This window comes from Mustela lutreola, chromosome 9 (genome assembly GCF_030435805.1).
Source record: "Mustela lutreola isolate mMusLut2 chromosome 9, mMusLut2.pri, whole genome shotgun sequence".
Taxonomy (NCBI): domain Eukaryota; kingdom Metazoa; phylum Chordata; class Mammalia; order Carnivora; family Mustelidae; genus Mustela; species Mustela lutreola.
Genome location: NC_081298.1, coordinates 97,497,107 through 97,569,195, shown reverse-complemented (window position 1 = coordinate 97,569,195; position 72,089 = coordinate 97,497,107). Strand labels below are relative to the sequence as shown.

The following is a 72,089-nucleotide window of genomic DNA, read 5'->3' as shown; positions in this document are numbered from 1 at the left end:
GGATGTTTAATTATTTCCAAGCAAATGAGCTGCTTTTATAACTTTCTGATTAATGTATAGCAAAAGTAAAACAGCATGAAGTAATATTTCTCACTCTGACATATTTTATTTAGTATTTGAAGCTTTAAAATGGTTTCAGAATTCAGAACAAATTAAAAGCACCTACGTAACTTGTTCTCAAATGCAAAAGTTTGAACGTGAAATGCTAGAGGCTGGATTTTTCTTAGCCAATTATAGTTCCATTCCTGAATAAAAAGAAATGGAACTTTAAGGCAAAAAAAAAAAAAAAATGTTAAATGTCTGAGTCTTTAGCAGAGGTGGCAAAGTGGCACTGATCCCTACGGCCACTTTAACTTATGCAGGAATTTTAAATTGTGTAATACACCTGGTAAGAGTCTGGTCAGGCAAAAGACCAGAAATAAAGGACATACATTCCAAAGCAAAGTTCACAATGTCTCATCCCATACAGTTCCCTGGTCAGATCAGGTCTTTATAGTAAAAAGCAGTAGCGGAAAATCTATGATTTTGACTTCCCCAGTGCACGGAAGCATAGCTGTGTTTCTGAGGATCTTCATGATTTATGAGGCAAAAAAAAAAAAAAAAGAAAGAAAGAAAGAAAGAACTCCACAATAACCACAGATCAAGGATAAATTAAGATTTGGGGGGAAATGTTGGCATACATACAAGAAAACAAACTGCTGTGTGATTAACCTCCTCATAAAGCCTGCAAGAATTGGACAAAGTGCTGATGACTGGGTTTGACCAAAGTCTCTCATCTTCCTTCCAGGGTAGTGTTGGCATCTCAGAGACTCACCGACACTCATCTCCTGACTAATGGACTGACCCAAACTGAAGGGATGATGCAGGTGGCAGAGATCGGAATCAGAGCAACGGATATTGTATTATTTGCATCGTGATTTCCCAAAGAAGAATTCAACAGACTTGCTGTGTGCTGTGAAAGCACATATTTCATTTAGCTGCTGTAAATTCATCACCCTGCATTTTCATTGAATGTTTTCTTGTTCTTGGTGCTGATTAAATCAGAATGCATTATGTGCTTTTCACTAGTGACTTCCTATTTTGTGTACAGACACTCTAATTTTGTCTTTTCCCTCTACTTTCCCTTCCAAACATTCTCTAAAACTTTGATAACTGAATTCGCACAAAAAAAAATGAGAAGCTATGGAGCATTCTAGACCTTTTGGAGATCTTAGATACAAAAAGTAGGACAAGAGCAGAAGCTATCAGACAAGTGGTAGATATGTGTTCAGTGTATTTTAGTCAACCTCAGACTACAAGATGTCAGAAAGAAAAGAAATTTTGAGCTCTTGGGAAATATGGTTCACTCACCAATATCCTACCCCGTCACCAAATACATAAAAATTCTGGCGAAAATATGTATTTTTATGGCAATAAACAGAAACAAAAGAAAAGAGGCAGCCCATGGAGTAAGAGTAAGACCTAGAATCCTACCCCCGGGCTGAAGCTGAATCCACTGCATAATGGCTTTGGCCACGCATCCTCACTCGGAAATAGCCTGGAACTCAGGTGTGGGAAATCCTGCTTGCCTGCAAAATGCAACCCTAAGACTCTCCCCCACCAGTCCTTGTTTCTCGACAAAAGCCTTTCTCCAGGTTGCTGATGGAAGCTGACTCATCATTAAAATCATTAAAAATTAGAATCTGTAGGCAATGTTGTTGATGAATTCATCCTGACCAGCCTGTGAGGAAACCTCAAACCGAGGCACCCAGATACAAACAGGCTCAGAGGTGGGGATTAGGTAGAAAATGAATGGCCACAAACTTACATCCGTCTCTATAATGAGACTTACACAGCCCAGGATATGTGTCCCCAAATCCTAGGAAAGCTAAATCCCATGTAAAGTTAGCATACAGACGAGATGACAGAACATCTGAGGAAAATTCAGTGTCAAGAAAGTCAGTTAACAGAACTCAGAAATGGGAGGATTCGCCTCAAAGGAATTACAACATCTACTGATGAAATATGAAATACATCATAATGTAAAACCACTTAAAATGCTCAAAAGAATGAAGGAAATAATGGAATAAAATCAAGAACAAGAGGATCACATACACACATATGTGCGTAGACGCAGGTTAATTTTGTTCACAGACCTCGGCACTCTACTTCTTTTCACCGGTTGTCGACGGATGATGTTAAATGTTTAATTTTCCTTCCATTATATTTACCTCACTTATTTTGTTTCATCTTATTATATCATCTAGAAATTCCAGAACATAATTTGACTAATAAGAATATTTATGAAGACCATTGTCTTTTTATCATGTTAATAGAAACGCTTCCAAGGTTGCATGGAGTATAATGTTGGACCCAATTTAGTATTTTTCAGAAAAATGTTCTTCCTTTGAAAAACATTATTCTTTATGTTACAAAAGATACGTCTATTTCCAATTTAATAGCATACTTTTTAATAAAATGAAATGCGCTTTTTAACAACAAATAAAATATTTATTTTAATTGAGATTATCTAATTAAGGAATTCTGAGTACTTAAGTGCACTTGTATTTCCGGTGTAATTCCTGACTCATTTTTTATATGTATATGTGTATGTAAGTGTGAGTTTTATGATATTTGATTATGTCTATAGCTCTGAAGACTTCTATTTTATTTATAATTAATAACTGAGCCTATTGTATTTGTTTCGATGCCTTCTTTAAAACTGCCAAATATTTATGTGTAAGTTTGTGTTCTCTTTCTTATATGATCTTTTAGTTTCTAGTAATGTTTATTTCATTGTCTGTCTCCTCTGAATTCTGCGAAATATAATCAAATTTTCCCTAGATATCATGATTCCATGAGCCACAGCATTAACTTTTCTTTTTTTTTTTAAGATTTTATTTATTGATTTGACAGAGATCACAAGTAGATGGAGAGGCAGGCAGAGAGAGAGAGGGAAGCAGGCCCCCTGCTGAGCAGAGAGCCCGATGTGGGGCTTGATTTCAGGACCCTGGGATCATGATCTGAGCCAAAGGCAGCGGCTTAACCCACTGAGCCACCCAGGCACCCCTTAACTTTTCATTTTAATCCCCCATATTTGCATTTGAATTGTACTACAGGTTTTTAATTTTTCCTGGAATATTTCTTTAACTCAACATCCTCCATTTTGTCTCCTATTGTCTTCTCTCAGACCTTTGCCTTTTGATCTCTTCTTCTGGCTCCTAGTCCCTACTTTAGAATATGCTCTTTTCTTACACTTTATTGACCTTTTCAAACAATGTCTGGAAAGTCTGCTCTGAATCTGTCACTGGTATTTCTCAGAAGTGTGTTCTTTTTCTGAGTCCGCAACTATTACCCCCCTTTCCATGTTTCATTTTCTTTTTATTTTAATCACTAGTCATCACCAATAAGGCCAGCTAAGTATCTATCAACAGAGAAAAATCGGGACGGTCTTTAACCTTGAGGATTATTTCCTCATGTTAAGGTCAATTTTTTCAGGTTTAATACTAGACACACGGATGCCTTTTCCATTTCTGAGTGTTAGCAAAATTCATCATTCTTAACCCCGATGTACCTCTGTAGCCTCTCCTATCCTCCCTGCCTAATTAAAAAATTCTCTGAACCGGCAAATCACCAAGTAGTAACAACAATACTAATACAATTCCAGGATTGTGCTTCTTTCAAAACACTCCGAGTCATCATTCCAACCCTAGATCTTTCAAGGTGGATACTTTGTCAGAAAAATAAACAAACCTGCACAAGTCAGGCTGGCACATAACCCCGGGGCAACGAAAGCCAGATTCCGATATCGTAGGACATACAGGCAACAGAGAGGACAATGGTGTTATCAAACACTAGAATTTAAGGAAGTGAAGAAAGGAGTTATTTGGAAGCAATGGAAATGGCAGGGGACAGCTAGAATCTTGCAGTACTCCTAAAATAAGACAAATTGTGGTGGCATTACAGTGAAAAAGCCTAGAGATGTCTTCAGATTTTAAGAATTATGAAGAAACAGAGTACAGGAATGAGACTGTGAGAGATAGTAGACAGCAACCTTTCCTGTTGTGATTAGGGTGTATCTCCTTTCAAATGAGAGAGAGGCAGGGGCACCTGGCTGGTGAGGTCAGTTAAGTGTCTGCCCTTATCTCAGCTCGTGATCTCTGGTCCCAGGATCCAGTTCCCTGCTGAGTGGGAGTCTGCTTCTCTCTGTTTCTCTCTCTCTCTTTCTCCGTCAAATAAATAAATAAAATCTTTTTTAAAAAATGAGAGAGAGAGATCTTTTCTTAGCAGCTCAATTGATTTATCATTAATGGAACTAAGTGAATCACAGATATAAAGAGGTATCAAGGTGTAGGTAGATACATAGATGATAGCTAGCTAGCTAGCTAGCTAGAGGATAGATAGATACAGAAAAATGATCAATATGAAAGTACGAATAAGGCTTCAAGTTCTCTATCTGGGGACTGGAGATGGAACTCTGATTTTTTTTTTTTTTTTCAGAAGAATGAAGCATTTCACATACCAGATTTCTCTGACAGAAATTTATATGAATACAAAAGGAATATCTGAGACACAAGGTATCATCCCACAGCCTATGCAGCCATGAGACTACTCTCTGCAATCTGACAGAAAACACATTTGTTCTCTGGAGAGAAGGACTGGAAAGAGAGCCTGAGTCAGCTAAAGGCATTGTCCTGAAGAAAAGGAGTTAAGCCAGTGTATACAAATCAAAGACCAAGAACCCATGGTCCCCTCTCTCTGTTCAGCTCAGAAAATGCTGCAAACCAAGGTCATATCCCTCCACATAGTTCTCTGGAGAATTCCTCTGAGAATCTGGCCAGTACAAGAGAAAACACCTATACGTACTGATCTTGGGGCTAAGACTTTGCAGCAGCCTGCCTTCTGGATACACAGTAAAGCCTGCCAGTCAGTGATGCACAGAGAGTTCCAATCAGCTTTTTAGTGTCTCAATCATAAGTAGGAAAGGACTGTAAAGGATCATCAGATACTGAAGAAAGTAACTGCAATGAAATCAAATACCCAAACCAACTAGAGAAAGTGATCTCAGAGGAAAAAAAAAAAATAGTAGAAATGGAAGAAACTGTCTCTGGAACATTCCCAACCCCTACATACAGACTACAGTCTGAACGAAGTTCACATGAGTCTTTACTAGACAGCAAGGCAGCTCAGGTGCTAACTTTAGGAGATACAATTTTGTACCTTAAGTCAACCTAAGTGGTTCAATAATTTGAATCTGAACCAAAGCTCCCTGAAGGGCTTTTAAAAACAGATTTCTTGATGCCATTCTAGTTATTGATTCAGTAGTTCTGGAGTGGATGAAAGATCTTGCATTTCTAAAACGTTCCTAGGTGATGTTGATAACGAGGGTTCAGGAACCACACACTGAGAATGAGTGGTCTAGTTCCAGTCCCAGCATCTCTTTCTATCCAACTACTTACAGAAAATTATCTTAAGGAAATAACTGGACAAATGTGTATGGAAGATTGACCCAAAAAATGAATACTAAAACAAAACAAAACAACTTTGCAAATATATTAAATGTGAAACATTTATAAATTATATTCGTAAAGGAAGAACCTGAAAGGTTATACACCCAAATGTTAATAGTGCTGTCTCTGGGTTGTAGGATCAAGGTGATATATATCTGCATTTTTGTTTCTTTTTGCTTTTTGATTCAGGTTTCAAAAGTTGTTATATTGAACCAGTATTACTTGTGTAACAATTTGAATACATCGTATTTTTTAAAGCCAGGGCCCAACTTTCATGCTCCTTCCAAACACATTTGGAAACCAAGTGTCTCAATTAGGTCCATCATACCCATGTCCCATCTACTCCAATAAGTGAGTGCACATGTTTGTTCAAGCACAATCTCTGCTTCATAGACATGTTAATTAACTATAGATTTGAAAACCAGTTAGAGCTAAAAAAAAAAAGTACTCAGATGTTGGAAACAAAGGGAGAAACCTCTCTGTCCTGGAAAAAGTCTTGAAAAAATTTTACATCGATTTTTAATATTATGATCAGTGTGAACTTCCACTTTAATTGAATGATACCAGAAAGCTAAGTTTGGGATCTTTCCTGCTCTGTGCCTCATAACATCACTCCATCCAACCACCTTCCTCTCCAGCAAGCTTTGCAAAATAACTTTCTTTTTACCATCCCCCACTCCAGAAGTAGTTTTCTAATTATAATATATTTAGCTTCCTTGCTATCTTTTTTTTTTTTTTAAGATTTTATTTATTTATTTGACAGAGGGAGAGATCACAAGTAGGCAGAGAGGCAGGCAGAGAGAGGGAAGCAGGCTTTCTGGTAAGCAGAGAGCCCCACATGGGGCTCAATCCCAGGACCCTGGGACCATGATCCGAGCCAAAGGTAGAGGACTTAACCCACTGAGCCACCCAGGCACTCCTATCGTTTTTGTTTTTTTTGTTTTTTTTTTAACAGAAGTATCAAATACTTCAACCTTTGCTTCTATTATTTATGAGAGATGTACTGACTAAAAATAAAATTTGACCTAGGGAATTCTGTTTGATTACTCTTGAGGAAAAATAAATAATGACTTAAAAAGAAAGGTGAGGGGACACCTGAGTGGCTCAGGCGGTTGAGCATCAGATTCTTGATTTTGGCTCAGTTCATGGTCTCAGGGTACTGAGAATGAACCCCATGATGGGCTCTGCACTCAGGACAGAGTCTGCTTGAGATTCTCTCCCTCTCCTTACCCCACTTCCCTCCCCAACCCACACATGTGCGCTCTCACACTCTCTCTAAAATAAATCAATAATTTTTAAAAAATAGTTAGATCCCTCCCTCGTTTCCTTACTCCTTTAGTAAAGAAGAATTACCATACACACCCAGTCACCCTTTCACAGACACTATGAGCCAAGGCAAGGGAATTATTACATATCCAGCGTTTGTAGTGAAACATTATTTCTAACTGAGTCATTAGTTTTCTGTTTTTATAGAGTTACATTCATGTAAACTGAGAAAAGATATACAGAAGAATATTTCCATATTATAGATATGTCATTCCCGACTAGTAGAACTCAGACACCTGGGAAAGTTAAAAAATCCAAATAGATCTCAAGTATTGTCTGTGGAATAAATGTCTTGTGCAGACACACACACACACACACACATGCATACAGTTATGCTGCATTTATATATAGATGTCATTATGATTAATAAAATAGAAATTATTCTAAGAGGGAATCTGTCATTATTTTGCCCATACTACCTTTCTTCCCTTACTGAATATGAAAGTTTGACTACTGATAAGCAGTATTTTTGCAATTTTTTTTTTTTTAGTTGAAAGGTGTTATCTTCTTTCTTTAAAAAGTTAGAATATTATCAATCTAAGTTTTGGACTTATTTTAGTGGGTATACAGCAAAGTGACTAAAAAACTGATGGATAGAAAAATGTAAGAAATATGTTCATATTCTTCTTGTTCGTATCATAAGTTCCTCATTTACAAACGATCTTCCATTAGGCAAATGACTTACATTCTCTGCTCCCCAGAGTGTTCCTTTGTCAAATGGAGAAAAATAATGGATAGCACCTACCTCTTGGGTTTGTAGTAAGAGGAAAGTGAGTGCTCATGTGTGAAAATGCTTGGAACAAGGTTTGACACCTAATAAGGGAGACGAGATTATTAATTAGCAAAGACGTCCCCTTCCCATGCCATGTAGGTTGCCTTTGGTCAACCTACAGACCCACGAGCAAGAAAAAAGTGCTTCTTATTGTAGGATGCTGTGTTTGGAAGTAGTCTATTACACAGTAATAACTACCCCGCATACGAAAGACACAAACAACTATGAAAATTAGATGTAACTGCAAAATAAGCAGAGCAACCTATAATCTGTTCACGTAGAGAGATACTCCTTAGGGTGCACACAAATACTTTTGTTTTCTCTGCTTCAGAGTGCATGGTGGGCTCGTCCTTTCCTGCCTAGTAAAACTCAAGCATAGCCAAGGAATCTGCCTTTGGTCAACAGGAGCAAAATTAACATGTGTCACTTCCAGAGAGAAGCTTCAAGAGCCGGTATATACTTTGTATCACCACAGGAGAAGAGAAAGAGAAGAAACAGATCAGAATCTCCTGACAATGTATGATCAAAATAGAGCATGAGTTAGAGATAAATTGTTACAGGCCATAGAGATTCTGGAGTTGTTTGTTATCACAGTATAACACCTATCATGACTGCTAAAAAAAAAAAAAAAAGAAAAAAAGAAAAAAGTACAGCTATGGAACTATGCCATAACATTCTTAAAAATAATAGCTTTATTGAGACACAATTCTCAGGACATGAAACTCATCCTTTCAGAGTGTACATTTCAGCGGTTTTTAGCATTTTCACAGAGTTGTGCAACCATCACCACTAATTTTAGAACATTTTTATGATCCCCCAAAGAAATTCTATGCCCATTAGCAGTTACTCCTCATTTTTCCCTCAACCCCTGGCAAGCACTAATCTACTTTCTGTCTCTATAGATTGGCCCATTGTGGACATTTCATATGAAGGAAATCATAAAATATCATGTTTTCAAAATATATCAATGTTGTAGCATGTATCCGTATTTCATTCTTTTCTATCACCAAATATAATTTCATCATATTAATAAACCACATTTTGTTTATGCATTCACCAGTTGGTGAACATTTTGGTTGTTTATACTTCATAGTTATCATTCTATGTTAATATCCATGTACATGTTTTTACATGCACATACATTTTGAATTCTCTTGCAGATATACCTTGGAATGGAATTGCTGGGTTTCATGGTAACTTTATGTTTACATTTTTGCGAATCTGCCAGACTGTTTCCAAAGGGGCTGCACCATTTTTCATTCTGACCATCAGCGTATGAAGGTTTCAATTTCTCCACATCCTTGTTAACACTCGTAATTATATGCTTCTTGATTCTGACCATCCTAGTGGAAGTGAAGTGATACCTCATTGTGCTTTTGATTCATATTTTTCTAATGACTAATGATGGCCACATCTTTTCATGTGCTTACTGGCCTTTTGTGTATGTTCTTTGGAGAACTATCTATTCAAATTATATGCCCATTATAAATTATATTATTTGTCTTTTTATTATGGAGTTTTAAGAGTTCTTTATATATTCTAGATATAATTCCCTTATCAGATATATAATTTACAAATACTTTCTCCCATTCTGTAGATTGTCTTTCACTTTCTTGATGGTGTCATTTGAATCACAAACTTTTAAAAATTTTTGAGGAAGTGCAATTTATTAATTTATTTTGTCACTTACTTTTGGTATCACGTCTAAGAAACTATTTCCTAATTCAAAGTCATAAAGATGCACTCCTATTTTTCATCTAAGAGTTTTATCATTTTCATTCTTATACAGTGATGTCTATGATCCATTTTCAATTAATGTTTGCATATGGTGTGAGGAAGAGGTCAAACTTCATTCTTTTGTGTGTAGAAATGCAGTTGTCCCGGCACCACTAATTAAAAGACTTCCTTATCACTGAAATGTTTTGACACACTGCCATAAGATTTTTACTAAAATGTGTGATTTTAATGAGGAGCCAGGCAGAGGTAGCCAAGAAGATGATAACAGGGATTGGGTGGATGGCATCGCGTAGCAGTCAAACTTCGCTTAAATGGCCACCTTCATATCTTACAAAGCAGTAATGCACTGAACCAGCTTTTAGCTCTGTGTGGAGAAACTAAAAATCAGAATCTTAGTATAATCTGTTGAGCTACAATTAACTGCATTTGATAAGATACTGAAAGAAGGAAATCTAAGAAAAGAATTGACCTAGATGTATGCAGGAATAAAAGGAAACATAGAGTACAACAATTTGAAAACTTCATGGATTGGATCATGTTCCCCCCAAATTCCTATATAGAAGCCTTCATCGTCAGTGTGATGGTATTTGGAGATGGGGTCTTTGGGAGATAATTAGGGTTGGTAGAGATTATGATGGTAGGGCTATTAAAATGGAGTTAGTGTCCATTTAAGAAAAAAAAAAAAAAAAAACACCACAGAGCTTGCTTGCTGTCTCCCTGCCATATGAGGACATGGTGAGGAGGCAGCCATCTGTAATTCAGGAAGAGAGTCCTTATCAAGAACTGAATCTGAATCTGCTGGCACCTTGATCTTAGACTTTCCAGCCTCCAGAACTGTGAGAAATAAATTTCCATTATTTAAGTCACACAGTCTGTGATACTTTGTTGCGGTACTCTGAGCAGATTAAGACAGGGCTTCCATAGTTGGAGAGGTACATCCTTCTCAATGGCAAATAGTATAAAAGAAAATCAGGAAGATTTTTAGTGACAATGAGTGATGAAAACTTCATGAAAGGTATCAAATGAAAGATATAATCCTCACATTCATTGTTAAAATTTTCTGAATGAATTAACTAAGGGTATAGAAATAAGAAAAATCCCTTCGTGATGCAAAATACCGGAAATAAAGTCCCCATGAACAAGATCATATGGAAAAGAACTGCAGGTATGGCTTTAGGCACTTGAAGTTTTCTGGAATCTGGCTTAATCTATGACAGTAGTACTGGTTTGAACAGTCCCACCACCCCCAAATTCACGCCCACCTGAAATGTGCAAATCTGATCTTATTTAGAAATAGGGTCATTGCAGATGTCATCAAGATGAACTTATCTTGATTTAGGACACCTAATTCAGTTTCTATAAGAACACCCAATCTAATAACTATCGTCCTTGTAAGAAGAGGGAAATTTAGATATAGACAGAGACACACACAGGACAACACTGTGTGAGGATGGAGGCAGAGACTCGAATGATACAGCTACAAGCCAAGGAATGCCAAAGATTGCCAGCAGCAACCAGCAGCTAGCCATGGAACAGATTTGTCCTCCAAGCCTCCAGAAGGCACCACCCCTGCCAGGACCTGATTTCAGACTTAGGATCTCCTGAACTGTGAGAGAATATGTTTCTCTTGTTTTAAGCCACTTAATTTGTGGTAATTTATTATGGCAACCCCAAGAAACTAATACAATAGTTAGACTTCCCCAAATCTCTAGGCTGGACTAAAGATACTGCTTTTTCAAACATCAGCATAGCCCTTGGACCTCTAACCCTTATGAACAGGAAGCAAAGTAAGAAATCTCATTAGCTCCCAAGAGTAATTTCCCTCAATGCCTTCTTCAAATGTAGCCAAAAAAGAATACTGGAACATGGAGAAGAGCTCCTAGAGGGTAAAGCCAAAAGCTACTGGGAGCGAAGTTCGAGGCAGCTGCCGTCCCCACCAGAAGAGGAATGAGCACCTCGTCAAAGAACTTTCTGAAGGACAGTGCTTGCTTCATGGTTGTACGACCTGTGCGGTAGTAAAGGGCCCCGAGCTCAAAAGGATCCTGTGCTTGGATTAATGCTCTTGTTACAATTTTTTTGAACAAGGGGCTCTGCATCTTCATTTTTCACTGTTTCCTACCAATATGTAGCCAGTTCTGGGTAGAGTCTCATCCTAATGTCTGCACAGGGAGATTTCAGAATTGGTTCCAAACCAGTGACTATTCTGTGTTTCCCACATGTCACAAGAGTATTTATAGCTGTTGCCCTGTCTCCATTCCTCCACTGAAAATGGAGTCTGTGACAGGGAAGATAACTTGTCTTTTGAAGGCACTTGTCTCCTAAACAAAAGGAGCTACCTCCAGACCAGATGAGAAAGCCAGGCGTCACTCAGAGAACCTGGATGTGGAAGCACCTATGGCTAAAGCCATGGAGAAGGGATTCTATTTCTTGTGGGAGGGATAATGTACTTTCCATGTACAAAGAAGAGTGTACAACATTTCTGGGGATAAGGGAGCTGGGCTGGGGTCATTATTTCAGTGTCTTCAATATCTGGTTCTTTCTGGCAGGTTTCTCTCTCTCCAGGAACTGAGGCATGAGCATGTGACCTACTTTGATTAATGGAATTTGAGCTCAAGTTATATGCTGCACATCTGATCAGAAGCTTTAGTGTCTACTTCCCCACATGGCTTCTTCATTCTGCCATAGATCCAGATAGGAGCTGCTCCAGCAGCCAGGTCCAGGATGTGGACAACTGTGATGCAGACCGGAGTCAGCTGGTTCCCAACGAACACATGGTGTTACCAAGAAATAACCTAGATGTTAAAAGCTACTAATTTTAAAGGTGCTAATTACCACCATATCATTTGACTATGTTGCTTGACCAGGGGCAAACTACTCTAGAAATTCAGTCCCCTCCATTGTAAAAACTGATAATCCTGATGGAGAATATTCACCAAACTTGCTTAGATGCCATAACACACAGACACATGTGTGCAAATGCACACACACACACATCTGGAATGTAAATAAAGATATTCATACATAAAACTCTCCGTGAAGGACCTAATGCATACTAAAATGATTCACCCGGGTGGCTCAGTAGGTTAAGCCTCAGCCTTCAGCTCAGGTCATGATCTCGGGGTCCTGGGATCGAGCCCCGCATCGGGCTCCCTGCCCAGTGGGAAGCCTGCTTTCCCCCTCTCTCTGCCTGCCTCCCTGCCTAATTGTGATCATTCTCTCTCTGTCAAATAAATAAATAAATAAATAAGATGATTCATTTAGAAGGCTGTAGAACCTTGTATCTGCAGAACTGTAAAAAATGGGATGGGATAATTGTGCTTCAACTCTGTCTGAAATTTCGGGGTATGGTTTTAAAAAGCGAAGTGTTGGGGTCTTTTTATACCTTTATGCTCTTATACTGTGACATACTGGATACACACACACACACACACACACACACACACACACTGAAGAGAGTTTGGGAAAGGAAGATCTTGAAAACAGGCAGGTTTAACATCAGGAACATTACCACCTTCTATTTGGGAATACTACAACCAAACAACCCTGGTTATATATGCAAAGATGAGACAAATAGCTGTTTCTCAACATTAAGCAGCCTATTTACTATACATTTCTAAGATTACCCAAATGGCACTATGGTTATCTTGCCATATTCTAACAGCTGTCAAGGACTGGGCCATGACGGTGTGAAATACAAACCATCTGCTCTCAGCTGGAAAGCTGATTATTAAGGAAGTGTGTGCCTTCACATCACTTATAGGCCCACATGATGTTTAGCTGCATGAGAACATGGACAAATAGGGCATTTTTGAGGGAACAGGTGTCATCCAGAAGGGTTTAAAAGATGCATGAAATTGATCCAAACTTCACACTTCTGGAGCATAAGGATGTGCCATCTTTCTCCCTATAGGAGTTGGTCCATCAGAGGAAATATGCAGAATGAAATATATTTTGAGAAAGGGCTTAACAATGACAGAAAAATTATGATATTCCTAATAAAGGTGTACCAGAATAACAATAATTAAATTCCATCATCCTATTTTTGGAGTCAAAAATCTAGGTTTAAATTAACATATTTTCTGTAAGGTTTTGGTCAGGTGATTTAATCTTTCTGGTCTTCAGTTTCCTCTTAAGTCTAAATAGATTATGATGTCTCTCCTACCAGTCTCATTGTGTTTTTATAGAATTCAACCGGCATGGTATTAAAACTTTTTCAAGATATGAGACATAAAATGTCAGTTGTAGTTACTATTATGAATCCTGATTAAGTGTTCAAACACTTTCTCTTACCTGGATTGAATTCATTCCTGGTATAAGCATTGAACTCAATGAAATAATGTAAAACATTTGTCCTATAAAGATAAAGAACATGACAGAGACTGCTGGTTCTGGTTCCCTAGATAATATCCCCATAAAAACCATATGCCCCAGCTTCTCCTGCCCTTGGGTCTTGTGGCATGCTCCTTGACACTGAGACAGAATTAGAAGATATTGACTAGTTTGATAGAGACCAACATGGTTGGCCTTTCCCTTCTCGTTTTGTCCTTCGCTACTCCGTCCACCTTCCTACAACATGGACATAGTCTATCTCTTGACAAAAGGATCAAAATAGCAAATGAGGGTGGCAAAGCAGAAAGGTAGGAAGTGCCTGGGTCCATGAGACCTGCAGAGTGGCTGCACCAGCTCTATCCTGACTACCTCTGGACTTCATGCAAGTTAGAGAATAATAATGCCAGCCAAATTCAACCCCCAAGTGATATAAGAATTTTGTGCTTATACCACAGACATCCTATATTTTTTAAATAATATACATATTGCTATACTTTGCTCAGTTGTCATATATATTGTCATATATATTGTCATATATATTGATTTTTATATAAAACTCACTAAGAGAGCTTACTGTTAAAGAAATCACACAATATGTTTTGTTGTACAGGAAAGAAAATTTTCATGCTTTGTTTCAGATTATATATATTGAGCTACACTTGGAACTGATTTTGCAAGAAGCATAAATAGACCATGTTTCTTTCCAATCTAATATAAAATTCAGTGGTGCTCTCTATCTTTTGGAACAATACTGGTCCGACTTCTGAATTCAATAAAGAATTTATGTTCTTGGTACAAGAAGTAACTGGAACTATGGCGAGATGATGTTCTGAGTTCTTAGAACAAGTTGAGTCCATACTTACAAACTCAGAATTCTCCCTTTGGGTTCCTGTTACCCTGTGGAATGGCTGCCTGGGGTGGGTGAATTTTTGTAACTTTGTTATAAGGTTATTGAGAAAAATTTGGAGTTAAATTAGGAGACTAGCTGCACAGTGCATAACTAAACCTAAAGCTACTCGGATGGCCATTCCCATGCACCTGACCATTTCTAGTACTGCTCTCAACTATTAATTGAAACTGATGAAAAGCTCACTGTACTTGGTAGAATCAGTGTATGGTCTTGGTTGAAAATCAAAATCATTTATTCAAACTAGATCGATGCAACAGATTAAAGATGTCAATACTGTTTAGCCACATAGCTAAGAACCAGTTTGATGCTATATACTTTATGTAATCAAAAGAAGAAAAGTGCCTAGGTACACCTGGTGAAGTCTCAGAGGTGAAGGAGCTTTAGCAAATATTTCTTTAAGACATAGAAGTAACCAAAACTTACTTGGATCAAGGGCATATATTTTCATGTAAGCTCATTAAAATATTTTACTTTATTTATTAATTTTTTTAGAAATATAAGCCAGAAGTAATGGAAGTGCCCCCAAATTCAAATACTTCCCTGGAGTACAGAGAAAAGATAAAAACTTTCCCTCTCAACTCATCTCATCCTACTTTTTAAGAGTAACCAAATATTAATATTTAATCACTGTATGTCAATCCCTCCCAAATATCTATGCCCATATAAACACACACTTACAGACATACAAACTTTTTTAAAGAGTATTTTGTTTCTGTCACAAAAGACAGGTTTATGTATGTCTATTGTTCTGGAATTTGAATTGTTTCACTTAATGTTATATTACAGACAGATTTTCATGTCAATATATATACTTCAGTATGTACAGGGTTAACTTAGTCTTTTTCTTTGACCAACTACAGAGGATTGATTGATTGATAGTATCATAATCTATTTAGCCATCTCCCTTTCCACAAAAAAACATTTAAATTATATCCAATATTTTGATATTACAAATAATGTTTGAAGCAAGTTTTTCTTTCCAATAAAGACAATTTGTTTTAGACTAATCTTATACAGAGAAAAATTAGAAAACCCAAAAGTAGATCGATCAATTGATTGATCAATCACTATAGATAAATGATATAGATTGATCGATGATATATATCTAAATATAGAGTTAGATCTAGATAGACAGAAAGATGTTTGAATGCATCAGAAAGATTCCAAGGCACTGAGGACTTCCAGGGACCAAGAACCCTAGGTAAAGAAAGACCAGAAAGATTACCCTGAAATTTTATACTTTCTTTTCCCTTCAGAATAATGATGATTCCAAAGGAAGAGTAATTTAAGAGGCTACAAAGCTGAGCAGAAAACAGTAGCTGAGAAGCTGAGAAGTCAAGCAGAGCTTTTGAGAGTTCATAGAAGAGGTGGAACCAAAATATTGAGTTCCATGCTGCCAAAAAAAAAGAGAATTTGACAGACATGAGAGGATTTCATATTAGGGATTTCTTAAGAGCTACACTTTAAGAGTAATGGTAAACAAGACTGTCTTTCACAAATACACACACACACACACACACACACACAATTCAAGAAAAAAGGATGAGAAAGAATGTGGCAGAAATAATACTTGAAGGTAGGAGCCAGCTTTCACTCTCATCTGGGGGATCTGGGAAAGTGTGCTTCCAAGCTCCTTGATACTGATGGTAGAAACCAGTGTTCTGTCACTCCTTTTCTTACTGATGTCCCCTGGGGATCGCTCTCAGATCCTTTCTAGCTGGTCCCCTCTGTCTTCAGAACCACTGATGGACTATCTCTTTTGCTCTGATCTTTCTCATGTTTGGATTCTCTCTGACTTCTCTGCTGCTCACCTGTAAACATTTTGCTTTTAAAGGGATTATATGATAGGTTAGGTTGACCTCGATACCCACTTGGTTAACTCAAAGTCAACTGATAATTACACGTGCAAAACTTATTTTGTCATATAACATAACATAATTAGGAGCCTGAGATCTCATTATATTCAAGTTTCCACTCTTACTCAGCGAAAGAAGATTGTATGAGAGTGAGAATCAGGTCATCCAAGGTCATCTTAGAATTTAGCCTACCACACTGCTTATGAGACAGAAACTTTAAATACATAAATATATAAGAGTTGGAAATAAAGGGAGGGGGAAAAACACATCACACAAACATTAACAAGACTACACTTGTGTAACTGTACAAATATCAAACAAAAAATGCTTAATTAAAAAGTATTCATTAGCCTCTTTAAATGTCCTTCAATAAAGTTTTATAATTTTCTCCAAAAAGTAAAAAATTAAAAATGTATTCATTAGGGGATTAAGAGGTAGGAATTTCCAGTTTCAAAATGAAATGGGGATGAAAAGTGCAGTATCAGGAGAATATAGTCAATAAAATTTTAATAACATTGTATGGTGACAGATGGTAAGTATATATATGATGGTAAACATTTTGTAATGTATATAATTGTTGAATCACTATATTGTACATCTGAAACTAATTTAATATTGTATGTCAACTATATTTTAAGAAACATATAAAAGTAATTAAATTTAGTTTCATACATGTAAAAAAATATCAATATAAATAAAAAGAGACATTTCATAAGAGCAAAACATCAATCCACCAAGAAGATATAAAAATGTTAAATGAATGCACACTAGAAATTCAGCTATAAAATAAAAATAAACAGAAATAAGAGGAGAAATAAATAAATAAATAAATAAACTATGGTGGAACATTTTAATACACCTTTCTTTTTTCTTACTATTAATATATTCAGTTAGTCTTTCTTAATAATTAATAGCACAAGTATGAGAAGATCCAGTAAATGTGTAGAAAATTTGAACAACATCATTAACAAAACTGACCACTTGATGTATTGAATATTAAATCCACCAAATACATAACATGCTTCTTTTCAAAATAACATTCACCAAAATTGACCATAAGCTGGATCATAAAGCAAATCTCAACAAATTTCAAAGGACTAAAATCACTAAAAAAATGATTTGTAATCACAGTTAAATTAAGCTAGAAATTGATGATGATATTGAATATATGACTTCTTCACATAAAACTCTAACTCATTATTGAATGAAATTAAAAGATAACTAAGTATGTGGAAAAATAAAAATGTCAGGGATTAGAAGACTCAATATTGTAAAGATATCTGTTTCCATAAACTAATATGTAAATACCATGTGATCTTGACTAAAAATTCATAGCACTTTTTGTGGAAATTAACAAATTGATTTTCAAATTTTATGTGGAAATGCAAAAGACCAGGTACAGCTAAGACAATCCTTGAAGAACAGAGTTAGAAGACTTAAATCATCAGATATCAAGATATATCATAAAGTTATTTATTTTGACAAAAACTCACCTAGTTGGATCTGGATATTATTCACTCCAAATGCCTGGTATCTGTCCTCCTAATGCTACTTGAATCAACCTAGAAGAATTATCCTGTATCTTTTTAGTAAACTATGCCTAGAACAGATAAACAGATCAAAACTGTAAGTTGTAGATAGTTATGATCACTTGATTTGTAACAAAGGTGGCGCAGTACAACAGTGAAAATAGAACAATCTTTTGCTAAACTGAGCTGCACCTATTAGATATTTGACTGTTGGACAGGAAAGGTGAAGAAGAAAAGGCTTGCCCCTATCATAAGCCATATACAAAGAATTCAATTTTAAGCTAATTATAGTAAATTTCAAAAGTAAAGTAATAACTTTCTGGAAGATAACAGGAAAATATATTCATAAATTTTGGATAAGCAAAGATGTATTCAACAGCACTAAGCACTATGGAAAAGATTGATCAACTGGAACACATTAAAATTAAGAACCCATTAAGAAAGTTTAAAGGCAAAACATCAAGTGGAAGAACATATTTGCAATAAATATAGTTGACAAAGGCCTTACAACAGAATTTATAAAGAACTCTTGCAAATCAACAGGAAGAGAAAAAGCAATCAATGGGAGGGATGAACAAGTAGACTTATCCATTAAGTCACAAAAGAAGAAATTCAAAAGTACTCAGCCGTGTTAGTCATTGTAGAAATGCAATATAAAAATGATCATGAGAGATCACTAACCCACTTAAAAAACTACAATTTAGAAAGATGTAATAGCAAGCTTCTGCAGAGTTTGGAACAGCTGGTGTTCCCATACTGTTACTGGGGATGTTAAACAGTACAAGCACTATGGAAACCTACTTAAGTTGAACATGTATATGACCCACAACCATGCACTATTACACAATGTTTTAAAGAAATGTATATTACACAAATCAAAAGACATGCACGATAATGGCCATAACAGCATTATCTATAACAGCCAAAAGGCAGAAAAAGCCCAGTTGCCTGTCAGTAATATAATGGATAAATACATTTTTCTCCATTCATGCTATGGAATTCTCTACAACTAGAAGTTGAAGGAACTGCTATATACTGCAGCATCCCACAACATACAACAAAAAAGTTATCACACCAATGTCAAATACAGTGCTGAACTATAAAGATGCCAGATACAAAGGAGTACAGATCGTAGGATTCCCGCATGCCTTTCAAAAGTAGGCAACAGTAATTGATGTTATTTGTTGCATGTTAAGGGTTATATTTGGAAAGGAGTGTAAGGTTGGCGACTGTAAGATTAGTGGCAAGAGAATGTTTTCTAAATACATGTGTTCATTTTGTAATAATTCAACTAGCTAAACACTTATTAATTGTTGCACTGTTATGTATGTGTAGTATACTTCATTAAAATGCTTATTAAACCTACAAAAGGAATTAAAAATGATGCTTAAAGAGTAATATTTTTACATACATATTGAATATCTTTAGGAGTATTTTTGTACGGTTCCTGGATGAGTAATTGCTGGCCCAAGGGCACATTATACTCTCAAAAGCTAGACTATTTTTCCACTGGGTTGAAAACTAATATAATCTACAGAGAAAAGAAGCACATTTTGTTCACCGTCTACTATTACATACTCCATGTAAGCCTCATCCAGCTCGGTGAGGTAGGTAGGTGGTTCGTGTTACATTTTGCTGATGAGAAAACTGAGTTACCGAAAAATTAAACACTTTGCTGAAGATCTCATGTCTAGAATAAGCGAGAGAAGAAGATTAAAATCGGCTCTGTCCACGTCCAAATCCCATTTGCTTCTCCTTGATCAAAGTACACAAGAGGCTATCCTTTCCAAAAAATGGAATTAGCACAAGACGATATCCTTTTATGAGCAGTGGATTTACACATGTAAAATCCCAAGCCCCAGATACAGGATCTGGATCATTTGTATGCATCATCTTTGTAATACCGCTCAAGACTGAACACCCTTATAATACTGTATAAACTGAGACCAACAGAACCATGGGAAAGATGGAAGAATTGATGAACCTGTTCCCCAAACTGACAGAGGATAGGTAAACGTCTCCAAATAGGTTTGTTAAATCTGGCTCCTAAGGATTTTCAGAGTTTATAATTTTCCAATAATAAAATCACTTACTTCACCGGCCCTAAATTTTATTCCCACCTTCAATGCCTGATATTTGTACCTAGTGTTGAAGTAAAATAATTCAGCAGAAATGCTACACTTAGTGCCAGGATGTTCATTTTGCAGCAGCTGGTATGTTTGTATTACTTTCCGCAAATAGTTGAATGCCCACCATGTGCCAGGCACTGGACTGAGCAGCAGCACGAGTCAGATAAAAGAGAGACTCTGCTTTTAGAAAGCATTCTGACAGAGAAGAGATGAAGTCAGTAACCAGGCAATTACAACCCAGAGTGAGAGCCTCAGGAAAGTATAGTGTGGGATGGAAGTACAGTGTCCCGTGCAGGACAGAAATGAGTCAGAGAAGTTTAGAAAAGAAATACAAACATACCAGGAAGGGGTGGGTGAGCCAAGCCAGGTAAAGGCAGTTCAGGAAGGAGCCCAGAAACAATTCCTGATAGAGGAAGCAGCTCAGGGATGAAGAGGTAGCAGGTGTTCACAAAACTAAACCTAGTTTACGGAATTTGAATACTGAGTGGAAGGAAGGGTGGTGTGTGTCAAGAAATCATCAGGATAGGTCAGCGAGATATATTAAAAATGTCTTTGGGGGCGCCTGGGTGGCTCAGTGGGTTAAGCCTCTGCCTTTGGCTCAGGTCAGGATCTCAGGGTCCTAGGATCGAGCCCCACATACAGCTCTCTGCTCAGCGGGGAGCCCGCTTCCTCCTCTCTCTCTGCCTGCCTCTCTGTCTACTTGTGATCTCTGTCTGTCAAATAAATAAAATCTTAAAAAAAAAAATGTTAGGTTGCATTTTGTATATGTCGAATTTTAGCTGTAGTGAGGGCAGCCTGGAAGACATTCCAGTGGGAAACTGAATGCGCAGGCCTACAGCTCAGAAGATCAGGCTGGAAACTGGAATACAGGGGTTATCTAGACATAGATGATTATCAAAGCCAATGTGAAGCAAGGTTACAGAGGGGAAGGTTGGCGTTAAGAGACCAATCAGCACCACTGATAATAAGGTTTTTAGAGAGTAAGATACTCTCTCTTCTATCTTTACTTTTTTTCTTTCTTTCACATGCTGACATCTGGTCAGAACAGCCACCAAGCAATTTAAAAAGTGAGTAAAGAAATAGAGAAGACCCACTTTGAGGGAAAAAAAAAAAAAAAAGCAAGAGCCATTTTCACCGACACCTAAATCCTGCTATCATAATGAATGCTGCCACTAAAGCTTAAGAATCACCTACACTTGCTACCTTAATCTAGCAAAGCCAAGGAATGAATTCCCGTTTGAATTTAGCCTTCTTCTGGCATCAAACAGAGGAAACTAAATTTGTTATGTCAACCAAGATTGCTTTCTCACAGATTTCGCTATTAAAAGATTTGTCTATTTAGCAGTGTTTTATATTTACAGAGTGTTTTACAGTTTTCAAAACACTCTCACACATGTATGATTTGTATCTTACAACCCCATAAGGCCCACCATTACCCCCATTTCATGGACAAGAAAAACAGAGAAGTTGGTGCTTATAACTCATTATTTCTTGATGTTCATCATTCAGTTTTCTGACCCTGGTTTTATAAAGTGGAAATCAAATAGCCCAGCTGGGCAGATGTATGTAACCTCCTAAAATCTGCCCCTTCCTTCTCCCCCACCCCCAAACAATGAACCATGGAGCATTACATCAAAAACTAATGATGTGCTGTATGGTGGCTAACATAACATAATAAAAAAAAAAAAAAATTGCCCCTTCCTACAATTCTTTGTCTACTTCAGCTCCAGTTCTAATTTTGCTAGGAGACGGGAGGCAGCATTTTTATAATCAAACGTACTCCCGAGGGTGGATGGGAAGACCTGCATTCTGGTTTCCTTCCTGTGCAGTCCATTCGGCTTTCTGTGGCCTTCCCATTGATGAAATGAGGATACAGGGGCCTCTATCTGGGCCCGTGTTGCCATGGAGATGAATAAGACGGTGAACAAGGTGAGCACGGTGCCATCTGTACCCCACCGTGCACAGCGGAAGGCAGTGACCTTCACTCTTTCGAGTGCATCAGAATCACCTAGGAGCTTTTAAAAAATACCCAAGCATGCATAAATACCCAAGTCCCACCCCAAATATTTGGGATCATAATTTTGGGGAATGGGTTCAGTATATCTTTCTTTTTAAAAATAAGAGTTGAAAAGCACTGGTTAGGTATCATTCTTTATAATTGCAGTGAGGCAGCAAAGCAAGGCCATTGAGTGTGGGCTCAGGACACAGCTGTCCCCGCAACACCACAGCTCTACCACTCATGGGCCTGCCATCTGAGCAAATTGCTTCCCCTCTGTGATCCGTATATGCCTCCCATTGAAAAGGTAAGTTGCAAGTCATCCTATTGTAGGTTAAAAACTTAGAAGACCTTCACTATAGCACCGTACACAGAAAACCCTTCAAAATGGTAGCTGTTGATTTGTAAATATTAACATAAGTTTTCCTATTTTGGGAGCTGGATGGATCACTGAAGCCCTGCCATGTAGAATTTGCTTTTATTATCACCGTCCTGACTGTCTTCGAGGTCTTAGTGCCAGCCAAGTTGCTCCTTTCTTAAAATGGAGATTGGGAGCCACAAGGCAACTGCTTCCCAGCAGCCCCATGACTTTGGCCAGTCTGGACTCTGAAAATCCCCTTCTTTCTGAAAACCACTCCAGGTTCCCAGAAAGTGCAAAAGGAGTATGATTAGGAAGCTTAGAAACTGCTAGAGACAGATCTGCTGAAGATCATGAGAAAACTTTGAAAAAATGTGCTCTAAAATGCCCTGCAGAGAAAAGGTTTAACTTTTGTTTGTTCTTCCCATCCCCACTTTCTCCCCATCCTTCCCACCCTCCCTGCCCCTTTCTGAGGCACAGACAGACCAGCTTTCCTCCCATCTGAGATCAGTCATAATGGGTAGGAAGCGTTGGGTAGGAAGTGTTCAGCCATAATGCTGCCTCCTGGAGCTTTCTCATGCTGTCTCCGCACTCATATCCTACCTGTGAGGTGAGGAGAAGGGTCCTCACTTAAAGAAGAGGAAATTCAACCCTGGAAAATTACAGACCCTGAGTCAACTGAGCACATTTCAAGGAAACTGCTCACCTCTGTCATTCTGGCCAGATGACCAAATGTCTCCTCCTTCTTTCACATGTGGCCACAAGCTCTGTAGTCTTTCCTCACTTTTCAAAGTGTGCCCAGATACTAGAAGTATCATCATCAGCTAGGAACACCTTAGAAATGTAGAATCTCGGGCCCTATCTTGAGCCAACTAAATAAGAATCAGCGTCTTGGTGAGATGTCATGTCCCAGGAAGTCGAACATGCACTAAAATTTGAGAACTACTGGTGTGGTGGTTCAAGATACAGAGTTGTTGAGTGAGGATCCAGACTGGCTGTGTTTGCATCCTTGCTATGTCCTTTTCCAGTTGTGGGACCAGGGACAAGGCACCTAATCTATCCAGGCCTCGATGTCCTCACCTGTAAAACAGACGTGAGAATGGTATTGATCTCACAGGCTTGTATGCAAAATGCTTGGTCTATAGCAAGAATCCTGGGAGACATCTCTTTGTATCGGTCTTCCGTTACCACCACGCCATTCAAGAGAGCAAGCCATTTTCTGCAGACCTCTCAGTTCAGAAGTTCTTCATCTAGGCCATTGACTTCTCTATCTGGCCAAGTACTTACAGTACTATCAATTTCACGTTAGTTTTATTCCTTCTTCTATAGAACTACACTCAAGGAAAAGTTCCTGGCAAAGACATCCGTCAATGTTTTAGTCTTCTCAAAGGAAAAGAGAACCCCAATTCAGCCTAGCAAGAGTGTTCACATTAGTGCAGTGATTACGCATACAACACTAGGTAATCAACCTGGGAAGTTTATTGCCCACCCACTTGAGAGTTTAGTGTTATTAGCTAATTAAAGAGAGGATCTGTCCTCTTTTATATATTGCTCTTAATGAATTAGATAATCCCAGCACAGTTACCATGGTATACTATTTATAAAGACCTGCCATTTGGTTGTAATTTTTCAACTGATTAGAGCTTAATTTCTCTTGTAAATTGCCTATAAGTAACAAATACACCATAGCGGGGTGTCCAGGTTTATGGCAAAGTAAAATTTATCTGTTTGGGCTTCTTCGCTTCTGAAGTAAAACACAGCACCCGCTGCCTTCATATCTGGATCCATCCGAGCAAGATAGACGCAGATGAATCGGGTATAACAGAAACGAGAGCACAGAACTTATAATAAAAGATAAATAGTGGTTTTTCCTTTAAATATATTATGTTCTCTTGTTGCCTTATTTGTGTCTTTCTGGAATGACAAGACATTTGTACAAAAATAAAGAGGAGACCTTCTACCTGAGCATATTTGAGTGATTTATTTTTCATCTGAAGTCTTTAAATAAACCAGATCATATTATGTTCTTCTCCTCTCTCCCTCTGCCTCTACCACCCTCTGTCTCAAATGTATGTACCTCATTACAACAAACGTCACTCATTTTTAGACTCCAATTTGCCACCATCCCACACAGACCTGCTGTTCCATCTCTCCATGTTAATTCCCATAAATAACTGATATCAAAATGCAGAGTCTTGGAGATACACTTCAGAAAACTTCATGTGTGGAGAAATGAGACACTGGAAGGCTATTCGAGGCCTTAGAAATTGCTACAGATTTCTTTCCATCCTTCCCTGAGGCTTCAGCAACACATTAATGACAGAGGGTTAGCACTGTCCATCATAAAATTGGAGTAATATACAAAGCATTGCAAACGTAGCTTTAAAGAAATCCAGAGCAATTTCCAAGTAACCCATATGTTCATAGGCTGCTTATATAGATGCAGGATAATTTATGTACCAAACACATATGTGATTCCTAAGACATATTTAGGAGTGTACAATGTCTAATTTTTTTTTTATTGAGATCTTCATCTATTTGTATAACTGACCTGATGGTGAGTGTCCACACCAGGCACTCAAGTCATCCTACTATCTAAAAGAAATGCACAACAGTTTAGGATTGCCAAAGTGTTCTGGAAACCTGATACCTAACTTCGAAAACCCATGAAATGTGAATTTGGGAGCAATAAGTATTTCCCCTCCACCTACCCTTAGGAGGGGACTCTCAGAAAGTATTTTAAGATTCAATACATAGGGAAAAAAACAAGTCTCAGGGGAGTGAAATGATCTCTCCAAGGTTAAGGCAGATGTGGGAGTAGCCAGGTTTAGTTGCCCTGCCTACCAAATCCTTACAGCACCGACAGCTATATCCAACAGGTACTGGATGTTCACAACTATATTTTCAGTGCAACTAAGATTGCAGGATGTTCTTGTTATGACAATTCTCTAGAGTTTTTCTGTAATACAGCTCATGACACTCATGTCTTGGCATCTCCTTTTAGTGGGAGCCTTGGATCTTCTAAATGCAATGAATGGCATTTGAGAGACTTAAACTTATTTTGAATTATTTTCTTAGAATTCAATAGTTTCTGAGTTATGCTCCTCAGAATTCTGTAGACTTCACAGGAGTGGATCAGAGACTACTAAGAAGAGGAGAAGAAGGAACTGAGCATTTGGGGCTCCTGCCCCTTGTCCCTTCTACAAACAGATCATTTCCATCTACCTGAGCTTTAAGGAATGAGTTCCTACACAAGACTTCAAGAAAAGGCTTTGCTATAATAATTCTAAAGACTTCTCTTCTAATGTATATTAATCAAAGGTGGTTAAAGAACTGGATAATTCCAAGAAAAGTAGGATATGAAATCTAAGTCTGGTGACAAAATATCTCAGTATATAAATTACTTGAAACAACAACTATGGAGGGGAGAGATATTTAACTGGATTTCTGCCAACTGTCTGTTCCAGGGTCAGCAAATGATCTCAACTTACACCAGTCATGTCAGTGGTCCCCTTCAAAAGAGTCTCAGTTGGAACTATAAATTATACAGTCGCCCTACATAGGAGACATACATAACATTAGTATATGAATGTATTTCCTCTTTAACAGTCCACTTTAACCTAATAGGCTCAATGTTTAAGAGAAGAAAGAACCAGTAGCATAACATAAAATGCAATTTGGTACAAGGACATTCTAGGTCATAGTCCAATGATTGCTCTGAATGAAGAAAAAGGTTTAATTTTCCTTCCAACAAAATTCAGTCAGGGAGCACTTCATGGATGATGATGTGGTCTCCCAAAGAAACTTCAATTTTGCCTGACCAATCAGAAATATGTTCACTTAACACCTTCTTATTATAATCTATTAAATAGATTAGATCACTTCACTTTTTCTGTGAAGTACCAGAGAATAAATATTTTAGAGACTGTGAGCTCTTGATCTTTGCCACAGCTATTCAACTCTTAGAAAAGCAGCAACAGACTACACCTAAATGAATAAGTATGGTAGTCTTCCAACAAAATTTGTTTCACATAAGCAATGGAACAGATTAGATTCACAGACTTGTTGGCCTATGGCTTGTGTGGCCATAGAATATACAGTTAGCCCCTAGAATATACTAGCAGAAATCCAGTTAAACATCTCTCCTACATGCAATGTAAGCTTCAGTAATTTACCAAGTAAGTATATGAAAAATAACAATACAAACTTAAAAATTCAACAATAAATGAGAGATTATGAACAGCGGTAACAACAAAAAATCCCTCCACGTTCAGTGTTATCAAGATCTTCCACTGAGTTGTAATTACAATGACTTATTAGCAGTGTATTAAAAAGGACCTATTATCCTAGGCATTCCAAATTCATATTATGGCCATTCAAATGAATTGCCTGCCCACACACATTTTGTCTTGAGCATGGAAAAACCACGACATAGTAAATAGTCCAACCAAGACTCTAATGAACCTAATTAAGCAGTAACAGCATGGAAACATGCGCACTCTTAGTTAAATTAATATTTCTTTCACAAGGAGTCACGGAGACAATATGGGTTTACATAAGCATCTGAACCATGAAAAATATATTTATTTACTTCCCAAGTAGGAGATAGTCACTGGTACCCTGCCAAATGAAATACTTCCTATATAATAACTAGACACAAGACTTACCCACTCACAAGGAAGCATTATGAGTGCTTCCCAGTGACATGTCATAAGCAGGATCACACAGATAAACAGAAACCACAGCTGTAAAAATAGATGGCTTTCTAAGGCCAAAATGTGACAGTACACCTCCAATCTTTGAAAGACAGTTACAAAGTTAGTAGTCATGAGATGACTCATGCCAGTCCTCATTAGTCCCTAATGGAATTCCCTCCAAAAAAGTCACTTAATTCTCTGAGTCTTATTTTTCCTCTATGTAAGGTGAGGGATTGAAATGAGAGAATATGATAAATGTCACCCTCCATATCAACACACAACAGAAAAAAGGAAAGCCTGGGTTTAATCCTTGCTCCATGGCTTTGGTGACTATCAAGAAATCAGTTGCTGGGGCACCAGGGTGGCTGGGGGCAACAGGGAAGGCACATGAAAGCAGAAAAAAGAGATAAAAGGAGCCTCTTCCCTCAGCGCAATTGAAAAGACTCCTGGGGGCACCTGGGTGGCTCAGTGGGTTAAAGCCTCTGCCTTCAGCTCAGGTCATGATCCCAGGGTTCTGGGATCGAGCCCCAGATCGAGCCCCACATCGGGCTCTCTGCTCAGTGGGGAGCCTGCTTCCTCCTCTCTCTCTCTGCCTCTCTGCCTGCTTGTGATCTCTGTCTGTCAAATAAATAAATAAAATCTTTAAAAATAAAAAAATAAAAAATAAATTAAAAAAAAAAAGAAATCAGTTGCCTTCTCAAAATTTACAAAGTAAGCCTGATAATAATAATACCTATTCTGTAGGGATACAATAGGTAGCGATAACTAATGTGTATAAAACCTTTAGCTTTATGTGTCTGGCATATAGTAAATATCATTTGCTTTTGATATTTAGTAGACAAGAGTTCTAGGAAAGAGGTTGAAAGTAGCCTGCCTTTAAACCCTTAAATCCAACAAAGTCTTTAAGCCCTGCAAAACCAAACACTGGATACATAAAACTTGAGCCCAGAATAACAGTTTCTTAAAATATAGATAGGAAAGAGGGAAGGAAGGGGGGAGGGAAGGAGAAGCGGAGAAAAGAAGGGAGGAGTAAAATATGCAATACTCTCCTCATTGTGGATCTATGAATTAAATTTGACAAGTAATATTTAAGTAACACAAAATCTTCCAGACAGTTAGTGAAAAAAGACAAAAATAATTCATCTGCCCTAATAGTGCAGAAACGTAGGACCTTGTTAGATGTATGTCTTCTCATTTATCTTAAAGACGATTCGGTTTTCTGAAGAAGAGATTTTTTAAAAATCAAATAAACACATGAAAAATTGTTAAATAAAGACAAGAGTCTTCAGATCAAAAAGCTTAATGAATTGCAGCAACCAGAGACAAGAGGAGGAGGGACAAGGAAGAGGGACCAAGAGTGAGAAAAGTCAGTCTGAGGATGATCCATCTGGAAGAGGGGCCTGGATCAACCAGAAGGAACCTCCAGAGTCCACATGACAGATGTTGGACTAGATCAAGGGTTGGCCAGATGGTAAGTAGTTAAGGCTATATGCACCACATGGCCTTTATCACAAATACTCAACTCTTACATTTTTAGTGTCAAAGCAGTCACAGATCATGCATAAACAATGGGTATGGCTGCCTTCCAACAAAATTTGATTTACAAAAACCAACAACAGCGAAATGTAGCCTACTGGCTATCATTTGTCCATCCCTGCTTTCCACCAGGTCCACCCACGTCTGAGTTTTTAAACTTTATTAATTTCTTAGTCTTTCAGTAATATATTCAGGAAGGGCTTGTGAATGCTATTATTTCCTAAGTGTTTGCCTATCCTAGAATATATTTCACACAAAGATCATAGCTTGGCTAAGCATAGCATTATAAGAAGTTGGATTCTGCCACATTGCTCCACTGTTTCTGGTGATATGTAAAAAGAATACAGAGCCTTTTCTGAGTTTCCTTCTTCTGAACTGCCTCAACACCGTATGATTTCCCAGATTGAATTCTAACTAGCAGGCACTATGTTCACAAATGACTTTTGAAAGTTGTGTCAAAGTTACTGATAAAAGGTAGAATAGCAATCAGTAAAAGACTGGAATCTCTTGGGCTGTGCAACCCCAAAGGGCATATGACTTTGAGTTGATGAAAAATCAGTGTTTCCCTGCATTTTCTTTGATCTCCTATATAGAGGGAATGAGAAGGGAGAAGAAGAGAGACTTTAGGTCTTTGTTTCTCTCATATTTTTGCATTAGATTACATTAGCTTTTTGGACCGGTGGGAATTTGAAAGCGAAATCCTCTAGACACACTGTCCAGTTTTTTATATGTCAATTCACGAATCAGCCACCTGTTTCAACTATTGAAACGTTTCATATATCTGGTGCTTTTCCTTTACTGACTGACATGCCAGAGAACATTCTGATGGATGACATGACAGAGATGGATTCTGGCCACCACAATGGAAAAGGGAAGTTCTTCCATTTTCTGGGTTTATTTTGCCAGATTAGAGTCCAGTTATTCATGACTGGTGGGCAACTTAATCAAGATACAGGGATAGACCAAAGAATTTCCTTGCTGTGACAGAATTTTTTTTTTAATTTTGTGACAACTTAATGATAATTGAAACTTTACCTCAGCCTCTATGAAATAAGCCCACTATGAAATATTCCCTCATGATAAACACAGTCTCCCCATCAAACATTACCTGAGATTAAGAACTACAATTACTTATCCTGTATATTAATATTCCACTTCCAAATCTTGGTACTGTTTTTGGAGTGGGTGGAGAGATTCTTAAAACTCTGGATTCAGTTTTCTGTTACATGAAAGAGATGACACAAAGTCAACACTTTCCTCAGTTCATCTTAAATTTAAAAAAAAAAAAAAGTGTGTGTATGCCCCTTTTCAATGTTAATTTAAAATCTCATTTAATGAACTTATTTTTTACTTAGCTTATTTAATAAGAATGACTCATTTTTATGGATACAAAAAAAAAATCAGTTATCCTGGATGAGTGGGTCCTATGTCATTTATATTAGATGCCCCTCATCATGGGGAGAATAGGATGATCCATCCTCATGGGAAATGAATTTGCCTTTCTTGCTGACAATATTTCTGCCCAAACCACCACCTGAGGTCTAAAAGAAGATCAACTTCAGCCTAGTGATTTCTAACGCATTGCCTCCAACCAAGGAACTCATTTTATGTAAAAGCTGTGCTGCAAGGGGCTTACTCCCACAGAATTGACTGGTCTTCTTCACCACTGCATTATCTAGAAGTAATTGGCCTCACAGGTGAGTGGATTGACATAACTAAAGGCTACATCAGTAATCTATTGCCACATAACATATCACCCCGAAATTGTGATTAAAACAGTAGTTTATTATTTCCCACAATCCTGTAGCTCGAATGGACAATTCTTCTACTAGTTCTGCATGGGCTACCTTATTTGGCTTCAGTCAGCTGGATACTCAGTTATGATTAGATGGTCCAACTTGACACCTTGCCAAAGTCCAGATGGGATGGCTAGACCCCTCTCTCGTCCTAACCTGCTTCACACGATGGTGGAAGCATTCCAAGAGAGCAAGGTATGAAGTACAAGCACTTGTCAAAATTCTGCTTGTATTCACTTGTACTGAAATTCCATTGCCTTAAGCAGTCACAAAGCTAAACCCATAGCCAGTATGAGAATAGGGTACTATAATTATCACACTGAACTTTTTGAGCAAAGGGCCCAGAAACAAGAGGTGTTTCCATGCCAAATTTTATTAGGCACAAATATCAGGTGGTAGATACCTTTAACTGACTAAGCACATGCTCCCAAAATAGGATAGGGAAATGGGTGCAGGGTGTAGTGCTGGATTTTGGCTTTGTTTCCTTGTGAAAACTTATCTTTCACATATGCATACGTATTGTATAATGGATTATTTTTACAGTCTTTTGAGATGGAATTCTGGTTTTATTAATAGATTTAATAGTGAGAGTTTATGATAAAGCTGTGGTTAATAGTTTATTGAAGTTCCTGAAATTTTTAAAAATAAGCTTACGAAAAGAATTACTTTGAATATGCAACTTTCTCCTTTCTGCCCTCATTTTGAAGCCACTTCAAGATGGTCTTATAAGTTACTCACATTCACTATGTAATAGCGATATATAGCAAATATTACCTGAAAAGTGATCATGAGATTTATTATAAATTTTTAAAGTGAATCCTTAGAATAAGGTAAAAATTAATGCTATGTGTACTTTTGATAAAAGAAATCATTTCTCCTAATAATAATTATGGCTATAACTCACCATATATTACCTGTCACTGTTGAGCAAATAGCAAAAAAGGAATTAACCTTTGAACAGAATTAAATGAAAATGAAAGAGCTAAGTGTTATAGGAGTGAAAATATTTATACAAATGCTAATTAAGTATTTGGCATTTAAGTTAAATGGCATAAAATAATATTTTTCAGGCAAGGAGGGAAAAGTACCATGAAAGCCACACTTACAACCTTTATACAGGCTAAGCATTTAAGGGTCTGATTTTCTAAAAGATTTTTTAAGGCTGTGCTATGAATGTAGTTCATGTCTCGGTACCTGCATTTCTATGTGACTATAGACACAAACTAATTTCACAGTATTGACAGTCAAAGCTACTCAGTAATATGGGCAACCAAAATATTCAAATTATTACTTCTAAGGTATGTTTGAATAATACTAAAACAAGTATCATTCATTTTCTTAAATTGCCAATATGGTCCTTTTAAGTAAACAACCTGGTTTAAAGATCTTTTTGTCAATTATTTCGACTGGCATTCTATAGAAACAAGTAAACTCAAAATGGTATTCAAATTACTGATTGAAAATACAAACAAAACTTTAAAATCCATTTGTAACCAACATAATATAAGTTCAGCTTCCTAAGCCCTCTTGGTGTAAGTAATTAGTTTCCATGTAAATACATGTGTCCCATGAATTGTAAGCTTTTGGAATAAAGGCTGGGAGTGGGTATCAGTTGGAGTTAGGCTCAGCTTTGAGTAATAGAAATCCAAAAATATGGGCTTAAATAAAAAAGGATCCTTTCTCTGCCATGACATAGTCCAGGAATAGCCAGTCCAGGACAAATAAGGTGCTTTCTGCATGTCTTTGAACAACCTGCTTCCAGCCTTTGATCTTCAATTACCCAGAGCATGGCCTTCATCGTCATGGTACATGATGGGGACCTAGACATCACTCTACAATCTAAACTGCTGTTTGGAGAACTAAGAGAGGGAGAAAAGGGCAAAGAGAATCCTCAAGCTTTCTTATGAAGAAGTTTCTGGAAATGTGTCACCCATCATTTTAATATGCTTCACGTTAAGCAGAACATTGTCAAATAACCACTTAGCTGCAAAAAAGACTAGGAAATGTAATCTTTATTTACATGTGCTCTGCTCAAAATTTTTCTTCCACAGAAAAATGGACAGCAGATATTTGGGGACAACTCACTATCTCAGCCAGGTCCTTGTCTTACTCTTCCTGTTCCCTGCACCCTTTTCAGTGCCTAACAAAACAGACTTTCACTAAATTCTTGTTGAACAAATCAATAAGTGGGAGAATGAGCAAATGAAGTGAGAGAATACATATGAATTCACTTTAAAAGGCTTTAAGAAAATGAATTTCAATTGGAGTGCTAATTAATATAATCCAAACTTCCGAAAGAGCATCATTCTAATCAACTTTTCAGATCCTCCTGAAAAATATGTTGAAATAAAAGTCAACTCTGAAAATTTTAAATGTTAACCCTAAATATTCAGTGTCTACCTATAATTATACAAAGAGAATATAGATATTAAACTCCATGATGAACAGTAAATGAATTAAATGCCATACCCCAGTTACTAAAAACAGCAATCTGAACAATGAATAGTCCTATTTTTAGACCTAAACATGTACCTGGAACTCTGTGGGATGCTCTAAATACATCAACTCCTTTAATATTTGAAACTATCTCAGACAATGAACAAAAGCACCTTAAATATGAGGAACTACAATTTATAGAAGTTAGGCAACTTTCTCATGGTCATAGGAAGAAAGAAGCAGGTTCCATACTCGGAGCTGGCTGCCTCCCAAGCCTTTCTTCACTATGAGAATGTCATATACAGGACTATAAAATGAGACTGGATTGGCAGCCTGGATCCAGATTATGGATAGCCTTGAATTCAGGCCAGAGAAATTCAGTTTCATTCTGACATAAATTGAAAATCGTCACAGATGTTGGAGAATGTGATACATATGCGGTCTTGGAAATGTTACCCTGAAAATATTGTACAGGATGCACCTGAAGGAGATGGAGGAGCAAAAACGCTGACATGACACTCAGAGTTTGCCAGTAAAGCGATGTCTAGACTAGAATTGTAGCTCCAGAATTCAAAACATGGTTACACACATAAATGTATTTCAAAGGAAAAAAATGAACCAAGAGAAATTTGGTGAACAAAGAGTGTATCATAGTTCTGTCTGACTTTCAGGTGAGGGATAAGAGGCTCTCAAACTGGAGCCAGAGTCCTGTGCTCCCTCCTTGGATTCCCACGCACCCCAACGGCCAATGGGCTCAGTCTCCTCCTCGTTGTTGATCATTTCTACAGGAGAGCAAGAGATGTGCACACGTTTCAGAACAACTTCCAGACCAAGAACACCCCAGTTCCTGGAGCCTACACTACCTCCCTCTTCATGCTATGTCATTAATTAACAAAATGTTCAAAGACCAATTATCAGAACATAGCCCTGATCTTGACAGAAGGAGAAAGGCACTACAGCTGAAATACTGGTTTCAAATACCGTACCAACAGAACACTAACTCCTATTACTAGCACTTCCTTGCTAATTACCCTCATTGCTATAGTTCTTTGACCTCAGCTTCTAAAGTGTCTGTTTCCATCCTTAATGGATGTCTGGCTTCACTTCATGTGTTCTTGATAACATAGGAAGACTACAGTCCTCACCTTCCCATTCTTGCCTCTACATCCACCTCCCCTTTCATCTGTAGTACAGTGGAGAAAGCGTTACTCCTAACACAGAAAGAACTTCTACCTGGGCTCTGCTTCCCATTTCCTCTTGTCTTCCAAAATTCTGAAATAGCAATCATTCCTTTCTCACTCACATTTCTATTTTATTCATCTTCAGTTAAGCATCTAACTCTTGGTTTCAGCTCAGGTCATAATCTCAGGGTCCTGACATTTGAGCCCCGAGTCAGGCTCTTCACACAGCAGGGAGTTTGCTTGAGATTCTCTCCATCTCCCTCTCTCTCTGCCCCTCCCTGCCCCCCATCTCTCCCTTCCATTCAAAACAAACAATAAACACATCCTCCCTTGCTATCACTTCCTCCTCCAGCTACCAGTCCAGGTTCCCAGTCTCTTTCACCATCAAATGCCTAGGGAGTTGCTGCATACAACATTTCCATTTCCTTATCTCTACTCGAGTATGGCCTCTGTATTCATTACACAAACAGAACTCCAGGTGCTACGGATCACCCTGTTGAAAAGCCAATAGACACATTTCTCTCTTTATCTTATGTAATATAAAATAAGCATTCAAAACAATTTTCTCTTTCTTGAAATGCTCTTTTCTCTTAGTTCCTGGAAGAAAACTCACCCAAGTGTTTCTTTTACCTCACCTGCTCCTCCTTTCAAGTCTCCTTCCCTCTTGCATCTCCTCTACGATAACTCCAAATATTGGCATTTTTCAAGACTCACTTCTTGTCCCTCTTTTCTCTAGACATGCTCTTCTTGAGTAATCTGGTTTATGGCGACAGATTTACATTCCAAGAGAGTGCTAATGTTGCTCAGTATATACATAACGCTCTCAACCATGTCATCCTCCAAGAAGCAGTACAGTGTACTGAATAAGTGCCTTGTTTTGAAACGTAGTGCCCTTATTTCTAGCTGGGGGGTTTGTTCACATTGATTAACTTCTCAGTGCCCTACTTTCCCAGTGATAAAATGGTAATAATAAACATACCTTTTTCTTAAGAGAATTGTGAAAATTAAATGGGTTATAACATGTTAAGTTATTAGAACCATGACCGGCCCATCATAAGCTGTCAAAAGAGTCTTGCTATTGTAAGTGAGTAATGAGTTAAAACAGAGCGAGGCACACTTTCAGGGCAGAAATGTCAGACTCTGCAAGAGGAAATGCCAGACACGGAAGTTGAGGCGGTCAAAGGCAGAGCAATGGTGTGGCCTTCTGAAAGTCAGACCAGGAAGGCTGTTACTGGCCCACCTAGAGGTTCTGCTGAGAATGGTCATGAAACTCTCCAGGCTTCCCAGCTGCTGAGAAGAGGGTCTTCTGGGCTTCCACATCCTTATCATGGGCTTCATCTCCTTATGTAACCTGAATGTGTCTCTTTCTTGCAATCTGAAAAAGCCTAACATTGTCTACAGTGTTGCCATCTGTTAAATTATTTAGTTAGCATACATTCTCAGGAGTGTAATTACTGGGTCAATGAGAATAAACACTTTTATGTTTCTTGACAGAATATTTATGTATGTTTTCTATAAGTACTAAACCAATTCACATTGCTTCCAGCAAAGTGTGTGCCTCTGCAATCTTACCCACAATGGATATTAGCAAAGATAAAATATTTAGTGTATGTTTATTGTGCCTTAATACAGTCACTCTTGCAGTGACTGAACAAAGGGAAGGACTCTGGCTCAGGCCCTAGGCTTGTTTGGCCAGAACAATCTATAGAACTTGCAAACCCCTTCAAAGGAAGGATTTAGAAAATCAATTTAACTCAAAGACCCTGAGTTTCAACAGAGTGGATAAACCCACATGAAATAATTTAAGAGGTTTTATTTTAGGTATAGTTTTGTTAATACAACTAATTCACTAATACTTTAATAAAAAGAACATGGTCTTGATTTCAGATGGACTCCAACTGAAGACTCATCATTTTCTAGTATTTTGATTTTAAACAGTTTGTTAATACAACTAATTCACTAATACTTTAATAAAAAGAACATGGTCTTGATTTCAGACAGACTCCAACTGAAGACTCATTTTCTAGTATTTTGATTTTAAACAGTTTTCTAACCTTAAGAGACGAATAATAATGCTTATCCCTACAGTGTAATGTGATAGTTAAATAAAATAATATGTATGCAAGATACATATTGATACATTCTCTCTCGCCGGTGATTTCAGGGATTTTCTGCCTTGGTGCACTCTCTCTTCTCCAACCCACTGCTAGTCATTTGTTCCTATGTATATCCTGCCTTTGTCTCTGGGCAAGGGAGAAAATAAGGATCATAAAGTTTTTCTTATTTCATTTGGCAAAGCAAAACACTGTCCTAATATTTGCATACTGTGGGTTGTCAGCTATGCAGTTTGTCAGCAAACTTCCTGTGATCCAGTATCTTAGGTTAAATGTATTTATTCAACTGAAACAGATTTATAGACCATGAAATATCCATCAATGGAAAATTTTTTTCACACAGAGGAAAATGCAACTATACATGACTTAGGAGTAATACCTCCAAAACAATCTTAGGCAAAAATAAGAAAAGGAGCTAGAAAATAATTATGTCTTCTTTCCTCACTCCATTCAATAAAACCCAATCTATCTCAGACCACACCGTATTCATAAAGTCTTTCTCCTTCCTTTCCAATGACTAAATGACCTCCTTCCCCTTTGACTATTCTTACTTTTTTATATCTACTGTTCATGAAGTTCTGATGAAAACCTAGCCTATATTGTTTTTCTAATGTATGCTTTATGTCTCCAAATACATTACCTGGATGACAGAGATATCTTTATATATTTTGTATCCTCTGCAAGAGGGAACACAGTTACCCATGTTCATAGTAGATATGCGTGTTTTATTGATCATCATGACTACAATTTAAAGTTAACATGTCATGGAGACTTCTTACAATTAGAGAAATTTTTCCTCTAATTACTTTAGTAGTTAAATTTTGGAATCTAAACAAAAAGCTCAATATTGAAGAAATAGTTAATTCGTGGCCTACCCAAAAAATAGAATACGATTCAGGTATTAAAAATTATGCTTATTTGTAACAAGGCAATAAAGGTTTATGAAATATCAAAATATTGAAATATATTTATATTTTACAAAATAATAAATATATTTATATTATATTAAATATATTTAATTTATATTTAAATATGTGATTTCTATAAATCACATGATTTATATAAATCATTATTATATATAATAAATTTATTGTATTATAATTTATATAAGTATATTTATAAATTTGTATAATTTATATAATTAATTATATAAAATATTATAAATATTATATATAATAAGTTATACTATATATAACCCAAGATGCTCATCTCTCTCTTCTCCCTCATCAAGCTCATGAAGGCTGGGAGTCAGGAGAATGCTGCAGGCCGCTTCCCCCAACCCCTTCTCCCACTATCCCTACCTTTGACCCTAGATAATAAAGTTATTCACTAAAAAAAAAAAAAACCCTAGTAGCCCAGATGCTAGAGAAGAAAGAGGCAGAACGGACACGTCGGCTGAACAAGAAAGTCCAGGAATTTCGGGGGCAAAAGCAGCAGCTCAAGAATCAGCAAGAATTTGACCTCTGGGATCCTGGCTGACTCTGGATGGAGTTTCCAGCCCGTCTTGGCCCCAGCGATCCCCCCTGTGGCCCAGCCAGCTTGCAGTGCTTTGCTGGGGAGGACCTGGAGAGGGTCACGTGCCTGCAGGAGCAGTTCAGACAAAGCCTGGAGAGGCAGCTGCAGAAGCAACAGCAAGTCTAGGACGATGAGAAGTGCGCGGATATGCTTAATGACCAACTGCGCCTTGCCACGGACATGCGGGCCGCCCAGCTGGCCAAGCTAGAGGAGTCCTGTCGCGTGGCCATGATGTCTGCTATGGCCAATGCCAACAAAGCCCAGGCAGCCGAACTGGCTGAGCGGCAGCGTCATGAGCATCAGCACGAACAGGAGGTCAACCTCCTGAAGATCCAGAACCAGATCACCAGTGACCTACTAACGAAGAACCCCCAGGTTGCCCAAAACACTATAGGGTCCTGCTCTATTGTTGGAAGGGCATGACTCCAGAGCAGAGAGCTGCCACCAGGAAAGTCCAGGAGGTGCAATGCCATGAAAAGGAGGCATAGCATCAAGCCGACCAAACACTGGATGCCAAATGGGAGAGCCAGGCCTTGCACCTGGCCCAGGCAGCAATGGAGCTAGGGAACTTTGTGCTGAATTTCAAAGGGGCCTGGGCTTCTTCAGTCAGCTCCTTCAATTCATTTATATATATATATACATATACATATATGTATATATATTATAATATTTTATATGAATATATAATTTATATAAACATATTTTCTATAAATTATAATAATAAATATTATAATTTGTAAATTATTAAAATCACATGTGATTTGTATAAATTAATATGTAAAATATTAAAATATATTTATTTTGTAAAAATAATAAATATAATATTTATATTATATTAAATATATTTTAAAATATAGTTAAATAATTTAAATATTTAAATTTATTTAAAAATATTAAATATTAAAAACGGACAGCATATCAAAATTTATTTTCAATGTACACCTCAATCGTTTCTGGAAAAATATATACCAAAACACTGAGGACTTCCGATTCTGGCTATGTCAGACTAGTTTGTAGCCAACCTTCCCACCAGAAACAATTAAAAATCTGTTGGGAAAAATCAGCTATGTGAGGTACTGGAGATCCACCAAAGTAGCCAGAATTTGAGGATCCAAAATTCTGGAAAGAATAATACATTAATATGAACCTAACCTTGTGTATTTCCTTTTTCCTCAAAATATTTATTATTCTTAAGAATAACAGAACCAAGTGTCCAAAAAGATGAGCAAAAGAGGACAGCTAAGACTTAGAGAAATAAGTCAGAACTCAGCAACTGTGCTGAACTGGGAAGGAAGGAGGGAAGGAGAGATGGAACGGAAGAAGGCAGGAAGACAGGAAGGTAAGGAAGGAAAGCTTGGAGCCACCATAATAGCCACCAGACCTTAAAGGGCCAAGATCCCAGAAAGAAGAAAGTAAAAAGCAATAATAAAATCCTCTACCAAGGAATTTGGCTGTGAAAGAGTAGGGATTTGAAATGGCAGCCAGATAAAACAGCATCAAAAAAGGTCACATTGTTGGGGCGCCTGGGTGGCTCAGTGGGTTAATTCTCTGCCTTCAGCTCGGGTCATGATCTCAGGGTCCTGGGATCGAGTCCCATATCGGGATCTCTGCTCAGCAGGGAGCCTGCTTCCCCCCTCTCTCTGCCTGCCTCTCTGCCTACTTGTGATCTTTCTCTCTCTGTCAAATAAATAAATGAAATCTTTAAAAAAAAAAAAAGTCACATTATAAGTATGGAAATAGACTAAATTAGACTGCTACAATCTTAAGAAAAATAAAGATACTAGATGAAAAGACTTATGAAGCTACAATAGTTAAAAGTATGGAAAATACTTAAAGATAGTTAAGGAAAAATCCAATGTAATGGAATAGAGAAACTTTCTTATGGAAAGAAATGGAATTTTGACCTTTATGTCATAGCATACACAAAATTCATTTCCATGTAGATTTAAGATCTAAACTTAAAGGAAAAACAATAAAGTTTCTAGCAGACAACATAGAAGAAAGCCATTTTTATCCTAAGGTGGATGAAAATATCTTACAAAAGACACTACACATAAAGGAAAGAAAATGATGAATTGAACTCTTCTTAAAGTCAAGAGCTTCTATTTATCAATAGGTACCACTAGGAGATTAAAAGAACAAGAATGGAGAAGGTATTTGCCATATATACAACAAAGCATTTTAATCCAGAATACATAAAGAATTCAGAAAAATCAATGACAGGATGATAGCTAGCATAGTAGAAAAGGGAGCAAAACCTTGAGAAGGCACTCTACAAAAACAGGATACACAATGGACAAGAAATATATCAAAAGTGCTAATAGTGGTAGACATACAAACTAAATGCATAATAAAATACCATCATATATTCTCCAGAACAGCAAAGATGTAAAACACTGATACATACCACATGTTGCCAGGGATAAGGAGCAACTGAAAGTCTTCTACCCTCCCCTACATGACTTTAAAAACCTGGCTGGAAGCATCGACTATCCGAGTAAATATACGCATACTCTCTGACCCAGAAATTCTACCCTTGGATGGAACTCCAGGATCCCCATAAAGCACACATGCATACAAGTATTAGAGAAAACGTACAAAATGATTTACAACAATGTTCTTCACAATAACTAAAAAATAAAATTTTAAAGCTTGTCAGCAATAGAAAGAATAAATTTTGTTATGTTACTGCCATGGAATACTATGCAGCAATGAAAACTACCAAATCACTGCTCTGAGCAGCCATGTTGATGAGTGTCACAAATAGAGTGTTGAGTGAAAGATGTTGGACAACAAAGGGTACATTTATATAAAGATGGCATTTACAATAACATTGAAAAATAGGAAATTAATCTATATCTTCAGAAATCAGTTTCCTGGATGGAGCTGGAGCTAGAGAGTATAATGTTGAGTGAAATAAGTCATAGAAAGACAAACACCATATGATCTCACTCATATATGGAATTTAAGAAACAAAATAAATGAGCAAAAGAAAAAAAAAAAAAGAATGACAAATCAAGAAACAGACTTTTAACTACAGAGAACAAACTGATGGTTACCAGAGGGGAGGTGGGGGGGGGGGGGCTGGAGATTGGGGATGTGGATTAAACAGCACACTTTCATGAAGAAAATAAAATGATTAAAAAATATCTCCAAGAAGTAAAAATTTAAAAAGATTTAAAAAAAAAAAAAGTCAGGCTAATGATTACTTGAGAGACAGAATAATGTCCCCCTAAAGATGTTCACATTCTTATCCTTATAAAGAGGAATGTTACCTTACATATGAAAGGGACTTGCAGACATGATTAAATTAAAGGTTTGGGGCTATGAAGATTATCCTGGATTATCTGGGTGGGTCCATTATAATCAAAAAGGTCCTTATAAGAGGGAAACAGGAGGAGTCAAAATGAGAAGGAGACAAATTTGAAGATAGAGAAAGAGATCAAAATCCATGAAATGCAGATGAACTCCAGAAAGCAGAAAAAGTAAGGAAACTGTTTTCCCCCTGAAGCCTCCGGAAGGAATGTAGTTCTGCCAAATTATTGATTTTAGACTTCTAAGCTGTAGAAGTGTAAAACACACACACACACACACACACACACACACACACAAAACCATCATTTGAGGACCTATGAGAAGAAGGTAATAGAGGTTGAGACAAGGACCAGAGTGATTCCTCAATTGTTCAATAATGTAAAATGTACGCATAAGGTGTGACCTTTTGATTGATTCACTTCTCTTCCATAAATGGAATTTTTTAAAGATTTTATTAAAGTGGTCACACTAAAATGATAACTCTGGTTGACTATCTCTGGTTTATACTTTCCTACTTCCTCCAAATCATGTGCGATGATCTGTTTTCTTGACAAGCTAGTAAAAAGTAAAAAGCTTTAAAATAAACTCCAATGTGAGTTACTTGCTCTCACAGGTGGGGTGGAAGATTTAGACAGATGAAAAACACTTATCTCATAGCCTCAAAACTGGGAGAGTGGGTATAGGTGTAAACGATTTTGATATTTAAAAATTAAATGTGAGCGATGCAGAATGGCAAAGGAACAGGGAAATGGTAAAGTTTTAAGATGAGATATTAGGAGATATTTCTTGAGAAGTGACATTGACAAAGATGAAAGGATAAATGCTTACATACAATCTGTTGTGTATTTTATACATGCTTACCATTTAATCTTCGTCAGACCTATGAACTAGGTACTGTTATTAGCCCACATTTGTAAATGAATAAACTGAGCGTTAAAGACAAAGCCCAGTTTAACTCAAAGTCAGGGAGAAGAAGCCAAGTGTAACTAACTCCAGGATCTGAGCTCAGTGTGATTCTGTGTTAACATTCATGCCTGAGGCTACACGAGATAATAAGTGGGAAAGTAAAGGAAGTGTTTTCAAGAGAAAACAGATAGCTACAAATATCAGTATAACAAACTAATGTTTTGAGATATTAATTTTTTTCCTTAATTTCCTTTTGCTTCCTTGTACATAATCCTTCCCATGATCAAAGAGCGAAATCCATAGGGACTCAAGAATTGATTTTATAGGGGTGCCTGTGTGCCTCAGTGGGTAAAGCCTCTGCCTTCAGCCTAGGTCATGATCTTAGGGTCCTGGGATCAAGCCCCACATTGGGCTCTCTGCTCAGCAAGGAGCCTGCTTCCCCCGACCCCTTTGCCTGACTCTCTGTCTACTTGTGATCTCTCTCTCTCTGTCAAATAAATAAATAAAATCTTTAAAAACAAAGAGTTGATTTTATAAATAGCAGGAAAGCAAAGAGAAAAAAGGAATCCTCAATATTTGATATGCTTATTTTCATTTAAATGATTTTCTTTGACATCCAAATTAGGCTCACGGTGCCCACAGAGAATAAAAATTGTTTTGAAATTCTGAACTTTTTTATTTCAAAAAGATGTTTTTGTTTATTTTAAGAAAAGGAAAGGTTTTATTATATATATTATATATAATTATATAAAATATAATTTTATATAATATATATATAAAATATATAATATATTATATATATAATATAATATAAATAAAATATATATAATATGTATTATATATAAATAAATAATAGTTGGAGACCAGAAGTCTGTATAGTCACCTGGCCTATGTGTAAATAAGGAAACCAAGTGGAGTATGATCTTAAGAGAGGTTGAAGGAACAAGTGAGCCTGCCCTTCGGGTGAACACAGCAGAAGGGATGGGGGTATTAAAAAAATAACTGGTGTCATGATGTAGAGTTAGCCAAGCATTGCAATGATTGTTGCTAGCCAATGAGCTTCTTTAATCCAGTGCCAAGAAGAACTTGTCATTGTTCTCCTTTAAGTAAAAGTTCCTTTGGGCTGAAGAGCCATATGGGCAGTCCCCATTTCTACTGGAGAGGGGTATCCACCTACAATTTCCTAGAGACCATCAATGAATCTTCTAGCAAAATGAATACTCATCCACATCCTGAGATTAATTGAACCCCATTAGAACTTTCCTTCAAGGGAATCCCTCCTAAGTCTTTTCAAAGACTTGAGACTCCCCCAAATAAGGAAAAAACTCTTGACCTAGAGGAAGTTAGTGGTAGTAAAGAAATCCTGGAGAGGCTCCTGCGTGGGCGTGGACCTCTACAGTTATATTAAAACAGCATCATTTTAGAAATATTGCTCTGTACAGATGTTGAGACTATTAAAAGAAAAAGAAACAATTGATTAATTGATTAATTTGATTAATTCACTAATCAAAAGACTAGATTTTTTTAAAAAGCCAACAAATAAACTTCTAGCAAGGTTAATAAAAACTAAAGAGAAAATGCATGAATCTGTAATAAGAATGAGGATGAAAATGTAACCCCAGACACTAACAATATTTTCAAATTATTAGAATTTACAATGTCAACTCTTATTTAAAGAATACTAAAGTATCAACAGAATAGATCATTTTCTAGAAAAAATATACCAACACTGAAATGTTAGAAAAAAGTAGAAAGCTGTAATAATAATAACCTAACCTTAAATATAAAGCCAAAATACTTTCATAAAACAAGAGTTCTGTAGGGTTCCTGGGTGGCTCAGTGGGTTAGGCCTCTACCTTCAGCTCAGGTCATGATCTCTGGGTCCTGGGATAGAGCCTCACATCAGGCTCTCTGCTTGGCAGGGAGCCTGCTTCTCCCTCTCTCTCTGCCTACTTCTGATCTCTCTCTCTGTGTCAAATAAATAAAATCTTAAAAAAAAAAAAACAAGAGTTCTTTACAACTGTACATAGATAATCTTTGTGATCCTCAGCTTGTTTGAAGACATAGAGATAAATAATCACCTCAAAAATTTTAATTATGAATTATGTTTTTTAAAACAAGCAAGTACAGAAATGTTTAAAGAAACATTCTACTGACATTCACACTCAGAGGAGCAGATACCAACATTCAACCTTTTTTTTGCCAATACTTGGTATTCTTAGACTTTCATAACATTTCCAGTTTATTTAGTGTGAAATAATATTTACTCTGACTTCAAATTGCATGTCTCTGATTTTCACTAAATTTGAGAACTTCTTAATGGTTACTAGCTTCCAGTTTCCTTGTCTGTATTTAGCTGCTAGAATTCATTTGCTAATATTTCCTTTTTTTTTTTTTTTTCCCTATTGATCAGTAGGACACACATTCTGGATACTATCCTTTGACAGAGATATATGTAGTAATCATCTTCCCTCTGGTTTGTCTTTAGATATTACTCATGATGTCTTTCAAATTTTTTTTAATATTTATTTATTTATTTATTTATTTTTATTTTAGAGACAGCACAGTGGCAAGGAGCAGAGGGAGAGGGAGATAGTCTTAATTGAGCCCAAGCCCCGGCTCAATCTCACAACCCTGAGATCACAGAGCTGAAACCAAGAGTCAGACACTTAGACTGAGCCACGCAGGTACCCCGTGATGTCTTTCTTTAAACAAAATATCTCAATTGTTTATACTCAAACCTCTTGATCTTTTCCTGTATAAATGTACTTTTTAGTTTGCCTATTAGAGGAAATAATTCCTAACTCAAGGTTAAAATTTTTTTCTTCTCGTATATTAAAGTTTTGCTTCTTTATCTTTAGATTTTAAGCTGCCTGAAATTTATCCTTATGTACGACATGAAGTAGAAATCTGATTTTATTTTCTCTCTATAAATAACAAATTATCTCTGAAATAGTTATCCAAGAGTTTCAAGGTTCCCCACTGATTTCTGGAATTACCTTTCTCATTTATCAACTTTCCCTATATGTCTGGATCTTTTTCTGAGATCCCTTTTTTGTCATAATAATTATGCTGTCCTAACAATTATAACTTTATAACTTAATAGTCAACAACTATGGGGCAAATGTTGTTACTTGCTTGCACCATCTAAATCTCCAAACTCAGGTCCTTCCAATCCTAGGGAATCCCTTTCCCTATGTCCCTTCCTGGAATTCTTTTAGTTTGTTCTGTGAAAAACTTAGGAATTGATCTTCTAATTCTTTAATCTCATTTGTTATATTTTTAACCTCTTCTTTAATTCTCCATACTGGTGGAATTTCTCAATGTTATATTAGAAACCCTCTATTACATTTTTTATTTCTAGTATGGTAATTTTTAACAGTTAAGAGTGTTTATTTGCTGTGGGAATGTTCCTTTTGTAGCATCCTGCTCTTGTTTAGGATCCTGGGATCATTCTTATCCCTGATGCCTGATCAACTAATTTTTTTTTCTTTGATGATTTCTTTGGCTTCCAGTTTGCCTTTGTTTTCTTTTATTCCTTTTTTTTTTTTTTTAAGATTTTTTTCATTTATTTGACAGAGAGAGAGATCACAAGTAGACAGAGAGTCAGGCAGAGAGAGAGGAGGAAGCAGACTCCTTGCCAAGCAGAGATCCTGATTCAGGACTCTATCCCAAGACCCTGAGATCATGACCTGAGCTGAAGGCAGAGGCTTAACCCACTGAGCCACCCAGGCACCCTTGCCTTTGTTTTCTATGACCTCTTTTGTCTTCTATATATTTGTTCCCTTTCGTCCTTCATATAGGAGGTTTTCCTCAAGTATCTAGACCCACAAAGTCAATGAGAGCTCTGAATGCATGGACAGGGTGTACTGACTAGTGGACAACAAGTCTAGAGCGACACATGGTAAACTGGATTTTGAATGAAAAAAACTGCAGTAACACTATGTCTGGACATCCTCATTTTTGCTGCCATAAATTCTAAGTTTCCAGTTTAAGGCTATTCCTTCAATATCTTCTGGCATCCACTGTTAACACTGAATTTCTCCTGACACATTTCTTATTGTAGGTGATCTGGGTTTGTGGGGGAGACGAGGTAGATTTAATATTTTCTTTTTATTTCTTATATTAACACTTTTCACTTCGGGGTGTTTAGTTGTAGATTTACCCCTATTTGTCTTGTGTTTCACTCGCAAGGCCCTTCCAATAATAGATTACATGTCTTTCTTCAGTTAGAATCTACGTGTTTCTGGGTTCAAATTTCCTAGAAGGAAAAAAATGGGACAGGTTGCTAGCTAACTAGTGAATTGACTTTCTTGTATCATGTGCCCACCCCATTCTACTCAGTTGGAAAAGAAGAGAAAGGACTAAGTATACTTACTAGACTTCCTCCTTCTGAAAAGGCCCTGAGTGGAAAAACTTCCCAGAAATAGAGGCTCAGGAGGATCCGAAGCCACAGAAAATATCTAATATATTCAAGTAAAGTAAAAATAATGAGTTGGGTCAAGGGTCCTTATTCTGAAAACTACGTAGCCCCTCATGCTTTAGAGCATTCATAAACTATCAAAAATTACATGCATGATTGTCTATGATTGGACATACATTCATTTTAAAAGTAGCCTTTGACCCCTTGAAATGTGAAGAACCACCATTTTGAAAATATATAATCAAGAACTAATTATATACTACATAGTGGGTAACTGAACATAATAAAATTTTTTAATAAAATTGTTTATTAAGCAACATTAGCAAAAACAAATAAATATATAGAACATGAACTATTTCTGTGTATATATAAAATATTTAGTGCTCATTTTTAGATACTGCTAGAAATAGTGGGAACTTTTTAATAAATTCTTTTTACCAATAACTACTTATAGTAACCTTATATATCAGTTGTGTGTCAAAAAGAAAGGAGTAAAAAAGTAATATGAAGACTACTACTACTAATAATAATATGCCCTTGCAAGATATTGAGCACAGAACCTTGAGGTCAAGAGCCCACTGTATGTTGGCTTCATAAACTAACTCCGTAAATCAGACCAATAAAATTCTTGATAAAAAGATATTGCATCAAATGGAATAATGCATTCTGACTACTATCGTTCTCCCTTAGCTCTAAAACAAGTAATGTATAGCAAACATACATCTACTGAGGTGATAAATTATATCATCTTTTTAAAAGGGTCCTTTTAGGCTAGCAGAGCATTGTTAAGATAAAGAAGCCTCCCAGGACTCATTCTATGAGCATAAAAGGGGCATCAGGTGCAAACATCCCCATCCCTTATGGCTCTGCTCTGGGCAAGCCACAAACAAGCTGTCTCCTCAATGAAATTTATCAATATTTACCACGCACATGCCTAAGTGAGTAAGAGAGAGAGAAAGAAATTGCCATTATGAAGCTATTCTCATTTCTTTAGTGGGCTGGTCAGGGGGCTCACTGAATGGAACATAATCTTTCAGATGTACTTTGCTTTCCTTCCGATTGATTTTTCACTAGTACTAACCTCTCTCTTTTTATGATGAAGACATGAAAAATGGGCTGCTACCAAGAACTCTTTTTTTTTTTTTTTTTTTTTATTTATTTACTTGAGAGAGAGACAGTGAGAGAGAGCATGAACGAGGAGAAGGTCAGAGAGAGAAGCAGACTCCCCATGGAGCTGGGAGCCCGATGCGGGACTCGATCCCGGGACTCCAGGATCATGACCTGAGCCGAAGGCAGTCGTCCAACCAACTGAGCCACCCAGGCGTCCCTACCAAGAACTCTTAATAGCACAAATTAACCTTGTCTTTCTTAATTTACTTGATGAAACTTCTCTTCATTAAGGTGGTTCTTACACCTGAGCTTTGAGATTTATCTCACTGTAATGGCATACTAAACTTGCCAACTTTGACCTTTCCTAACCACTAGCGTGCCATTCCACTCTCTACCTAAAACACTTCGTTCTTTCAGATGTAGGAAAATACAGCCTCTTTGTATATTGTCTCCACTTCTTCAAAATATTACTTCTTCCCATGGCCTCCCATATTTTAGTGTGTATTATATGTCATTTGTAGGTTAGTTTCTAATATATATATATATATATATATATATATATGGAATATATATATATCTTTAATATGCAACCCCATGAACTACACCTCAAAATGCTAACCCCATATCTCAATTCTCTTTGTTTTTTTAAGGTAGGGTATCTATAATGAATTTAACTAGCAGTCATAGTCTAGGAGGCATTCTCCCTAACGCAGTAAGAAGTCGTTCACCCCATTGGGCAATACTCCTGAGGAACTACAAGGTGAAGAGATGGCACCCACCTTCTCCCTTAGGGACATCCATTCTGTACCTACCCAGTGGTGAAGGGGACAAATGTCCTTATCCCATTCCTTTATTAAATTTCTTTTCACTTTACTCATTTCATTTATTTTCTATGTATTTGCTTTGACTTTTCTTTACTTTATTCTCACTTTTTTCTCTCTCTCTTTCTCATAACCTTTCTCTCTCTCTCTCTCTCTCTCTCTCTCTCATAACTTTACTCTCTCTCTCTCTCTCTCATAACCTTACTTCTGAGGAAGAAAAGAATGCTTTTTAATGTGGGTAGGAAGAGTCAGGTTCTGAAGCACATAACTTACATTTCTTTTCCTCATAATCCCATAAACCTTCTTCACAATTATTGTAAATTTCACCTTCAAAGTGTCATTCAGAAATAGGAAGGAAGGGGCGCCTGGGTGGCTCAGTGGGTTAAGCTGCTGCCTTCAGCTCAGGTCATGATCTCAGGGTCCTGGGATCGAGTCCTGCATTGGACTCTTTGCTCAGCAGAGAGCCTGCTTCTCTCTCTTTCTCTGCCTGCCTCTCTGTCTACTTGTGATCTTTCTCTGTCAAATAAATAAATAAAATCTTAAAAAAAAAAAAAAAAGAAATAGGAAGAAAACTGCTGAAGACAAAAAGAACATGTAGTTTGGCTTCAAATTTGTCTCTTGCAAAAAAGTGGGGAAAATGATCATTTTATATTTATTAGGAGAAAAAGAAGCACACAAGTTCAATGATATGGCTCTTTAAAGATTTTCCTTTTCTAGTGATAAATTATCTCCTGTAGACATTATAAGGAAAATACTAGTCTTTATAATGCTTGAGGCTCACCTCTTCTCAAGCGTTCACCTTCCAAATCAGGGAGGGGATTTTGCTGTGAGCTAAACAGAATTCTGGGATGGCCCCAAAGGTTGCTTCCCACTAGTGTATGTACCTTGCAAAACTCCCTTGCTTTGAATGTAAGCATGACCTGTGACTATGAAGGAATAACATTCCCATGATTAGGTTATAATATATGACAAGGATAATGGGAAAAGTCACTCCCATGAATAAAATACATTATGTAAGATTCCATCTTTTGGAAATAAAGATAGACACCCTCACTAGTTTTGACTAAATGAGTTGCCCTGCTTTGAAAGAAGCATGTGCCTAGAGCCTGAGGACATTTTCTCAAGCTGAGACTAAGCCCTGGTTGCCAGCCAGCAAGAGACAGGGACTTCAACTCTTTCTAGCACAGCATTCCATAGCCAAGTAAGTTTGAGATATGCTGCCTTAAACAAAGTTAAATCCTTCAAAGTTTTCAGAACCTTTGTTATGCTAATTTGCATTAGATTATTTATAAAAGGCGATAGAGTATATAGCATTTCTCAAACATACATGTCCATGAACATGAGCTGAAACTAAAATTATTAACAGTTTCCAAGACAAAGAGTAGAAAAGTGGTTGCCAGAGGCTGTGGGTGGGAGAATAAAGAGAAGTTAGTGACAGGGTATAAACTCTCAGTTATAAGGTCTGAGATCTAATGTGTAACATGGTGATTATATAATTGAAATTTGCTTGATAACATCGTATTATATAATTGAAATTTGTAAGAAAGGAGATGTAAATGGTTTCACCAAAAGAAAAAAAAAAGTACATATGTGAGGTAATGGATTTGTTAATTAATTCGACAGTGGATTACTTTCATAATATACACATATATCAAATCATCCTGCTGTACACTTTAAGTATCTTGTAATTTTGTCAATTACACCTCAATGAAACTGAAAAAATACCAGTTTCCCCAAAAAAGGTGAAAAACCATTTTAAATCACACGCCAACTACTATCCGTAAGAGTCACATGCTAACCATATAATATTTGTAGAATTTTTGTGGTTTGTTTTTTTCCTGTGTGTAACTTCTAACATCAACCAAGTGGCGTTTAACCTAAGGTATATCTGAGCCCATGTAATGAGGTCTATTGAGTAAAATCTGAGAGCCTTTTCTTAATTAATTCCAAATATCACACCCTCTAGTCCTAAAGGTCATTAATAAATGATTCAGAACTATAATAGGCATTTCTATGAAACTGTTTTCTAGGTTTTCTTGGAGGTCTTAGAAGTCTCTTCCAATCACCCTGTCTAAATTCATTTCCTTATCTCGGTTTTGCTTTATTTCTTCCCCAAGATGACTTTATTCATAACATCATTGTTTAATATCAATTTCTTCTACTATGTTTTATATTCATGAGGGCATGGAAGGGGTATGTTTTGTTAGCTATAGAATCCTCATGCTCTAAAATGCCTCCAGGCATAAAATATTCAATAAATGCTTGCTAAGAGGTGTCGGGTGTCTCAGTCAGTTAAGATTCTGCCTTCAGCTCAGGACATGCTCCTGGGGTCCTGGGATCGAGTCCTACATCAGGTTCCCTGCTCAGTGAGGCATCTGCTTCTCCCTCACCCTCTGGCCCACCCCCATGCTCATGCTCTTGTTTGCACTCTCTCTCAAATGAATAAATTAAAAATCTTAAAAAAAATTTGTTGAGGATTTTAATTGATTAAATAATGGTTAGAAAAAATTGATAATGAATTGTAAATTTCATCCTAATCTAATCAAACACATCTAAGAACATGAATGAGAATTATTATGGAACCTAAAGCAGAGTACATTCAGTTGTCACCAAAGGACCACTCTCCTGCTACAAACTATGGCTAGAAACTCTGGATTAAAAATACCGAAAAGTACACACACATACACACACACATGCACACCAAAATACACAGCCTAGCTGGAAACAAAGAGAGGTAGATTTCTGGGCTCCTGAAATGAAATTAAAAGTTAAAGATAAACTGAAGGTGTGTCATCTCACGGTGATTTAGTTACAGACTTGGACCTTGAAAGTGAAGGACCAAAGCTCTGACATTCTTGTAGGCTGGAGACTTGACAGAGACCTACAGAAAGCAGAAGAACAAACACTCTTAATGAAGGGCTCCACTCAAGTTTCCACTCACTCACTTTAAACAGGAAAACTTCTTTCTTTATCCCTAGAAAGCAGCAGAAATCCCTAGAAAGCAGTAGCCATCTCACTAGGGCTCCTTGGATGGGAGAAGAAGTCCCCTCCAATAAATGAAAACCCCAGGCCCTCACCCTCTGTAGATATGGGTCCAAATCTATAAGGTCAGCATGGTTTAAAAACTGCAAGCTAAGAATCTAACATAAAAACAATTCCAGATTACTGACATTTATAGGACCCCACTTAATGCAAATGTGGAGCTGCTCTGTAGGGTTACTTTTGCGAGAGACAGTGCCTTGACTGTAGAGGACTCTATAGCCTCATGGAAGAAGTGGAGGAACTTTGTTGAGAGTAGACTCTTGGAGGGCAAGAGTGGAAGTGGTAGAGTTAGGGGGCTATGGCAATAATTGAGAAGAAATATGGTATTGTAATAGCTACATAATAGGGGTATATATTGGCAATGGTCAGAAATGGTGGAATTTAGTACATGTTTCAAAGTTTGATCAAACAAGATTTGCTGATAAATAAGATGTGATATATGAGATATATGATATATATATGACATATGATATATGTGATATATATATGAGAGGAGCCTGTGATATTTAAAAAAAAAAAATTATTCCTGGGAAGAAACAACTACCTTAAAACTGACTGGACCCAAAACAAAGTATCCAACTGTGTAAAACAAAACTTTGAGAGAACTACTAGGAGAAATGAACAAACCTACAAATATTAACTTCAATACATCTTTCTTAGAAACTGATAGAATTAGCAGGACCAAGTTATTAAAGCCAATGAAAATACAGTAAATAAGTCTGACTTAATAGGCCTATGTCGAATGCCTCATCTAATAGGTATACAAAGCATTTTTTTCACACAATCATGGAACATGAACAAAAATGCCTTACCTTAAGGAAAGTCTCAATAACCCCAAATTTCTGATTGTGGTACAATTAATTTTGAAATAATTCACAAAGAGATGGTTAAAATGGAAGTGTCTCTATATATTTGCTTTGTTTACCTAATCTGTAGAATTCTTTAAAATGCTAATTTCATTGTTGCTATCTGATGCTTCACTGTGGATTTTAGGCATCAAGTTCTGTATATCACTTTTATTGTCATCCCTCTAAGAGACCTCAAATAAAAGATTGGTGCTAGTGCCTTTTCTATAAAAAAAGTTAAATTAATTAAATTATTTAAAAATCTCAATGATACTTTCTAAGTGAAACAAACTCGTGGTATATTTTAGAATTTCAGATACAAGTACTTGACCCTCTTCTTTGCTGTTCTTTAAACTCTGTTGTCTCCAACAAATTCTAAATTTATCCATCACCACACATCCTTTTGGGCTCAGAAATTTTCATGTAGTTCCTAATACAACATAAAATGGAGCCATTTCCTGCTCTGAGAAATTCTAAACAGAGTGGATTGTTTACACCCAGGACTTGGGGAAGGAGAGACCTTTTTGACATTACTTTGAAAAAATGCATGATTGCTTTTTTGGAATTTATTTTGATGGTCAGGACTTCATTCTTCAAAGCTCCATAAAGAAACATCAAAGACACAAGAATCTTAGGTGTGGAGATGTTAGGAGCCTATCATGAGGACAGTGGCTCTATGCTATTGAACCTTCTGTCAGTTGATGCCCCATAGGCACCACAACTGACCTCTGTTATCCTCACTGTAACTTTTGCCTATTTAAAAAAATCTTACAGAGAAAATTGTTTGTATCTTCTCCGTGCCTAAAGAATTTCTCCTTCTTTTCACTGTACTTGTTTTTTGTCTGGAACAGTCCACAAGAGACCAGTTAAGAGTAACCTTTTAACAGCAAATAGACATTCTTCATAGAATGGGAAAAATAATTCTCACAGGTAATAACCCCTTACCCAGAAACAAAAGATAAGAGGAGGAGATTGAAAAACACATCTTTTTAAGACTTTAAGTCTTGATCTTAAAGTTTCAAAACATTTCTAATCATAATCATAATTATGATTATAGTCATAATTAGGAGGTTTAGGGGAAATGGGGGGAAACATACTAAATTTACAGTAGTTTTTAACAATAATACAATTATCTATGCTGAGTAACTTCTAAACTACTAAAGCTGTTTAAAACATTCTTCAGAAAATGACACATTTATAGAAACTAAATGACTAAGACATTTCTATTTTAGAAAATCATTACATGAAGTCACAACAACCCAAGTTCAAATTTTAACGATCATGGAAATGGCAATAGATCTGAAATGGAAGGCTTTTAGGGTAGTACTTCTTTGTCGTTGTTTTGTCTCATTTACATTTTCAGAGGGGCTGTATGGATGAAATGGGTTGAAGGCTGACGTTTAACAACTGAGCCACCCTGGTGCCCCAGGATGAAATGGGTTGATACCCAATATTTTCTCTGATTTGAATTTGGAAAGTTATCTGTATTATGATGGAAACAACAGATTTAGATGACATAAAATTGTAAAATAATTTTTAAAAAGTTAAAATTCAATAATTCCAGTTATCTACAATCTTTAATATTTAACTTGAGTAATTTCTTTACCCACTCTATCTTTAAGGTCCAGGAGGGAAAAAAAAAATGGTACACTTAACAGCACTAATGAAAGATAATATAATGAAAGGGAACTTCTGGAAGTGTAGGTGCGTCATCCATTAAGGGACTCCTAGAGCATGGTGAGGCACCATTCAGGGTGTAGCAGCAGAAGACAGGTAACTGTCACCTTACCAGGCCTGAAGAGGAGTGAATGGTGTTATCAGAAATGAGTGACAGCCATGGCTTTGATGGAAAGCTGGCCCTGGGAACCTGCTATCTAAGAGCACTCGGTGTCAAATAGATGTTTCTGGATCATCATCACCATTTCCTGAGACTTTATTAGAAATGCAAATGCTTGTACTCCATTACACATCTACTAAATCAGAAGTTCTTGGGGTAGGACCCAGAAATACACATCTAAACAAACTCTCTAATGATTCTAATGCATGCTCAAGTTTGAAAGATACAATCTAAGAAGAGTAACACAGCCACAGCTGGAACCACAGTGAAGCAAGAAGAAAAGAGAATAATAATGCCCTGAATTTTTTCTCTTCTGGGCATCCAATCATTTGCTACTGTCTCTCATTGACTAAACTAACTAAAAGCCATAAGCAAGAGTGCCCAGATGATGTACTTTCTAGATGTTAGCCTTCTAAGGCACAAAGTAGGGCAAAGAAAGGCAGAGAATGGAAGGGAGTGGGGAGATGCAACTAGAAAATAATCTGTAGACCCATCACTCAATAAAACTTGCTTTTAAAAAAATTTATTTGAGAGAGAGAGAGAAAAAGAGAGGGAACATGCACATGCACACTCACGAGTGGAGGTGTGCAGGGGGAGACACTCTTCAGACTCTTCACAGAGCAAAGAGCCCCACAACGACTAATCATCAACCCATGAGATCACAATGTGGACCAAATCCAAGAGTCCAACCCTTAACCAACTGAGCCACCCAGGTGCCCCATTAGGAGGTTGCTTTTGAAATTACATTTTTTTCTTTACATGCCAAGATTAAAGTTTACATTAGAAGCCTAAGCTAGTTAGATTCTGAGTAGGTGGATAAAATTATCAAAAGTATATTCACTATGATTTTACACATATATACATCATTACAACAAATCTCAATTGCTACATTACTATACCAAAAGCTTTATTTATCATTACTACAACTCAGTTAATAATTTCATAACTACTTAAAGGTTTCTCATTTTAAAGATAAAGAAACAAAGACTTAAAGAGATTAAATAACCAGCTTAAGTCTCTTAGCTATCAAGTGACATATTTGAGACTCAAATCTAGATCTTTTTTTATGCCAAAAAAAGATCTATGGATTGGGCACTATATAGCTTGACTATTTTTGCATAAGTAGTACAAACAGTACTATTTATGCAAAAATAGTCAAGCTATGTAGTGTCCAATCCATGGACGGATTGTGCTCAAGGATGAAACTGGCTTTTTTCCATACAGAGGGAGGATGACTACTCATTGTTCCCTGTAGAGTCCCAATTTATGTATGTTGTGCTGGAACAGGTAGTAAGACCCAGGTTTTGATAATAATGTAGAAGTTCACTCTCTGCATATGGTAGATAGATATGGTCCTCTTAAAAATGGAATCCTGGGGTGCCTGGGTGGCTCATTCAGTTAAGCATCCAGCTCGTGATTTCGGTTCAGGTCATGGGTCCTGAGATGGAGCCCTGCCCAGGACTCTGTGCTCAGCGGAGAATCTGCTCGAGATTCTCTCCCTCTGCCCCTCCCCCTTCTCATGCATGCACGTTCACTCTCTCTCTCTTAATTTCTAAAATAAATAAATAATTTTTTTAGAAGAGTAGAATCCTGAGTGAATAAGGAAATACCAGTTGTCTCTCTAGGCGTCAAGGCACTCCTCAAGGCCCAGGTCAATTCTAACAGGAAACGCAAATGAGACTCGAATCTCAGAAGGCATTGACTTCTGAGGGAGGAATTCTCCACGTTCCAGACCCGAGACCACATCTTACCAAGGCTGTAGGAATTTAGGATGGCATTCACTAAAAAAATTTAAAAATAAAAACCTCTGTTGTCATCATTACTTAGGAGAGAACACTTATAACCATCCCCTGGTGCAGGCAATCCATGTGGATGGTATGCAGCATATATAATTAAAAGTCACTCTGCTCAGAGGTGCTTCTTGATTAATGCCTCAGGTAGGCATTTTGATTCTTGTACTAATAGAAACTGACTGGCTCTGAAATGCTGGTGTTGTTCGGGTACCTCAGGAGTAATAAAAGGTTGCTCTTGGCTTATTGCACAATTCCTTGAGTCATTAATTACAGCTGCCCAAAGTGGAAAGTTTATAATTAAACATATAATTTACTCTTCCACTTTTGGAAGAAGTAAATTAAGGCAATTAGATTTCTTTTGATTAAGCATATGGAGCCATTTACAAAATGCACAGGTGTGTACAAGCAGAAGGTGGGCTACAAAAACATCTATGTTTCAAGTGTGTTTTGTCACTTTGTTGTCACTCCTTGGCTTAAGTAATTATGTTAATCCATTTGAAGTGGATTTCTTTAGTTTACCTGATTTGCTGCTGCTTTGTTTATTCCTTTGCATCCTTAGGTGCTTAAATAGCAATAAGTAATGATCAGGTGTGAGTGCCAGCTAATCACAAAGATCATTTGGGGAAGGAATAGCCACAGGATCTTATTCTGGTGGCACTTCCATGCCATCCAACCCCTACATACGTCCCACAATGCATGTGACATTTTAAAAACTTTACTTGGAAAACAATTATGCATTTTTCTCAATTTAGTGCATCAGTATTCTGATTTGCAATCTTTCAAGAAAATTATATCTATCTTCCCTACTGTTTGTGTTATGTAATATATTATAATTGAAAGTCACAAGTACTTCCTTTTTTTTCTTTAGCATTTCTTTCTGGGAAGAAATGTCTCCTTTTCTCACTAGGGAATTGGTTTTCATGTTGATGACAGTCATCTCCTGAGACCAAAACAGAATTATGAAAAAGATTCTCCAGGGCACCAGGGTGGGTTAAAGCCTCTGCCTTCAGCTCAGGTCATGATCTCAGGGTCCTGGGATCGAGTCCTGCATCAGGCTCTCTGCTCAGCAGGGAGCCTGCTTCCTTCTCTCTCTCTCTGCCTGCCTCTCTGCCTACTGGTGCTCTCTCTTTCTGTCAAACAAATAAATAATAACTTAAAAAAAAAATTCTCCAGAAATCCGTAAATAGTCCAAACATGGTTTGTATAATTAGCAACATTACCTTCTACATGACTTTGCCACTATTTTCCAAACATATGTATGTTCTGTTATCAATTATATAATTTATATATTTATCATGTAATTACATAAATTATATATATTTATCTCTTTTAAGTTATAAAAATCCCTTTTTTTAATGTTTATTTATTTATTTGACAGAGAGATCACAAGGAGGCAGAGAGAGAGGAGGAAGCAGGCTCCTTGCTGAGCAGAGAGCCCAATGCGGGGCTCGATCCCAGAACCGAGATTATGACCTGAGCTGAAGGCAGAGGCTTAACCCACTGAGCCACCCAGGCGCCCTAAAAATCCCTTTTTTAAAAAACCGACTTTACAGCAACATTTTTCCTTACTATTTATATATAGTCTGCATATTTTTTAATATTTCAATTGTCAAAGTGAGTGTAGGAAACATCTCATTTCTTGATGAGGCACACCTTTAGCAATTTTTCTCTCATCATGTGGCTCAAGCAGATCTAGCCCATCACTATAAGCATTACATAAAAGGATAATTCCTTGTGGGCAGACTGAGATGATCCCCCACATCTCCGTCTTGGAATTCATGCCATTACTTGAGTGTGAGCAAGACCTATGACCCATTTTTAACCAATGGATTATGGCAAAAGTGATAGGCTGTCACTCATGATTACATTACATAGGTGTGTTGCAATATCCTTTAAGATTATGTCCCTTGATGTCTTTGAAGAAGCAAGTGACCATGTCAGAAATAAAATAAAATAAAATAAAATTTGTGACCATATAGCAAAAAAACTAAGAGTAGCCTCCAAGTGATAGCAGGACTTAGTCCTACCACTACAGGGAACTAAAATATGCCAGAACCACCTGAGCTTGAAGGTAGATCCTTCCCTAGATGAACCTTGAGATGAGACCCCAGTAGTGGTCAATCCTCCACTTGCAGGCCTGTGAAACCCTAAGCAGAGAACCAAGTTAAGTTATACTCAGATTCCTAGCCCTCATAAATAGTGAGATAATGTATATTGTTTAAAGTCACCACATTTGTGGTAATGGTACACTGCCACAGAAAACTGACACCTGATGTACTAGGTAACAGTGAGCCAACAAAAGAAAGCAATCACTGTTGCGGATGCAGCAAACTTCCCACCAACCAATCCAGCCAAATCAGAGAACAGCGGATTACGTGCTTTAGTTCAGAGTGATAGGTATCAGTAAAGATAAATTCCAGTGGGAGTTCGCAGTCTGGGTCTTCATCCTATGCCACTCAAATTCTTCTTGATGTTGATTCAAAGGCACCCATTTGATAAAAGCATCTTGAGCAACTGGAATTACTTCTCCAAAAGACTCTGAGACAGCGTCAAACAGATCCAGACTCAAAAGGCAGGAGAGATTGCAGAAAGTTCTACTAAGTCCCCCTTCTTGTGGAACTGGAACAATAGAAGCTCATCAGTGTTATTCCAGTGAGGACTTCTGCAGAGGCAGAATGAGCTGTTCCAGAAGACGAATCTCCCCTGTGGCTCCTGGGATACATGACCCGACCATATTCTTAGCTTGGAATCTCCTTTGGGAACGCACAAATGAAAGAAGCCTTGACAAATCACAAGAGTAAGAATGTGTAGTGAAGACTGTGTACTAACCCATATGGTATGTACCACACTTACAAAAGAAACAGTCATATGAATAAGATCTCAGATGGGTATATTTTGTCACTGACAAAACATAAATTCCTGACTTCTGGTTTCAGCTCTGACACATGAAGAGCCTGAAGATTATCACTCTTATCTTTGTAACAAAAATAAAATAAAGATGAAGAAATGACAACTCAAAGACTTCTCTCACACCCATGAGAGAGCTGAGGTTGTGAGGTAAGTCGCCACCCTGAAATCTGTAGCAACACATACATACAGAGTCACAGCAAAGATCTGCTTATCTGAAGTGGATGGTACTGGAGCCCTAAACTGGGAGCAACACTTAAATGGTAACTTTGACAAATTGCTTAGAGGCCAAGTGTGAAGCAGCATAGTCAATACATTCCTGAGGGCCAAAATTACGTACATTTTACTTCAAGGATTCCTTCCGGGTTGTCACACTGAATAACTAAGGAAGCTTCCTTCCAGGCTTACACAGAAAACAGGCAAAAGTTACCACTGAGAAATACTATGCCAAGAGGGTTCTTCCTAAGAGCACCTACCTCCAAAGGAAAAAGACTTTACCAGAGTTAAATCACCCAGGGGAAGAGCACTTACCTTACTCCCACTTCCCGTAGCTTTTCTGTCTCACCAAAAAGAAGGAGAAACAAGCTAAGAAACACATGAAATTCATGGCCCCAAAACGTAAGTCCACTAAAAATAAAGCTCACAGTTCAGGGAAATAGGCCCATTGAAAGTCTGAGAATTAATCATAAGATTATAGAATGTTTCCACCAACCTCTAACGCCACAACAACAGCCTCCAGCATGGTAACAGTGGATTATAACTGAAAAAGATGCAAATAAAAACTCTATCTACAGCGATGTTCTAAGGGAAGCCAGATGCAGCACAGAGGACGAAGACAAGGGCACTGGAGTATTGAAGTCTCTGACAGCTACAACCATAGGCAATATAGCCTAATTTCTAGCCAGACTGATGTAAAACCTCACACTAACAGTCCTTTACCTCAGTTCCTATTAGACAGGAATATAAGTGCAGCTTTCAAAAAAAATTAAAAGGCAAGCAAAACAAAAAACCAAAAACCATCTTAAAGCACAAAGCAAGCACTACAATCAGAATCACTCAGATACAGCCCATACTTGGGAATTTTCAGACACGGAATTTAAAATGAGTATGATGAATATGTTACAAGTTCTAGTGAGAAAATGTAGGCAACACACAAGAACGAGGAGTAATGTAAGCCCAGAGAGGGAAATACTAAGGGAAAATGAAAAGGAACACTAAACCTCAAAAACACTGTCGCAGAAATGAAGAATGACTTTGATGGGTCCTTGTCCTCGGACATGCCAAGGAACAAACTCCTGAACTTAAAAAATTCATGTCTATGGAAACTCCCAAAATTGAAATACCAAGAGAAAAAAAGAAAGAGAAAATCAGAAAAGTGTAACATAGGGAACAAGAGGATATTAGAAGAAGAAGGAAGAAAGAATGGAAAAGATGAAATATTTGAAATAATAATGGCAGAGAATTCAACTAAATTAATGACAGACGGCAAACAATGGATCCAAAATGCTCAGAGAACATTAGGCCTGCAAAATGCCAAGGGGAAAAAAAGAAAAGATCTATCCCTAGGCAGATTATATTCAAACTGTAGAAGACTAGAGAAAAAGGGACTAAAAGGGGAAATCTTGAAAGAAGCCAGAGAGGAAAAAGACCTTGTCTGCAGAAGAAGAAAGAAAAGAATGACATCCCACTTCTTGTCAGAAACATGCAAGCAAGAAAAAAATACGAAATATCTAGAGGGTTGAAAGAATAAAATTACCAATCTAGAATTATCCATTCAGTGAAGAAAATCACTCAAAAGTGAAAAGGAAATGAAGACTTCACAGATAAAATAACAGGTAAGAAATTTGTTTTCTGCACTGCCAAAAAAAAAAAGTCTCTTACTTTTGTCTAGCCTTATTGAGATTTAATTGCCATAGAACATTAAGTAAGTTTAGGGTGTACAGTGTGATGATTGGATACACTTATGTATTGTAAAATGATTACCACAGTAAGTTTAGTTAGCACCTTCCATCAAGTCATATAATTACCATTTATTTTTTATGGTGAGAATATTTAAGATCTATTCTCTTAGCAAAGTGTATTTTCAAGAATATAACAGTATTATCAGCATGCTGTATAAGAAATGCCCAGAATTCATCTTTTTATTGAAAGATTATGCCTTTCGACTAATATCTCCCATTCCTTCCCCTCCCTACCCCCTCACCCCCACCTCCTGCTCCCCGGCAACCACTTTTCTACTTCCTGTTTCTAAGAGTTCAGCTTTTGCAGATTCAATATGTAAGTGATATCATTTAACATTTGTCTTTCTCTGTGTGGCTTATTTCACTTATCGCAATGCCCTGCAGATTCATCCATGTTGTGCAAATGAAGTATATCCTTCTTTCTCACGGCTAAGAAATATTGCGTCATGGGGCACCTGGGTGGCTCAGTGGGTTAAAGCCTCTGCCTTTGCTCAGGTCATGATCCCAGGGTCCTGGGATTGAGCCCCACGTCAGGCTCTCTGCTCAGTGGGAAGCCTGCTTCCTCCTCTCTCTCTGCCTGCCTCTCTGCCTACTTGTGATCTCTGTCTGTCAAATAAATAAATAAAAATCTTTAAAAAAATTGCATCATAATTATACTTGAATGATTTTATATATTATATATAACTAATTATGTATACACATTATATATACACTTAAATAGCAGAAACAAGTAATAATCAGATATACAATATATACCATGCTCTTTATCCATTCATCCATTGTTGGACACCTACATGGATTCCATAACTTGGCTATTCTGAATAATGTTGCAGCGAACATGGGAGTACCTACAACTCTTTGAGATAACGGTTTCATTTCTTTTAGATATATAACCAAATGGGATATTGATGGATCATAGGATAGTTCTATTCTTAATTTCTTTTTTTTTTTTTTTTTTCATTTCCTCCAATCTTTATTTTTTTTTTTTTTTTTTTTTTTTTTTTTTTTTTTTTTTTTTTTTTTTTTTTTAGAATTCTATAAACATATATTTTTATCCCCAGGGGTACAGGTCTGTGAATCACCAGGTTTACACACTTCACAGCACTCACCAAAGCACATACCCTCCCCAATGTCCATAATCCCACCCCCTTCTCCCAAACCCCCTCCCCCCGGCAACCCTCAGTTTGTTTTGTGAGATTAAGAGTCACTTATGGTTTGTCTCCCTCCCAATCCCATCTTGTTTCATTTATTCTTCTTCTACCCACTTAAGCCTCCATGTTGCATCACCACTTCCTCATATCAGGGAGATCATATGATAGTTGTCTTTCTCTGCTTGACTTATTTCGCTAAGCATGATACGCTCTAGTTCCATCCACGTTGTTGCAAATGGCAAGATTTCATTTCTTTTGATGGCTGCATAGTATTCCATTGTGTATATATACCACATCTTCTTGATCCATTCATCTGTTGATGGACATCTAGGTTCTTTCCATAGTTTGGCTATTGTGGACATTGCTGCTATAAACATTCGGGTGCATGTGTCCCTTTGGATCACTACATTTGTATCTTTAGGGTAAATACCCAATAGTGCAATTGCTGGGTCATAGGGCAGTTCTATTTTCAACATTTTGAGGAACCTCCATGCTGTTTTCCAGAGTGGCTGCACCAGCTTGCATTCCCACCAACAGTGTAGGAGGGTTCCCCTTTCTCCGCATCCTCGCCAGCATCTGTCATTTCCTGACTTGTTGATTTTAGCCATTCTGACTGGTGTGAGGTGATATCTCATTGTGGTTTTGATTTGTATTTCCCTGATGCCGAGTGATATGGAGCACTTTTTCATGTGTCTGTTCCCCATCTGGATGTCTTCTTTGCAGAAATGTCTGTTCATGTCTTCTGCCCATTTCTTGATTGGATTATTTGTTCTTTGGGTGTTGAGTTTGCTAAGTTCTTTATAGATTCTGGACACTAGTCCTTTATCTGATATGTCGTTTGCAAATATCTTCTCCCATTCTGTCAGTTGTCTTTTGATTTTGTTAACTGTTTCCTTTGCTGTGCAAAAGCTTTTGATCTTGATGAAATCCCAGTAGTTCATTTTTTCCCTTGCTTCCCTTGCCTTTTGCGTTGTTCCTAGGAAGATATTGCTGCGGCTGAGGTCGAAGAGGTTGCTGCCCGTGTTCTCCTCAAGGATTTTGATGGATTCCTTTCGTACATTGAGGTCCTTCATCCATTTTGAGTCTATTTTTGTGTGTGGTGTAAGGAAATGGTCCAATTTCATTTTTCTGCATGTGGCTGTCCAATTTTCCCAGCACCATTTATTGAAAAGGCTGTCTTTTTTCCATTGGACATTCTTTCCTGCTTTGTCGAAGATTAGTTGACCATAGATTTGAGGGTCTATTTCTGGGCTCTCTATTCTGTTCCATTGATCTATGTGTCTGTTTTTGTGCCAGTACCATGTTGTCTTGATTCTTAATTTCTTGAGAAGCATCCACACTGTTTCCATAGTGGTTGTATCCATTTACATTTATCCCACCAGTACACAAGGGTTCCTTTTCTTCACATCCTCACCAACACTACGTATCTCTTTTCTTCTTGATAAAAGACATTTTACCAGGTGTGAGGTGATATCTCATTGTGATTTTGATTTGCCTTTCCCTGACAATTAATGATGCCAAGTATCTTTTCATGTACCTGCTGTTAATTTGTATCTTTGGGGGAAAAAAAATGCCTGTTCAGTTCCTCTGCCCATTTTTTCCTAAGTTTGTTTCTTTGCTACTGAGTTTTTCCTTATAAATTTTTGATATTAACCCTTGATCAGATAGATAACCTGCAAATATTTTCTCACACTCTGTAGGTTGCCTTTTTATTTTGTTGATTGTTTCTTTTGCTATGCAGAAACTTTCTAGTTTGATTTAACCCTACTTATTTGTATTTGTTTTTGTTGTTTATGTTTTTGATGTCACATCTAAAAAAATTTGAAGTTAATTTTGTGAATGGTATAACATAGGTGCCAAATCTTCTGCGTGTAGTTTTTCAGCTTTCCCAACACCATTTATTAAACAGACTATCATTTCCCCATTGAGTATTTTTGGCTCCTTTGTCAAATTTTAGTTGGCTATGTATGAGAAGTTTTATTTCTGGTTTCTTTATTGAGCTCTATCAGTCTATGTGTCTATTTTTATACCAGTATTACTCTTTTGACTACTGAATGATTATGAACCTGATTACTACAGGTTCATAATATAGTTTGAAATCAGAAAGTCTGATACCTCCAGCTTTGTTCTGTCCCAGGATTGCTTTGGTTATCTGGATTATCCTTTGATTATCCTTTGCAATTCCATATACATTTTAGGATTGATTTTTTTCTATTTCTGTGAAAAAATTAAAGGAATTTTGATAGGGATTACATTGAATTATATATAGATGGCTTTGGGTGGTAAGGACATTTTGACAATATTAATTCTCTTCTAATTCATGAACATGGAATATATTTCCATATGATCATGTCTTCATCAATTTCTTCATCAAACTGAACAACAAAACTACAAAATTTCTGGAAGAAAACATAGAAGGAAATCTAATTTTGAGTCAAAATCTATTTTGAGTCTGGTGATGAATTTTTAGATACAACACCAAAAGCACAATCCTTAAAAGAAAAATTGACAGACTTTTTTTTTTTTTTTTTTTTTTTTTTTATTTTTTTTTTTATTTTTATAAACATATATTTTTATCCCCAGGGGTACAGGTCTGTGAATCACCAGGTTTACACACTTCACAGCACTCACCAAATCACATACCCTCCCCAATGTCCATAATCCCACCCCCTTCTCCCAAACCCCCTCCACCCGGCAACCCTCAGTTTGTTTTGTGAGATTAAGAGTCACTTATGGTTTGTCTCCCTCCCAATCCCATCTTGTTTCATTTATTCTTCTACCCACTTAAGCCTCCATGTTGCATCACCACTTCCTCATATCAGGGAGATCATATGATAGTTGTCTTTCTCTGCTTGACTTATTTCGCTAAGCATGATACGCTCTAGTTCCATCCATGTTGTTGCAAATGGCAAGATTTCATTTCTTTTGATGGCTGCATAGTATTCCATTGTGTATATATACCACATCTTCTTGATCCATTCATCTGTTGATGGACATCTAGGTTCTTTCCATAGTTTGGCTATTGTGGACATTGCTGCTATAAACATTCGGGTGCATGTGTCCCTTTGGATCACTACATTTGTATCTTTAGGGTAAATACCCAATAGTGCAATTGCTGGGTCATAGGGCAGTTCTATTTTCAACATTTTGAGGAACCTCCATGCTGTTTTCCAGAGTGGCTGCACCAGCTTGCATTCCCACCAACAGTGTAGGAGGGTTCCCCTTTCTCCGCATCCTCGCCAGCATCTGTCATTTCCTGACTTGTTGATTTTAGCCATTCTGACTGGTGTGAGGTGATATCTCATTGTGGTTTTGATTTGTATTTCCCTGATGCCGAGTGATATGGAGCACTTTTTCATGTGTCTGTTGGCCATCTGGATGTCTTCTTTGCAGAAATGTCTGTTCATGTCTTCTGCCCATTTCTTGATTGGATTATTTGTTCTTTGGGTGTTGAGTTTGCTAAGTTCTTTATAGATTCTGGACACTAGTCCTTTATCTGATATGTCGTTTGCAAATATCTTCTCCCATTCTGTCAGTTGTCTTTTGATTTTGTTAACTGTTTCCTTTGCTGTGCAAAAGCTTTTGATCTTGATGAAATCCCAGTAGTTCATTTTTTCCCTTGCTTCCCTTGCCTTTTGCGTTGTTCCTAGGAGGATGTTGCTGCGGTAGAGGTCGAAGAGGTTGCTGCCCGTGTTCTCAAGGATTTTGATGGATTCCTTTCAGACTTTTTTTTTTTTAATTAAAATATCTGTTCTGGAAATGGTACTGCTAAGAGAATCAAAAGATAAACTGTAGACTTGGAGAAAATATTTATAAAATACATATATGTTATAGGACTTATATCCCATATATGCAAAGAACTCCTGAAATGTACCTATAAGGAAACATAACATCTCAATTTTAAAATGGGCAAAAGTTCCAAACGTGTATCTCATGAAAACATATACAGATGGAAAATAAGAATACAAAATGATACTCAACATCATGTATCTTTAGAAAACGGAAAATGGGGAGAAGGGGGGTGGGGTTACGGACATTGGGGAGGGTATGTGCTATGGTGAGTGCTGTGAAGTGTGTAAACCTGGCTATTCACAGACCTGTACCCCTGGGGATAAAAATATATTATATGTTTATAAAAAATAAAAAATTATTAAAAAAATAAAAGAAGAAGAAAGAAAACGGAAAATGGGGGAGCTTGGGTGGCTCAGTGGGTTAAAGCGTCTGCCTTCCGGTCAGGTCATGATCCCAGGATCCTGGGATTGAGGCCTGCATCGGGCTCTCTGCTCAGTGGGGAGTCTGCTTCCCCCCGTCCCCCGCCTGCCTCTCTGCCTACTTGTGATTCTGTCAAATAAAAAAGAAAAAAAAAAGCAGAAAATTGAAACTGTTAGGTATAAGATTGGTAAAATCTAAAACACTGACAATACCAATTTCTGGTAATGTGGAGCATAAGAGCTCTCATTCATTGTTGATATGAATACAGAACAGTATGCCACTTTGGATGAAAGTATGGTAGGTGTTTTTTCGTTTTTTTTCTTGTTTTGTTTTTTTAATAAAGTAAACAATGTCTTTCCATATGACCCATCAATGGCACTTACTGTTACCCAAAATTATTTGAAAACTACTTTCCTCACAAAATGTGCATGCAAATATTTAGCAACTTTATTCATAAGTGCCCCAAACTACAAGAAACCAATATGTCATTGAATCAGTGAATGGGATAAATTAACTATGCTTCATCCATACAGTAAAATATTATTCATTGGTAAAAAGGCACAACCCATCAAGCTACAAAAAAACACATGGATAAACCTTGAATGCCTATTTCTAAGTGCAAGAAGCCAGTCTGAAAAGGCTATGATATAATAGATATATAATTATATATATATAATTATACTCCTTATAACTGTATTCATATAATTGTATTATATGTATATAATAATTATGTGTTATATTTATTATATAATTGTATTTATACAATTATAATTATATATAATTGTATATATAATATATCATCACATATCAAGTTATGTGGTATTCATGAAAAGTGATAGGGTTAGGATTAGGGTTCGCTATAGATACTCTTGCAAAGTGAAAATATTAGCAGTTACCGGGAGTTCAAGGGGCGGAAGAGTAGAGTTGAACATGTGACATTAAGGAGAATTTTTAGCACTGTGAAACTATTCTCTATGATACTATAATCATGGATACAAGACACTATGCTTTTGCCAAAACCCACAAATACTTACAGCACAAATACTTACAGCACAAAAATAAATAAATAAATAAATCTTAATGTAGGTAAATTTAATAAAAATTGATTTAGGTGATCAGGGAAATCCCAGGATGGAAAGGGAAATGTGACAAAGCAGCCCAACTATCACAAATGTATGAAACAACCCCACTGAAAGGGGGTCAGGAAAAATGTGCTGACTTAAATAATTTTGTCAATGAATAGAGTCTGTAAAACCAACGGCAAAATAAACTCATCATAAGCCACTATGTTCTAGCTGACAAAGTTGTCTCCATGGGGATATAAGTTAATTATGATATTGCTGTGCATGTGTACTAGAATTGAATAATTAAGTAAGTCAATGACAAATGGTAGCCTGGTTTCTCACTGTTGAGCGGAAGTTTACAAACAGGTAAGACAAGGAGGCTACAATGGTACACATGTTGGTGGGTTAGAATTGGACACATCAGTATGAATTTATGTTTAGTTTAATATAGATACAGATGGCTAGGTATTAGTGACATTTTTATATATGGGTATATACAAAAAGTGGTGCACACTCACATTCCTTGCTCTTTTGGCTGAGGGAGCTTAGAATTATCACACTTCTGTAGCAATGAGCACACCTGGAGTCCAGATCCTGTTTCTAATATCATTCTGCAATTAAAAGGGAACCAGATCTCCTTGGAGAAATGGCTGGCTCTAGGACAGGGACAAGAAATAGACAAGATAAGCCTGGAGAGGAAGGGGGGACAAGATGGCGGGGAAGTAGGAGGAGGCGCCTTTTCAACCTGTACCCCAAAGTACCCCAAAGAACTCCCATAAAATCAGCTTGAGATCATAATTATACATGTCTGGATCTCTACAGGGGCAGAAGACGCCAGTGGGCAGGTAAAGTGGAATGGAAATGGCGGACTGATATCAGAAGATAAACAAAAGGGGGAGGGAGACACCAGAGGTGACAAGTTGGAAAGTAATACCCCAATACGAGCGAGCGTGCCCTGCGTCTGGGGACCAGCATTAACTTGGAGACTGGTTGAAAGCACTCCAGAAGAGCAAAGGATCGCGGAGGGAAATTGTGGGAATCGGGGCGGCTAGGGACAGGGACTTAAGTCCCCGGTCCCAGGACAGCCTCCCCTGGTGCTGAGGCAGAAAGAGTGTGTGGAGAAACCAGGTCTTGGTCCTTAAGCTGCCAGCGCGCCCGAGATTGCGTGGGTTCTAGCTCCTGTGAGGGGATGGGAGCCACGCGGGTTGGCAGAACGCGCGAGCCCTGCTACAAAGCTTGAGATACAAGCACATGTCTCTCATACTTCCCTGAGAGAGTTACAAATGCCTGGCCAGCGCTCTTTGACCCATACCATTGTTTCAGAGCCTAAGACGTGTGTCCCAATCTCTCCCCTGACAGAGGTGTGCAAAAGCCCAGTCCGGTGCTCTCGGACCTGCGCCCAGTTCTCAGTGCCTGAGACGTGAGGGCGACCCATAGCTGCCCCTGAAAGAGGTGCGCGCAAGCTGGGCACTCTTAGATCCAGAAAGACCAGGCACTCCCAGCCCGGGCCAGCGGGGAAAATCTCAGTGTGAGATCGCTGCTTGGAACCTCTCTGGCAGTTGGGAGCTCCCTGACAGCTGCCACTGCCTTGGCTTTGGGTACAAGCAAAAGATCCTGCGCCCCCAGGGTCTGCAACTTGGAACCTGCTCTGCCAGCGGCCAAGGGGGAACTTATTTAGGCTCTGCACCCAGACTGAGGCTTCTCTCTGAGAGGGAGATCAGGGTGCGGTTTGTTTTCCTCTAAAACTACAAAAACCATCAAAAGCGGTCAAAATGAGAGAAAAAAAAAGTGAACAAACATAAAAACCGCCAGAAAACAAATGCCTGAAAAAAAACAGTTTCCTCAGAGCCCAACCCCTTGAGGGGGGCGGGAGGACTTAACTCAGGAAACATCATTGACTGACAACCCACGTGGCAGGCCCCACCCCCAGAAAACCAACCAAGAAAGGGGAAAAAAAAAAAAAGGACTACAAGAGAACAACCACTACTTCATAGGAAAACTTTTATTTTTCACCCGTTCCCACTATTCTGGTTCTTTTTTTTTTACACATAGGTAATTTTTTTAACCTATCTACTATCACAGCAAGCTGTACAGTACATCAAATCCCATAATACCCTTCTAACCTGAACTTTTTGATACATACACCTATGTTTTTCTTTTGCATTTCTATTTTTTAAATTCCTTTTTTTTAATTTTTAGTTTAGCTTAGTCTAGTTTATTCCTTTTTATTTTTATCTTCTAATATTCATATAGAGTTAAACTTCAAAGTAATCCCCTTTCCCCAATCAATACTACCCCTATAGGTAAACCAATTTTTAATCCCCTTTATCTTAGGAAAGTTGAGTCCTTTAACAAAGATATCAAGATACATCCAGGAATAATCAAAACAACCTTCCTCGCACACACTGAGAATTTATAACCACTCTCCCATCTTCTTCTTCTACCAGTGTTTCTGTGTTTGTCCTGATAGCATATAAATCTTACACTTGGGGTTCTTTTTGACGAGGTTCTTCCTTTATTTGCATATATATTTTTTTTTCTCTTGTCATATACTTGTTTGTCTGTTTTTGTTTGTCTACTTCATAAATCTTACCTTGGGGCCCATCTGGGCTGAACCTTCTTTTTCATCTTCCCTTTCTTTCCTGTCTCTCTCTCTCTCTTTTTTCTTTCTTTTCTTTTTATTCTTTTTCTTTTTCTTTTCTTTTGTCTCTCATTTGGGTGGGGAATCCTGATTGCTCAGAAGTGTTCCAGGGTGCACCTTGATTGCACCACGGTTGATACATCCAACTACATCTGTTCAGTCATCTCCCACCAAAATGACTAGGAGGAGGAATGCCCAACAGAAGAAAAATACAGAGGATGGACCTTCTGCAACAGAGCTAATGGCTATCAACATAGACAATATGTCAGAAAGAGAATTCAGGCTAACAATTATCCAGGCAATAGCTAGGTTGGAGAAAGCCATGGATGACCAAATGGAATTGATTAGGGCTGAGCTGAAAGCGACGAGAGATGATGTTCACAATGTTAGGGCAGAACTTAAAGCTACCAGGGAGGAGGTTCACAATGCTCTCAATGAGTTCCAATCTAATCTAAACTCTGTCAAAGCTAGGATAACTGAGACAGAAGATAGAATTAGTGATCTGGAGGACAAACAGATAAAGAGAAAGGATCAGGAGGAAGCCTGGAACAAACAGCTTAGAAACCACGAAAACAGAATCAGGGAAATGATGATGCCATGAAGCGTTCCAACGTCAGAATTATTGGAATCCTTGAAGGGGAGGAGAAAGAAAGAACTCTAGAAGATATAGTGGAACAAGTCCTTCATGAAAATTTTCCCAATCTCACGAATGGAACCAGCGTTCATGTACTAGAGGCTGAACGGTCTCCACTCAAGATTATACATTCCAAAAAAACATCACGACACCTGATAGTCAAATTGAGGAATTATAATTGTAGGTATAATCTCTTGAAAGCCGCTAGGGCAAAGTGGCTCCTTACTTACAGAGGGAAGCCCATCAGAATAACGTCAGACCTGTCCACAGAGACCTGGCAAGCCAGAAAAGGCTGGCAAGATATATCCAGGGCACTAAATGAGAAGAACATGCAGCCAAGAATACTTTATCCAGCAAGACTGACATTCAAAATGGATGGAGAGATAAAGAGTTTCCAAGACCGGCAAGGCTTAAAAGACTATGCAACCACCAGCCGACACTGCAGGAAATATTAAGGGGGGTTCTATAAAAGAGGAAAAATCCTAAGAATAGCATTGAACAGAAATATAGAGACAATCTACAGAAGGACTTCAAAGGTAACTCGATGTCAATAAAAACATATCTATCAATAATCACTCTCAATGTGAATGGCCTAAATACGCCCATAAAATGGCACCGGGTTGCAGATTGGATAAAACGACAGGACCCATCCATATGTTGTCTACAAGAGACCCATTTTGAACCTAAAGATACACCCAGACTGAAAGTGAAGGGATGGAGAAGCATTTTTCATGCCAATGGGCCTCAAAAGAAGGCTGGGGTAGTGATTCTCATATCAGATAAATTAGACTTTAAACTAAAGACTGTAGTCAGAGATACAGAAGAACGCTACTTAAAGGGACTATCCACCAAGATGATCTAACAACTGTAAATATCTATGCTCCCAATATGGGAGCAGCCAATTACTTAAGAAAACTGTTAATCAAGATAAAGAGTCATATTGATATGAATACACTAATCGTAGGAGATCTTAACAAGCCTCTCTCAGAAATAAACAGATCATCGAAGCAGAAAATCAATAAAGAAACAAGAGCATTGAATGACACTTTGGACCAGATGGACCTCATAGATATATACAGAACATTCCACCCTAAAACAACAGAATACTCATTCTTCTCAAGTGCACATGGAACCTTCTCAAGAATAGACCACATACTGGGTCACAAATCAGGACTCAACCAATACCAAAAGACTGAGATTATTCCCTGCATATTCTCAGATCACAATGCTTTGAAACTGGAGCTTAATCACAAGGAAAAGTTCAGAAGGGACTCAAACACCTGGAAGCTAAAGGCCACCTTGCTTAAGAATGCTTGGATCAACCAGGAGATCAAAGAAGAACTGAAACAATTCATGGAAACCAATGAGAATGAAGACACTTCGGTTCAAAACCTGTGGGATACAGCAAAGGCTGTCCTAAGGGGGAAATACATAGCCATCCAAGCCTCCCTCAAAAAAAATTGAAAAATCCAGAATACACCAGCTGTCTCTACACCTTAAAGAACTGGAGAATCAACAACAAATCAAACCAACTCCACACATAAGAAGGGAAATCATCAAGATTAGAGCTGAGATCAATGAGGTAGAAACCAGAGATACAGTAGAACGTATCAATGAAACTAGAAGCTGGTTTTTTGAAAGAATCAATAAGATAAATAAACCATTGGCCACACTAATCCAAAAGAAAAGAGAAAAAGCCCAAATTCATAAAATTATGAATG

The 72,089-nt window shown here is 37.4% G+C and overlaps 1 pseudogene; it reads left to right on the top strand.

Moving 5' to 3' along the window:
* The first annotated feature begins 35,229 nt into the window (after positions 1–35,229).
* Positions 35,230–44,841, top strand: LOC131808403 (RIB43A-like with coiled-coils protein 1; annotated as a pseudogene).
* Positions 44,842–72,089: the final 27,248 nt, after the last annotated feature.